Raw genomic sequence first — 72,089 nt, 5'->3', positions numbered from 1 at the left:
CGCGACTGCATGAGGCACTCTCAATGTGAGAGGGTGGAACAACACTACTGAGGCCGAAGCCTATACTGCCATTGCAGCTGCGACTACTGCTTGTACACAGTGGGGCAATGACCGCGCCACTGGGTCCAGTTGTGATGAATAGTAAGCAATGGGGCATTGTTTATCCCCATGCTGTTGCGTTAGCACTGATGTCATATAACCTTGCTTACAATCTACAGTTTGGAAAAAACGTTTATGATAGTTTGGTAATCCTAAGACTAGTGAGGATGCTATCAACTGTTTCAATTTGCAGAAAGCAGATTCTGCTTCTGGTGTCCATTGTAATAAATCCTGTGCTGCCATAGGCTTCTTGTATATCAAGTTGGTCAGCGGTGCAGATTCCAAAGCATAGTTGGGATCCAGCTCCGACAAAAGTTGGTCGTTCCCAGGAAGGACATCATTTCCTTCTTGGTAGTGGGTTTTGGTGCTTGTAAAATCGCTATTTTTCTGTCCTCATCTAATGTTCTGCCCTCTTTGGATATTATATATCCTAGGTATCTAACTTGCTTTTTCCAAAGCTGCAATTTGTTTTTATTTACTTTATGTCCCTGAATAGCTAAAAATTGTAACAATGCTATAGTATCTTCCTTACAATCTTGCTGGGTGGGGGCTGCCAGCAGGATGTCATCAACATAAAGTAAAATCTGACTGTCTCTCGGTGGGGTAAATCCCGCCAAGTTGCTTGCCATTTCTTGTGAGAATATTGTTGGGCTTTCACAATATCCCTGTGGTAGTCGCGTGTATGTATACCTTTTCCCCTGAAATGTAAATGCAAACCAATGTTGGCTGTCAGGGTGTATCGGTATCGAAAAGAACACATTGTTGATATCCACCACAGAAAAATATTTCTGTTGAGGTTTTAAATCATTCAACAGGGTGTGTGGATCTGGCACCGTAGGTGCCCTTGGTATTACTGCATCATTTACAGCTTGTAAGTCTTGGACCATGCGCCATTCTTCGTTTGCTTTTCTAACAGGAAATAAAGGTGTGTTACATGATGAATCAGGTGATTCCACCAGTACTCCTTCCTTAAGTAAAGCTGCTATAATAGGTTTGATTCCTACCTGTGCATCTTTTCTCGAGGGATACTGTCTCTTTTGTGGTCTAAATGCTGACTTTGGCGTAATAGTAACTGGTCCCGCTGTACGAATAAGTCCTATATCTGATTTGCCTGTTGACCAGAGAGTTTCTGGTATGCCTTGTAAGGCATCTTCTTCCTCTTCTGATAAGAGTGCTAATCAGCTGTCCTCGCTTGACTGCAAATGCATAGCTGGGTGTGTCTGTGTTATCCAATTTAACTTCTGCTTTTGTACTCCCTGTTCTGACAGTTCCAACTCTGTCTGTTTTTCCCATCTCGTGACTTTTTCTCCTAGGTCTGCCCATTTTACATTTTTGTCCTTAGTTAAGCTTACATGTGGTAATCGATTAGATTTATAAAGTGCAAAGAACTCCTGGGGTAATGAACAGCTAACTACACTGTTCCCTTTTATGTCCCAGTACAGATTTCGTAATACTAACCTGTTTGCACGGTTTCTAAACAACTCTTGCTCATATTCTTTATCAGTTCCTGGTGTGCTACAATAATACAGAGTACAGGGCAACAAATGTTGTTTATCAATGTCAAGGGAGGGGAACTTGCTGATGGCTATGTTCATCAGCTCTTTGGTTACTGCCCCTGGACCAGTCGTAACCAAGTCCTGGCTGTACCAATAAAATGTTTCACCCTCTGATCGCACTGCAAAAGTATCAATTTGTCACTGTGCTTCCATACCCTGCATAGTTGGAACTACTGCTATGCCAAATAGCTGCATAAGGTCCCTGCCCAAGAGGTTTACTGGGTATTTTGCAGAAACGACAATTTTGCTTTTCTGGGTTAATCCTGAAACAGGATTGGTTATTGCAATGTTATGGGAGAGGGGCTCCCGATACAGCTGTCCATTAGCTGCTTTCACTAATATGTAATCAGGTGACTCAGTTCTCTGGCAGTTTGGAAGGATGTACCAGGGTCCATGATGCCCCTGAGTCACACAAAAACGTGACTTCCCTCCCTTCTACCAGGAGTGTAACTTCTGGTTTTGTATCTGCTAAATAGAGCTCCAAGATCAATAAAACTAAGTCTAAAATTTCATTTTTTTCACTATCCGTGACTTCATGGACTTCCTCTATTTCTTCTGTCACATCATCTACGCTCTCTATCACATTTGCATTTATCTTTTCTCAGCTATTGTCTTCTAGTGATTCCTGGCTATCATATAGTCAGTCCTCACCCTCCTTATCTTCCGTGGTTACCTTCTTGTTTTTCTTGCAATCCCTTGCAAGGTGTCCCTTCTTACTGCATTTAAAACACTCCCCCCTTTTCTTTCACCCTTCAAAGTCCTCTGATCGTTGATCAGATTGTTTGTTTCCCTGGGCATTTTTCTTGCCATTTTTCCCGGACTGTACTACATAAACTTCTGCTCCATCTTCTACAGAGAATACTTGGGCTTTCTTTTTCTTTTTACTGTTAAAATGCCTTTCGGCATGTCTAGCATATTCAAGTAGTGACTGTAGTCTACTTGTACAATGATCTACCATGTGCTTTGTAATAAAGCTGCTTATAGGCAAAATACTGCCTTTTAAAAATGCATTCTTTAACTGCTGCTCATACGGGGAATCATGTGTTTGATCTTCAGGTACCTGAATTCCACAATGGTTATTAAAACACTCTAATAATCTAGCATAATATCTGTCAACAGTTTCACCTTCTTGTTGGATGCGTTGATTAATGCAAGTCCAGTCTGCCCTAGGTTTCCATTTCTCAGAGATTCGGTCTGTAAGACCTTTCACTCTGTTGTCTAGTTCTGCGCTACTATGTGGGAGGGGTTTGTATTCTGCGTCACGGGGATTCCAGTTGCCACTGATCATGTGCCAATCTGGTCCCACGATTTGTCTGACTACTTTTTCTACTTCCTCTCTGTTTAAGTTATAACTTAACCTCATGCCTTGTAGGTCTTCTAAAAATTTTCTAAAATTAACTTTTGGATGGAGAATTCCCTCAGTGGCTTTCCGGATATCTTCCGGTGTCCACGGTCTGTATACTAGGAGAGTTGGGTCTTGTCCTTCTTGTCCTGCCTGAGGATTTGGTACTTCTATTAGTGGGCACATTTCTTCCTCACTTAAAGATTGTGAATTTCTATTCATTTGATACGTCTCAATGTCCCCTTTTGAGTTTCCTGCCCGTGTTCGAGACCTGGTCTCGACGAGATCTCTAACAAACGGTTTTGCTTTTGCAGGAATAGCTAGATATCATGGGGGTGGACCAGCTTGTCCGCTCACTTCGTATTCTGGTAAGGGAAGTGGAGGGGGCGGAGGGGCCGATGCTATTACTAAGTTATTATCCTCTTTATCTAAAAACATTGCTTTCGAATTATTACTCTTTTGTTCCCTATGGTTTGCTTCCTCAATCCACCTGTGTGCCTGAGGAATTCCTAATTGACGTTGCTTTTTTACCCGACCTCTGGAATCGGTTTTAAGCTGTTTGATAAGTTTAATAAGCGAGGGTGTTTCTAATTTACCATCAAATTCATACTTATTAACCCATTTTGAGTAGTATTTAACATTATCGGCACGTTGTAATTGCATAAATTTCGCATCTTCCGTTAACAGCGGAGTTTGGGATCTTTTTGTGCACTTATTTCCCATTTTATTCTAACCTTTGAAATGTTACGTAACCCTTCTTATTTTTAGGTGGTACCACGATTTCCCTTTTTCACAGTCTATCTAGAATAGCTGCCTTACCTATTCTGTTTCCCTGATCTATGACAAGACTGTAATCCTCCTATCCCTAACTTGTACAAGACAAATCCCCTGACAGACAATGCAAATCAAGTCCCTGATCTAAAACAGAAAAAGGTAAATCTCACCTTACCTGAGCCTCCGTGATTGATCGTCTGGTTCAAGGTAAACCCCGCCCTTCAGTCGCAGATCAGAACAGTGGCTGGCCTCTTTTGGACGACAATTCAGTCGGAGGTCTTTTCAAATAAGAAGAACCGATGTGGTTTCTTCCCCATATGGTTTCAAGCCACCTGGCCTGTCTGATCTGGTCAGAGTGAAGGTTTCCGGTCCGAAGGACCAATCTGTCAAAGGAAAAACTTCAAAGACCAATACACATAAGGTTCAGGTTAAGGCACTTTAATTCTTGCAGCAAGGAGACAAAAACATGCATGCAAAAATATAGAGTTTGTCTAACTAAAATCAGGAAGTGAAGCCATTCTTATACTATTCTTACAAGACATTGCCTACTGAAGCTGACGTAGTAAATCACAAGTTTACAATATTGTTTTTCACAGCAGATATTGCTCATGATTTTCTGCGGACATGACATAACATTTCTAGATTCATGAGAAAACTATTGAAAAATAACATGGCCTTGGAGACCAGCAGCTAGTTGCAATTATTTCTACAGGGCTGTGTTACATTTCAAGGTACTCTACTCATTCGAGCACAAAGCAATCACAGATTATAGTTCATATTCTTCAAGCGGTCTTTGTTTTACTTTATCTATCCTTCCTGCAGCTGTGTATGTTCTCATAACACAGACAGGGCTAATTGTCTAGGTTTAATAACATTACAGAAAGCAGTATTGTTCTATTCATTATTTTCCTAATTTAGCAGAAAATCATCTGCTTCTCAGTTAATTTCCTAAGACATAAACAAGATTTTAGCTGCACTGACAAAATACAAGGTCAGAAAGCATTTGCCATTAATATGGATTTGTTCAGCATAAAGCAGAATAAATGTATTAACCCTTTTGGGCGTCTAAAAAAGCACTAATGCACACATATTAATACATATTTTTCTGACAGAGGCCATGTAGGATTCTGAGTCCATACATGGGTAATTAAAGTCTCCCACGACTAGGGTGTTAGATTGGATGGTGGGTGTCTCCATTAGGTCCAAGTATGCACTGTGAACATCTTGGGACGTGGAGGGTGACATATAGCTGACTGGGTAATGGTACGGAATTTTGTCTATGGTGATCTGCACGTGGAGGAGCTCCAGCACATCATCCTGTTTGACCACTCTAGAGGTATTCTTGTTATTGATGTATGTTGAGACACCTCCACCTTTAGCCCTTGTCTGTGCATCTACGTGTCTAAAAGTGTGGAGGAACTTTCTACCGCTTTAAACTATGCCTCAGTAATTGCACAGATGTCTATATTCTCGAGTGTGAGGCAGGATTAGAGGGAGTGTAGTTTTTTTGTTTAGGCTCCTAGCATTGAGAATTGACACTCTGAGGTTCAGTTGATTTGATTTTGCTATGTCAGTAGGTTTGTCAGTTTGGCACTGCCTAAAAAAGGCATTATGGAGGTGGATATAGTTTTTGCCAGTATTCGAAAGCCTAGAGGAGAGAGATGCAGACCATCCTTGACAAAACAATGTCAAGGTGACAAATACTGGATCACCTTAGAATGACACCAGAAAGACAGCCAGCTGTTGAAATCAATAATTTTTTGTTCATATTGTGGCATCATTCTCGGTGATGGTAATATGGTACTCGGTCTACCAGCCTGAGACACATAGTCTGAAAGTTTCATAATGTCTCTCTTTATATAGTCCAGGGAGGTACATTACAGGTTGTTTACACCTACACGTACTACCACGGAATCATGCTAGTACTTGTGGCGTAATGACTTGAGTGTGTGCATGATTTGGTGGATTATGGCACCAGATAAACAACAAACAGTTATCTTCTCCTTGTTCAGCCTAGTTTAGAAGGGCATCAGTATATCTTACAATGGAGTCCCCTGTCATGAAAGTCCTGGGAAGTGTGTTTGCTTGCCTAGGGGCTTAGTGTTTGGGGCTGTACTGAGAGTGACAGTATGTGAGGTGTAAGGTTTTGTTTTGACAACGGATGGTCTAGGTGATCTTTGTTGTTTAGGAAGATTGCTTTTAAGTGCCTCAGCATATGTTAGCCTAATGTGTGTGTGTGTGTGTTGTGTACTATGTGAGGTGGGTGTTCTCTGTGTGGCTTTGACAACGTGATTTGTACTTGTATGCGACAGTTTAGCCTCCAGTGTCATTTTGTAAGTACACATCTTGAATACTATGTCTACTTCAATGATTTAGCAGTTGTCAGTAAATATAAGACAATTGTTACATTGTCTCAAGATGGCCACATCCACCAAGCTGGCTACAGAAAAGTTAGGAAACTGCATATCCATACTGTCTAGTCCCTTGATTTCTGAGTTATAGGGGGTGGTTTATTGGAGTTACAAGGCTATTAAGCAAAATATGCTAAACACTATTAACCTCTACTAACTTTAATGTTTACACAATACTGAATTCAACTAAACCTGTAGGCATTGTCACTTAACTCCCAACTAGCTGCTCTAAGCTTTTTTATGTACAATGTATTTGCATTATATTGTTGCTTTACAGGTGTTATGAACAATTTTTTAGGTGTTTGATGCTCTGCAGGTGCTGCTAACCCACTAAAATGCAGAAAATTTCTAGCAGCATATAAAAAACAGAAAACTAACTAATGAGCCCTCTGGCCAATAAAATGACTGCACTATAAGTCTGTTTGTGTATTTCCCAACTCAGACGAGGCTATCATCTCCTGCCACAAGATGAATAAATCCAATCCTCCTAATGTGAAAACACAGTAGAAGAGACCCACAAGGGTAGTGCTACCACAAGTCACTTAAACAACTTGCTGGAAATCCCTTGCTGAAGGCAGTTTTAAGACAGTCTTGCAGCAGTAACAGTGAGAGGAAGAGCCATTTTTTTAATAAAAATATCTTTGAAATGCACACATAAAAGCAGGAAACACTTGCGATTGCTCAATATAACTTAAGTGCAATTTAGCAATGAAAGGTACTTAACGTTGCCTAGATGGCACTGGATACAAGGAAAATACTTCTGAAATGCAGGCTAGGACTCCAAGCTTTGCTGAGCTCCTGGAAAATGAGCAGGAGATGATATGTAATACAGGAGGTCTACTCAAGAGCAACTCTGGTTTGCTGGGTGGGCACTCAGTATCATGGATCTATGGAAAACAATGTGTGGGAAGAGTACATAAGTAGCTTATATAACAGTCAATAGCAATGAAAGATGCAAGGGAGGAACATTGCGGATCAGATTATCATAAGGGGTGGAGGCCAGAGACACAGCCTTAATATAAAACAACAACAGCAAAAGAGTGGGAGGGTTGGTAAGAACAGGCAGGCTAGCTAGAGAGGCATACAATTTAAATAAATGTGTTATTGGGACTCTTTCATAAACTTTAGCTTAATGTCTTAGTAGAGGTGGGGCAGGTAAAAGATAAGCAAAATATAAAAACACTGAAGCATAAACTGGAGCAGAGACATTTCTCTCAGTATTGACCTTCTACTACAGTTTAAGGCACCAGAGTATGCAGAGATTTACCAGTAACACTATTTATGGAAAAATGCAATAATAAATGACTAAAACTCAAAATCTGGCAGGAGTACACAGTTCTGACACAACTGTGAAATAAATTACAAGGCTGTGGGCCAGCAGAGTTTAAAATGCAAGCAGATTTTACAAGTAATTCTACTTGTGAAAATAGAAATGCAGAATAATGCAGAAATACAGTCTTCCCACAACTGCTAATAAAAATACAAGGCTAAGGTCCCGGAGCAAACTATAAATGCAAACAGAATAGAACACCGCAGAAAAGTACAAAGTAGTATTACTGCACAGGTCACTATAAGTGGACCTCAAATATTTAAGCAGAATTGAAATAATTAAAATAATTTATTTCTCTTTCCTTTTTCTTGAAATGCTAGCTACTCACAGTTCCACACATTTCAAGTCTTGGATAAAAGACATTGGGTGGGGGTAGCTCTGTGCTGGAAATAGATGGCTAACTAGAGAGTTATCCAATCAAACAATGGTGTCCTTTCAGAAACTTTAGCTTAATGTGTTAGTGGGGGATGGGGCAGACTGTAACATTAAGCAGTTAAAAGATAAGCAGAATATAAAGCACTGAAGCGCAAAGTGGAGCAGAGACAATTGTTTCAGTATTGACTTTCTATTACAGTTTAAGGCACCAGACTACACTAAAAATAGGTACTGTAATTGTGCTATGAGCCTACTAATTTATTAAAATGTTTCTACATACATGACTGATACATCCCATAAATGTCTGTATCTACATGTTGTATTATAGAGTTTTGTGGCAAAATAACAATATTTTAAGCAAATCTACATAGTTAACAATATAACAGCTCAGAGCACTGTGTATGTGTATATATGGATACATGGCAGTTGCTCTACTGTTGCACTTTGAAACATTATCTTTGGTCTTGCATGTACTATAGTATTCTGTTGTACAGTATTGTGAACAAACATACATTACTGCACCAAGTGTGCAAATGCTACTAAGCATTAAACACAAGCTATATCACATGCATCTTTAAGCCAATGGCTTCACTGGCAATTTTAACCTCTACATCTTATTTCACTCTGCTGGTATTCTATCCTTCAACTTTGCTTCCAAATCCTCAACTGCAATGCTTTCACAGTGAAGCAAGTCAGTCATTTTGAAGGCAATATAGCCATCTTGTTCTAAATTGCACCTTCTTCCATCTTCTGATTCCACAGAGGTGGGGACAGACTCCTAGAGCAACTACTGTTAGTGTTCAAACTTAATGAAAGTACTTACTTTAATCCTGTAACCTCTGGCATTTAAAAGATTACCCAGGCTGTGCTTACAAATGGTTTATAGTGATCAGTGTACTACCCTGATAAATGGACTAAAATAAATATAATATAAAGACTGGCAGAAGGATTGCCAAGTGTAGCTGGGGATTAGCAGCCTTGATTTGGGCATATTATAGTACAGCTGCTTTCACTGACTCAGAGAATTTTGAATGTCATACCTTGCATTTTTGTAGGAGTGTGCACAGGAATAGAGCAGTTTAATCTGTGAAATGCTCAGAGCTTTGACTTTACTGGGCTGAAGAGGCACATGGAAGGATGCAGACAGAATGAATCTGTGAGGGAAGGGACTACAACCCTGCATGGTAAGTTTAAGTGGTTCTGCAACAGCCTGCCTTAGAGTGGGAGGAGACTTGCATCCTCCATGGTAAGTTTAAGTGGTTCTGCAACAGCCTGCCTTAGAGTGGGAGGGGACTTGCATCCTGCATGGTACATTTAAGTGGTACTGCAACAGCTTGCCTTAGAGTGGGAGGGGACTAGGATTCTATATGGTAAGCATAGGCAATTCTGCAACAGCCTACATCTGTGTGGGAGCAGACTACAATCCTGCATTGTAAGTTTAAGTATCTCTACAGCAGCCTGGCTTAGCATGAGAGGGGACGAGGATTGCATATATGGTAAGTATAAGCAATTCTGCAACAGCCTGAATCTGTGTGGAAAGAGACTAGGATCCTGCATGATAACTGGTTCTGCAACAGCCTGCCTTAGGATGGGAGGGGACTAAGATCCTGCATGGTAATTGGTTCTGCAACAGCCTGCCTTAGGATGGGAGGGGACTAGGATCCTGCATGGTAATTGGTTCTGCAACAGCCTGCCTTAGGATGGGAGGGGACTAGGATCCTGCATGGTAAGCTTAAGTAGCTCTGCAACAGCCTGGCGTAGCATGGGAGGGGACTAGGATTATATATGGTAAGTATAAGTGATTCTGCAACAGCCTGAATCTTTCTGGGAGGAGACTAGGATTCTGCATGATAACTGTCTCAGCAACAGCCTGCCTTAGAGTAGGAGGGGACTAGGATCTTACATAGTAGGTTTAAATGGTTCTGTAACAGCTTGCATCTGTGTGGGAAGAAACTACAATCCTACATGGTGAGTTTAAGTGTCTATGCAGCAGCCTGCCTTAGCATCGAAGAGGACTAGGATTCTATATGGTAAGTATAAATAATTCTGCAACCACCTGCATCTGTGTGGGAGGGGATTACAATCTTCAAGGGCACATTTATCTATTTCACCAGCAAGTATTTATTCTTAACCATATATATGGTGTGTGTGTGTGTGTGTGTGTGTGTGTGTGTGTGTGTGTGTGTGTGTGTGTGTGTGTGTGTGTGTGTGTGTGTGTGTATGTGCAGCTAGCAGCTTGTGTTACTGTCTTTAAAATTAGCATCAGTAGTCCTACCTCTTGTCTTGCTGCAGTTATACAGATTGTTTTCCTGGTACTTACTCTATATGGACCAACCCACTCCAGTCAGCACTCCCTGCACTTGGGCTTCACTTTGCTCCTCTACCCTTTTCCCAGTTCCCATCTCTTAAATGTACACCTCACTTACTTAGCCTCCTCTGTTCATCCTCCTATCCTGTGCCTAACTGCACTATCCAATCACAAAAAGTTCTCATTATACCATCTTCACCTACTTCTGTTATAAATTCCTTCTCAAATCTCCCTCTGCTCCCTCCCCATCAAAACCTACCTATTCTCCACACTATTATGACTGTTCATTACCTCACCTCACCATATGCAAGATGTTTACAATGCTAACCATGTGGTTTCCCTTCTGTATTACCAAATTCCCCCTCCTCTCATTCCTGGCATCCCCACCAGTAGTAATATTAAATAAGCACACCTCAACCATTACTTCACCCTTGCCTGTCAACCATCTTCCTGATAGCTGCTCAAAAACCTCTTCAAGCTTATTTCCCAAAACTCCATTCCATTGTTGTAACCCTGAAATACTAAAAAAGATCAGCCCCACTGTCAAGGTAATATTTCTACCCATCTCTGTTAAAAATGCCATAATAAACAAACCATCTTTCTCCACCATATATATCAGTGTATATCAATATGGTGACATCCACTCCAACCCAGGTCCAAATCAAACCCCAAACCAAAGAATGTATCCTAAAAGTTTAAAAATAGTCACACTAAACATTAAAAGCATATGCAACAAAATTACAGATTTTCATGCCTGCATGATCCAACACAACCCCAACATCCTAGCTACAACAGAGACATGGCTAAAACCTGAAAAAAAAGATGTGGAAATACTACCCTCCCCCTGGTTATAATAATATAAAGCTTGATAGTACACATACAAAGTAGGTGGGATCACTATAATCTTCCCAAATATGCTCACAGTAACTCCTTAGACAAGCAGAATCCCAAATTTTGGAAAAGCAGAAATCCTAATCTCATTCCTAAAATTTAATATAGCCAAGAGCAAATACATTGGTGTGCTATATACCCCCCCCCCCCTGCAGACAGAACATTCGGGTGTACTACACTAAACCGACAGCACACAACACTGACAACCACAACACCGACACCACAAGAACGAAACCGCAAAAATACGAAAGTTCACATGCCCGGCAAACCACAAACCCAACAGTTAACAAAACAAAAAGTTTGCTGTTCCACACAACACACACACAACACAAGCACACCAACAACCCAAAAACCTACACTACACCTTACACACAACTATCTATGCACTAACCTTAACCTAAACCCTAACCTTAAGGTCCGTCACTATCGCACACTTACCTTACCCACACCCTAACCCTAAAGTCCGACACTACTGCACACTTACCTTACCCGCACCCTAACCCTAAAGTCTGACACTATCGCACACTTACCTTACCCGCACCCTAACCCTAAATCCCTCACTATTGCACACACACCTTACCCGCACCCTAACCCTAAGTCCCTCACTATTGCACACTTGCCGAGTTACGCTCACACATTTCCCATGTCGGTGTTTTCGCTGTCAGGATTACAAGTTGTTGGTTATCTGCTCCGTTGGTCTTCTGGCATCGGTGATGTGATTGTCGATCTTCTGAGCTGTCGGTCTACCGTAGGGAACCCGCACATTCCAATACTTGAAAACATACTGTCCTGGATAGCAGATAGCAGATAGAATCACAAATGAAATTATCCTCCTGGGCAATGTAAGGATTGACTGGCAGTCTTTATCTGCAACTTCAGCAATCAACAGTATGAACCTCTTTTGATTCACTGAACTTATTAATACACCAACAAGATACAGCAAACATAACTCCCAACAATCTATACTGGACTGGATTCTGGTTACCAACCCATCTAATTTTACCTCCTTACGTACCCTGGCTGATACACTAAGTGACCACCTGCCAGCTTATATCCGCAGGAGTATTACACAATTAACAAAAGATCATTAGCTTGTATATACCTGTGATCTCTCCAATTTCTCCAAGGAGTCTTGTCTTTCATCGAAGCTTTGAAAGCAGTTAACTGATCCATCCTAAAAAGACTTTCCTTAAATGAAGCATTTCTAAATAATCTTAACATCTTGGCCCTACAGTGTACAAAAAAAATTAAAAACAGCAATAACCCCTGGCTCACCAACCAATACAAACTCCTTATGAAAGACAGACACAAAGCATGGATTAAATGGCAAAAGAACAAAAATGACAATTGTCAACTATTCAGACAGCTATAAAACCAAGTCAAGAAATAAGTTAATAGAGATAAAAAGTCTTATTATACTCACCTATAAGGTAGCTATAATAACAACCCTAACAAAGTCTGGTCATCCTTATCCTCTCTTCTTACCCCAGGTGCAAGAAAAAAAGATCGCAGCCCATACCCAGACATTCCCCGTCTCTTCAAACAGCTAGCTATTTTAATACATACTTCATAGAATGCATAGTCAGCGTAACCTCATACTAATCTAATATACTCCCTTCCACATATCTAGCTTCCCCTGTCTTAGACCCTAACACACTTCCTTCACAAAGCTCTCATAACTGCAGCCTCTCCAATAAACATACAGATAACTCCACCCACATTACCTTTCAACTGGTTTCCATAGCTCTCATAAAAAGCTTTTACATAAAGTAAAAAGTTATTCCTCTTCAGCCGACAACTTTCCCCAGAATGCCTAAATCTAGCTGCAGATGCAATAGCATATCCAATCAGTTTACTTATTAATAGATCAGTAATGGAATCTTGTGCTCCTAACTTGTGGAAGATGGTGCATATTATCCGCTTACATAAAGGAGGTAATTCCACAAAAATGACAAATGTCTGTCCCATAGCCAACCTGTCCCCCCTCTCTAAAATCCTTGAAATATGTATAGATCAACTATTTCCCCACTATCTCTTACAAAATAAGCTAACACCAATACACAACATGGATTTTGGCCAGACCACAGCACCTTCACTGCATTACTATCAATTACAGACACTGTCAATAAAATTTGTGACTCTAATAAACTTGTATCTAGATCTGTTAAAAGCCTTTAACATGGTCTGTCATAGTAAACTCCTCAATCAACTTTCTACCCTAGGTGCATCATCTCCATCTATTCAATGGTTCTCTAGCTACCTTTCCAACAGGCAACAAGCTGTAAAATGGCAAGGATCCATCTCTGAATACCTTTCCAATTCCACAGGAGTCCCAGAGATCCATCCATGGCCCTCTACTATTCAATATTTTTATCAGTAGCCTACATTCATCTTCTTATGAAAACACCTTGATTTTATATGCAGATGTCTCTACCATCATCTGCCCTTCAAACACCTTAACTCACCTTCAAGAAATCACTCAACAAGCTGTCATCTCCATTGAAACATGGCTCACAAGAGCACAACTCCTACTCAGCACCCCAAAAAACAAACTCCTATTTTCCCCCAAAACTCCTACCCCTAACAAAGCATCTTTCAAAATATTATTTGGCAAATGGCACTGAAATTGAATTAGTTCACCATGCCAAATTATTAGGAGTCATAAAAGATGACAATCTTAAATTTGACCTCCACATCCAAAAGAATATTAAGAAAACCCATCAAAAACTAGACGTGCTGTAGAGAAACAAACATTTTCTGAGCACACCCACAAAATGTACTCTAGCCAAAACCTACCTTCTGCCTTCCCTACTCTATGGACTACCAATTCTAACCAATTTACAATCCTCCATAAAAACAAATTGGAAGCTGCTACAACAAAATTGACAAGTTTGCTCTAATTCATCTCCCTTTACCCATCACTATAAAGCTCTGCATACCCTTAGCTGGGTGGAACTCCCCATCCACATCTCCTACATTCATCTTATAACAATACATAAAATCATACACAAACCATTAGCCTGCCTAGCTCTTATGCATTTAATCAACATATATGTCCCTAAAACAACTTTTAGATCAGAAGACAAACAACTTCTCACCATAAATAGACCAAATAAATTATCTGGACAAAACCTGTACTTGTATACAGAAGCAAAACAAAAAAAGGAAGAAAAAATGGAGCTCCTTACCTCTAACCATCAGAACTACTTCTAACCTTCCCACCTTTAAATGCTCCCTAAAAGAATACTTTGCAGAATCTTGGACCTGCTCCTGTGCCAATCCTGGCTGAACTTACTCGCTATACTTCACTCATCTCCTTCAACCTAAATCACACTTACAACCCTCTCCATCCTACTACTCCATTTGTTTCTTTTGTTTTTACCTTATTTTACCACTTCACCTCTGCAGACCTTTCCTCTACCTCTTTCTCTTTCCTCCCTACTCACCTAAGCTACCTGAAGACACCCTACCCGGCACGTTTCTTATAATCTCCTTCTCTCCATCCTTCTTCCTTCTATAACCATAATATGAACACCTCTCTCATACTAAGAAGTCACTCAATTTCCCCTCACTGTCTCTAATCATGTAATCTCTAATATCTCTTTAAATATCTTATTACAATTGTCTTGGGTGTAATTTATGACATACTAATCTATGTAACAAATAATATGACTATTGAGTTTTTACTCTCATATTTTCTCCAACTCATGTTATTGCTTTTCATTGTACTCTACTACTGAACAAATGTTCTACGTTTTTCTCATTACAACATTTTTTTCACTCTTATGTTTTGTAGTGTAACATGATACTTTGTGATTTAAGATATCTGTACTTGATGTTTTGTAGTGTAACATGATACTTTGTCATTTAATATATCTGTACTTGATGTCTTGTAGTGTAACATGATACTTTGTGATTTAATATATCTGTACTTGATGTTTTGTAATGTAACATGATACTTTGTGATTTAATATATCTGTACTTGATGTCTTGTAGTGTAACATGATACTTTGTGATTTAATATATCTGTACTTGATGTTTTGTAATGTAACATGATACTTTGTGATTTAATATATCTGTACTTGATGTTTTGTAGTGTAGCATGATACTTTGTGATTTAATATATCTGTACTTGATGTTTTGTAGTGTAACATGATACTTTGTGATTTAATATATCTGTACTTGATGTTTTGTAGTGTAACATGATACTTTGTGATTTAATATATCTGTACTTGATGTTTTGTAATGTAACATGATACTTTGTGATTTAATATATCTGTACTTGATTTTTGAAAGCTTGTAATTGTGCAACTTTTCTCCCTGGGCCTGCCCTGAAAATAGTCACTTTCTGGCCCAATCCGACTTCCCCATAAACAATTGTTAAATAAATAAATAATGATTCTATCACAGTCCATGTCAGTGTGAGTGACCTGAGGCATACCTTACTGGACTATGTGAAAAGAAACATTATGGATCTCTTTGAATACATGTCACAGTCAGGTATATGCCTTGCATTGAGCAGCATTCTACCTTCACCAAGGATGATGCTGCACTATGAACAGAAAATGATTGATCTTTAGTAACTGACTTAGTTTCTGGTGTCACTTCAGCCAAATCCAATATCTATCAGCATGGGAGGACATGGTTAACAGACCAAATTGCTTTGCCAAGGATGGTCTGCAGCTGTTTTTATCCATCCTCTTAGGGCCTTTTTTAGGTAATGTCAAAATAACAAAACTATCAACAGAGCAAAAAAAAAAAAAAAAAAAAGAAAAACTCTTAAAGCAACCTTAAGGTATTACTGCTCAATGCTCAGAGCCTAAACAAGAATCTCCACACCCTACAGGCTATCCTCACTCGGGAGACTGTAGACATCTGTGCTGTCACTGAGGCTTGGTTTAAAGCTGTAGAAAGTACTCTGGCAGTGGAAGGCTATAGTACTTTCCACACATTTAGACCAACAGCAACACAGATGTGGCTAAAGGTGTAGTTGTCTTAATCTACATTAGCAACAAATACAGCTCTAGGTTGATTAAACAGGATGGTGCCCTGCAGTTCATCTATGTCCAAGTCTCCATAGACAGGTTATCCTCTATGACCCACAAAGCTCACGACTCTTACCTGGATCTACTAGAGGTTCTCACCATCCAACCACATTTCCTATTCTTTGATACTTTAACTTTCCCTATATAGACTGGGAAACATACACTGCCTCTAACTCACAGGCACAATGTTTCCTGCTCTTTATCTACACAAACACCCTGGACCAGATATGTACACTCCAACCAGAGGATCAAACATATTGGACATAGTACTCACTAACATAGGACAGTGTTGCATCCACCCTGTGTCATGTCATTATTAGTGAGGTCGGACCACAAAGCTGTCTCCCTCAAAATAAAAATCAACATGGAAAATCCAACTAAACCCATAATAGTTAGGAACTATTCTAAAGTAAACTACATTCTATTAACTGACAGTTTGGCAAAATTCATGGTTCCTCCAAACCCTGAGAACACAGCTACCTATAAAGAATTATTTACTGAAACTCTGTACAAACATGTAAATTACTGCATTGAGGCTGCTGTACCTACCAGACGTAAGCCCAGATCTAGCACCAAAAACAAACCTCACTGGTGGAATCCTTACTTTAGCAGGGTATATAAAAGAAGAAAACAAGTCAGTGAAAATCAGAAGGAGCAATGCTCATAGAGACAAGAGATTTCTGATTCAACTAAACAAGAAACTAAGAGGTCTAATAAAGTCCAACATGGACAACTACAAGATCAGGATAGCCTTGCAAGTTAAGGACAATCATGAGGCCTACTTCAGCTATGGCACAACCTTCACTGACCAGGATGACATAATGAATCTACTGGCTGATAAATTTAGCTCTATCTTCAACCCCCCACTCCCTCACTACTACTCCCCATGAAATCCCTTATAGCATATCCCCCAACTGTCAACAGGGAGCAGGTCCTGGTAGTGTTTGTTAAAGTCAAAAACACTGGATCAATGTGCCCCAACAATATCCCAGTTGCCTCCTAAATCCCCTAAAACATGACCTAGAGGATCACTTGAGGCCCTCTTCAACTACAGCCTCAAAACAGGTTACATTGCAGGTGAATGGAGGGCTGTACCAGTCACCCTCTTCATAAGTGTGGACCATCAACCAAACCAAGGAACTACAGCTGCATTAGTCTGAAAAAGTCTGAAATGCAAAGGCATGTATCGAATCATGGAAATCATCAAGAAGGACCCTGGCAGCCTACAGACACTGGATCCATAAATAGAAAGGAACCTCCAGTGCAATGCAAATAACACAACTTTATTCTCATATGCATTTAAGCGCTTTCATCCCCTAATGTGGGGAACTTCTTCAGAACTACATTACAATGCCTACACCAACCTTTTAATATAAATACCATGCTCAATTAAATTATCAATTAAACAACTCAACACTAAAATTCAAAAAACCTTATGTTGGTAACAAAATAATACAATGTTTAAACATTCCTTAATTTGTTATTAAAAATACTAAAAACAACACAAATATTTAAAAACTCATTAGTCTTAACCTAAAATAGTCTTAATTTTAAGCAAACTGGTTATACTAACATTTTCATTGATCCGTGGATATTTGGTTGCATTTAACTGCAACTGCCATTTTACTTCACACACATACAAATATACAACTAACACTTTACCCTGTATGGCCTGAACAACTTGCTGCAAGACCAAAAATTTGAATACATGTTCATTATGTGCCTGTATATGCCTTCTCAAGGCATTGGTGGATCTTTTCTTCTGTATGTCAATCAAATGCTCCCCTATTCTTTCCTTAAAATGCCTACACATTTTTCCTATGTAAAATACTGGACATTTTAAACACTTAGCTCTATATATATTTTTACTGTATATACCTTTATCATACCTATTGCACATTTCCAATATATTTTTGAATGACCTATCTCTCCTGTATATTATTTTGGGTTTGTAGCCAACTTTCCTGATCACGTTTTGATCCATAGTTAAAATCTCCCAATTTTTCCTAATTAACTGAGCCACAGTACCTGAATGCTTATTATAGGTCTTAATAAAAATCAACCCCAAATCTTCTTTAATATTACCAATACCAATTTCTTGCTAACTAGCTGTACTCATCTTGCCTCTTCTCAGGATAGGTTTGTATGTTCCACCTAACCGCTTGTTAATTACTTTCTCCTTGGTTGGATTTAATAAGTCTAAGGGATATCCTCTCCTTGTAAATAAACCGATAATAAGTTATATTTCATCCATAAAATCCTCATCCCTACTAACCATCCTGGTGGCACTTACCACCTGCCCCTTAATTATTGATTTTTTTCTGATGGAATGGGTGCCAACTCTCATAATTTAAGTATGCATTTGAAAATGTTGGTTTCCTATAAATTACTGATTCCAGTTGTTTTAGCTCAGGATTCACCTTAAATCTACATCTAGATAAAAAATCTTATTGTGGCTGTATTCATAAGTGAACTAAAAGTCCACTGTTTAATTTATATATACCAAAAACTCTTTTAGTTGAAATTCAGTACCCCTCCAAACTAAAAAAAATGTCATCCAAAAACCTAGTATATTGTGCAATATAATTTTTATACCTACTTTCCAGTACAAACTCAGCTTCCCAGTATGATATAATGTAATTAGCATAAATGGGGGCACATGCAGCCCCCATAGCTACCCCTTTAACCTGTTTGTAATATTGACCTTCAAAATGCGCATAATTGTTTTTTAATACTAATTCCATTAGTGTAATGTACACATTTATTTGATCTTGTCCGAACTTTTTAGTTCTTAATAACTGTGCTTCCAACCATGATAACATCATTTGATATCACAGAAGACAGGTTACAAACATCATTAGTAACTAACATTATGCCACTGGTCACTTAAATTTCATTCAATTTTACAAAAATTGCCATGAGTATTTACAAATGTAGGGAAAAACATCCAAACCCTTTTTCAAATGAGAATCTAAATATTTACTAATAAAGCAAGTTTATGAATGTTTTCCATCCACAACAGGTTGAAAACTAGGATTTTTTAACCCTTTGTGGATCTTTGGTATTCCAAAAATATTCGGTACGATGGGATATTCATTTTTCAAGTAATCACGTTCTGTTTCACTAATCTGGCCTTGTAGTACCATATTATCCAGTAATATATCTATTTTTCTGTATGATATATTAATTTCATTCATAGAGCTTTCTTAATATGTTTCATCCATTAGTAATTTACTCATACTGTTAAAATAATCTCCACTATCCATGATTACAATCCCATTACCTTTATCAGGTTTCATGCACTGAATTTTTCATCATTGGCTATATCAAATAACAGATTTTTTTCTTCATCACTTAAATTATCATTTACCTTATCCCCATTTGAACTAAAAACTTCCCTTATATCAATCTCACACATCCTTTCAAAAACACTTATCAGATTGTTCAATGGCAGATTAAAGGTACTTGTTTTTTCAAGGTCGACAAAACTTCATGTTTTGCTTGATTAAACCAGACTTTTAAATTAATTTTCCGTGCATACATTTTTAAATCTATCAAGATTTCCACCATTTTTCCCTTCTACTAGGCACAAAACTAAATCCCTTAGCCAATAAATTTGCATGTGTTGTATTTATACTTTTTACTGAGTAGTTGTAAATTTTAAAAATCCCCCAGGTCATTACACACAATCACTGGCATATCAATTATATCACAGACATCATTTTCAGCATAGTTTAAATATTGCACAAGCACTTCCAACTCGTCCTGTTCTAAAAACTAGGACTTGTATCATTGACTGATACCAGTTCAGTTTCATTAGCCATAAGACGCTTGTAAACATTAACAGTCTCATTATTAATGTTCTCAACACTTACATCATTAAGCATGCTGATGGCTAAGCCCATTAATTCCTCTGCTTGTAAAAATTGCACCTTTTGGGATTCGCCCCTTGTGCTGCATAATCTGTGTACCTGTCACCCGAAAAAGGAGCTTGCTGCTGTCCCTTGCTCTGAATTCTTTCTGAGCACTGCAGATTCTCCTCCAAAGGGGCTTGATAAGCCCTCTGTGCTGACCTCACTTCCTTGCTTCCTTTTGCTCCCTAATTGGTTCCTTCTGGTGTGTTGCCATACGTGTGTTGCCATACCGATCCAAGGACATGGGATACACCTTCCCCACTGCATACTCGTTAGTATCCCTCTTTAATTCGTTTTTCTAACCAAAATGTTCTTACATACATTTTACACACTCGAAATCACATTGGCATAATTAGTTCTATAGTCATCAAATAAGTCATTTTGAATGAGTGCATTTAACTCATCAAGCTCATTCAAGAAAACCTCAATTTTCTGATGGTTATACTTGATCATTAACTTAATAATCTCAAGTCCGGTGACATCAAATAACTTGTGCAAGTCATTTAGAAACTCGGGGTCACTATCTACACCATTCAGGTACTTCGACACACGTAAACCCCACGGCACTTGATCTAACTCCACATTTCTCTGTAAATAGCTGTTTTCTAATTTCAGCTTTTTGAACGCTAGCAATTTTCCATCAAACAGCTTAATCCTCTCTGCTAAGGATGCATGTTGCTGCTGCAAATTGTTGGTCATTACACTGTCCAAATGAAAACTAAAATTGTTAATCCTCTATCCTGTTCCTTCATTGTTACTCCCTGGCCTTAAGTCATTACCAGGATTTTGGCCATGCTGATTAATTTTGGCACTCTGCAACTGGTGTTTTAATTGTGTAGGCTGAGTTAAAGGGTAACTTAGGCTACCAAAATCATTGCCAGTTCCATTTTGTCTCTCCATTAAAACTTTTATCTGGGAAGTATGTTCTGCCAGCTGTTGACTTACTTGTTGCAGCAATTCCAATACTTACTTTGTGTCTGCCATTGTACTGTGTGTTACAGTCTCTACCAAAATGACAAACTAAATAACCATCAAAGCAACACAAACTTGCTTCAAAAATAGAAACGAACCTCCAGTACAATGCAAATAACACAACTTTATTCTCATGTGCAGTTAAGCGCTTTAATTCCCTAATGTGGGGACTTCTTTAGAACTACATTACAATGCCTACACCAACCTTTTTATATAAATACCACACCCCAATTAAATTATCAATTAAACAACTCAACACTAAAATTCAGAAAACCTTATGTTGGTAACAAAATAATACAATGTTCATTTCTATTTTTGAAGCAAGTTTGTGTTCCTTTGATGGTTATTTAGACACTGGCTCCATCCCAGTTTGAATTTGTTAAAAGAGGGTCTTGCCTACTCAGCCTGGTTGACTTCTTCAAGAGAATCACAAAGGCTATGAATGAGAGGAAAATGGTACATACTGCTTACCTTGACCTGGCCAATGTGTTTGATACAATACCCCACTCAGGTATTGGTGACAAACTCTTAGAACTAGGCAACAATCCCTACATAACTCTCTGGATTGCTGGCTGGCTCACAGATAGGACCCAAGAAGTCAGGATCAATGAGACCACCTTCATCAGGAGACTGGTCACCAGCAGAGTACCTCAGGTGTCTGTGTTGGGCCTGCTACTGCTTGGCATTTACTTCTTGGAAGTAAAGACCAATGTCAAGGGCCTCTGGCTCTCCAAGTTTGCAGATGACTGCAAATTGTGAGCTATCATAGATTACCCCATGACAGCAACATCCTACAAGTGTATCTAAGACAAACAAATGACTGGTGCCAAAGCCACAAATTAAAACTTAATATGAAGAAATGCATTATAGTGCCTTTTGGGAAATCATCCATCCAAGATAATTACTCCATCAATAATACAACCCTAAGAGCTGACTGATAGTTAGGGATCTGGGAATGCATGTAGACAGAAATCTGGCCTTTGACCAACACAATAAGATAATCATTTTATGTTGCCCAACTCATAAGCGAGGGTATGATATCCACGTATAAGTAAGTTATCGCACCACTCCACTCAGATCTTATCAAACCCATCATTGGGTACAATTCCCACTTTGGCATGTACCTAATCAGGCACCTGCAACAGCGGTAATGCCCTCAAAGGTTCCTCACCAGGAGAATCCAACTGTATCCTCCACAGATTGCCTTAAGGCCCTATCTCTGTACTCAGTCTCCTATTGGTTACTACAGGGGTAATCTATGCCTAGCATATAAGGCATCCTCAGATCCAGCTCTGATGGATCTCTTGCAGATCCAAAAAGCAAACAGCTCCAGAAGCACAAGATCCAAGGACCTGAACTTTGCCTGTGACATAAATAGAACATGCTGGAGAGACTGATAATCTGTCTCAAAGGATCCTCACGCTATGGAATAAGCTCTCCATCTACATGAAGCTGAATTAATCCCTGACCCTATTCAAAAGAAACCTTGATCTTTGGATTGGAAATGAAAATTCAATTCCTGTCTGGCCCCCATGTCTCTTGTGGCCAGAGTCCAAAATAAAAGTAAAATAAATTCCAACTAACATAATCTCCTATCTAACCCTTAGCTACCTCTTTACTAACATATCCCACCATATAGGCATTCAAGGAACTTGGGGACAAAAACTATGTTGGTTTGTATGGCTGGCTTGTAAAGACCCTGGTGGTTGTTAGCCTAATATAAACCTATGAACCTATATAATGATATATGCATATATACAAGTTTGTTTGCATCAAGAAATGCAACATTTATAGGATAGAGTTCCGAAACACATACTACACTGCTCAATCCTGTTTCTAGCAGGATTGTTCAGTTCATTATGATGAGCAATTCAAAAACTGCTGCAGGGCAGCAGTAAGATGGCTCCAGCTTTTAGTGCTACTCTAATCTTGCAGGAGAAAGCTGCATGTACATGTGGTAGCTTGACTGGGCATGGCTAATTTAAATTAGCCAAGTGCAGTTCACCAGAGCCTTTTACCAAGATAAAAATACTGTGGTAGAGCAATTGAGAAACAAGCTGTACTGCACTTTTAAGGGGGTGATCTGACAAAAATGTAGAAAATCTTTTGACAATGTGCAACCACTGATGTCTATGGCCAGCTTGAGGCTGTTAGCACCACAGTAGGTAAGTACTGTGAAGCTGTGTGTGTTTGGGAGGGATCTTGCATGTGTGTGTGTGTGTGTGTGTGTGTGTGTGTGTGTGTGTGTGTGTGTGTGTTTGTGTGTGTGCGTGTGTGTGCATGTGCAACCACTGATGTCTATGGCCAGCTTGAGGCTGTTAGCACCACAGTAGGTAAGTACTGTGAAGCTGTGTGTGTTTGGGAGGGATCTTGCATGTGTGTGTGTGTGTGTGTGTGTGTGTGTGTGTGTGTGTGTGTGTGTGTGTGTGTGTGTGTGTGTGTGTGTGTGTGTGTGTGTGTGTGTGTGTGTGTGTGTGTGTGTGTGTGTGTGTGTGTGTGTGTGTGTGTGTGTGTCTGTATGTATGTAGGAGCATGATTGAGGCTGACTCAGCGTCAATATATGTGTGTCTGTCTCTGTGTGACTCTGTGAATGTGAGACTGTGCATATGTGTGCATGCATTTTTGTAAGTGCCTGTGCAATAGTAGTGCTTTGGCTGGTAAGAACGACACTAGAGCAGTTACGTCTGCCTGTGCTGTATTCCATTCAGATACATGTTATTGTACTCCCCAATGCGTTTTGGCTCCATACCACTCTTTCATATCTCTAAATCACTTTTTATCACTATTGCACTACTAGAGATCCCAGTAAATCTCTGTTAGAGCTACAATAATGTCTTTGAATATAGTTTTTGTTTATTTTCATTATAGTGCAGCATCAACAGTTTATCTATATCCTTGACAACTAATCAAGCATTTATATTCTTTCTTAGCACATCACCGTTCCTAATAGAAATCCCATAAAACCACCATATTTATGCTATGCACTAATGCACAATTTAGAAAGACACACATAGATCTATAACACAATACTCGAGTTAAAACAATCTCCCAAACTCAAATCTATAGTTAATTTAAAATAAAAAAAAATCAAACAAAATAAAATAACATAAAGTAAGCCATGGACCACAGATCCCATTCATTTTATAGGTTTATAGGTAGGTACTAAGCTATCGGTCCTAGGGCCTATACAAGCCTAGCCAAAAAGGTACCCTGGCTTTCACCACCCAACAAAATTATTCTCCTGTGCCCCTGTCGAGCAGAGCCACAGAGGTGAATTTCCTATTTCCCATCCAATCATCAAGATTGTTTTTGAAGAGTGCTAATGAGGAGCTTTGTTTGATATAGACTGGTAATTTGTTCCAGAGTATGGGAAGTCTCAGGGACAGGAATCTATCCCTCCAGCATGTTCTGTTTATTGTGGTGACAAGGTTTAGATCCCTAGAGCATGTAGCTTGGAGGGATTGGGATTTCTTTAAGTGGAGCATGTCCAACAGCTCTGGGTTTGACATAGCTCTGTATGTTAGGCAGAGATCACCTCTAAGTAGGTGATATGCGACAGAGTAAAGCTGGAGTTTTTTGAGACGGTCTGCGTAGGGCATCTGTTTGAGGCCAGTAATCCTGTTTGTGAGGTATTTCTGCTGCCTTTCCAGTTGTTGTAGATGTCTTGTGAGGTACATAACAAAAGGGGCGTTGTACTCTCTAATGGGTAGAGTAGAGGGGAACAACCTCTTTTTTTCCTGGATGAGGAACCTTTTGTGATGAGGTGTGCCACGTAGAAGGATTTCTTGACTACTGTGGTGATGTGATTATCAAAGGAGAGACTACTGTCCACCTGTGTCCCAAGGTCTCTTATCACACTTTCAGTGTTAAGTAGACTACCACCTATGTGGTAGCTTGTGGGTACAGAGTTTTTACCAAAGAGGATGACAATGCATTTTTTGGCATTGAGCTTGAGGCCATGGCTTTGACACCAGGCATTTATCTCAGTGAGGCCCTTTTGTAGGATGTACAAATCATTAGGAGTTTCAATTATGGCTCCTAGTTTGCAGTCATCTGCGAATTTCATTAGCCAACGAATGTCTGTGTTAGCCTGTACTTCAGAAAAGTAGATACCAATTAGGAGAGGACCCAGGACTGAACCCTGTGGTACTCCACTTGTCACTGGTCTAAAGTCGAATTTGGAGTCTGCTACTTTCACAGTGTGGGTTTTGTCAGTGAGCCAGTTGGCAACCTATCTTGTGACATAGGGATTTATACCTAGTATAGTGAGTTTATCTATAATTCCAGAGTGGGGGAATGGTGTCAAAAGCCTTGGCAAGATCTAGATAGGCTGTGTGAACCACCTTACCCTCGTCTACGGCTTTGGTGACTGCTTCAAAGAAGTCAATCAGGTTTAGGAGACATGATCTGCCTTTTACAAACCAGAACTGGGTGGGTTCCAGAGTTTGGAGATTACCAATGTCTTTATTTATAAGTTCCATGATGATACGTTCCATGAACTTGCAGACCAGTCTCGTTAGGCTAATGGGGGTGGTAGTTCCCGGGGTCCATGTTGGCTCCCCCTTTGTGGCATCGGATAACCGTTGCTGTGCGCCATTCAGTGGGCACAAAGTCTGAGGTGAGGCTATGATTGAATATGGTGCTTAAGTGGGGTGCCAGTTCATTCTGTAGTTCATGTAGAACACAGCCTGGGATGTTGTCAGGTCCCATGGATGCTATGTTCTTGGCTTTGGAGAGTGTGGGTTTTACCTGTGCAGCCATGATTACAGGAACTTTGCATCCTTCTGGTATAGAGATGGGCCCTTTAGGGGGTGAGGTTGGGGTAAAGTTAGCACTGAATCTATCTGCCAGGATGTTGGCAATATCCGTTGGCTCTGCATATTTAGTGCCATTGTGCTGTAACTCAGAGCAGATCGGAATGTTGCCATTGAGATTCTTGACATAGCTATAGGATGCTTTGTGGTTGTCTATAGAATCAGTGGCGATTTTATTTTCATAACTAGCTTTAGAGGATTTTATGAGGGATACCAGCTTCTTACTGAGGCTGACCAGGGAGTTCTTCCAGTCATGGGAATTTACTCTTTTTGCAACAGTTTCTTTCTTCTGTTGTAGAGTTTGTTTATGGCAGGGGACCACCAGATTGGCTTCCTTTTTTTGGAGGATAGCATCTTGGTTCTGTTAGGGATAGCATGATCCATGCACTGGTATAAGGGCTTGTAAAGTCCATTTGTGTAGGATTCAGCAGTCGTACCTCTGTTGTCCATCTGCATGGGTGTTGTGAAGTTTGTCACTTCTGTCTTAAGAAGCATGAAGTTGGCTTTGGAGAAATTTTTTTCTGTGGTTTCCCTAATGGGGGGTGGTGACGGGATGTGGATGTCTAGGCTGATTAGCTTGTGGTCGGATCTGACCAACGAGGAATTGACCTCTGGTGTGGAACACTGGAACACTGGTCGCCCATGTTGGTAATGACCAGGTCTAGGACATTGCTGCCCCTGGTGGGGGTGTGGATAAGTTGATCCAAGGCATTGGAATTTATGAATTCCAGAAAACATTAAGCAAAAGAGGTGGCACATGAGTAATGTTCCCAGTTAATGGTGGGGTAGTTGAAATCACCCATTATTAGGGTGTTGGGTTGTACCCTAATATTTTCCAGTGTATCAAGAAATGAGAAGTGGGAATCCTGGGGCATGGTGGGGGATCTGTAGCAAGTTACAATTTGGATTGCGGTCTTGCCCAGAGTTAGTTGCACTTGGATAATCTCGGATGCATTATGCTGAGCAACTAGCCTGGAGGTGTGGATATCCTTAATGAATATGGACACGCCTCTACAAAAGGTAGAGGCATGTCCATATCCTTAATGAATATGGGCTTGCCTCCACCTTTAGTGTTTTGGTCCAGGTTAGGTGGCCAAAAGGTGTGGTATGAATTATAGACTGGTAATGCAGGGGTGCTCTCTGGAGCCTTGGACCAGGTCTCTGTCACTGTACAGATGTTGATGTTCTCCATTTTAAGGAGTGCCTTGAGTGAATGCATTTTGAGGTTTAGACACAAAAAGAAAAAAAAAATCCTTCATATAGTGCACACACAAAATGTCCCCTAAAGCAACACCGTCCACCTAAATCAATCCCTTAGAAAGAGAAACAAAAATAAAATACAGCACTGACTGCAATTAGCAAATCTAAATAAAATATCAAAAATAAGTTTAAATTAATAATAAAATCCTAACACAATGCTCTTTACATTATATCAATATCTGTATCAATATATCACCTATCTTCACATATTTATAATTTAATCATTTTTCCTTGTGTCAAACTGAGAATTGTCATGTTTATTGATTTATTCCTGCTTTGTTGAGTGCTATGGCTTTGTACATGTAGTGCTTCAGTGTGAGATCATTGAACAGCTGGGTTAGAAACATTCTCCATTTCCCCACTATAGTACAACATTTGAGTTTGTATATCTTATTTTATTGGAGGTGTGGGAGACACAAGGCTGTGTGAAAGGTGGCAGGGGGACTTGCCTCCCTGCAAAGCTGCCTGTGTTTAATTTTTTTACTTATTTTCAGTGTTACTCTCCACTGATGTTTTTATTCGATGGACTCTATCTATCTATCTATCTATCTATCTATCTATCTATCTATCTATCTATCTCTCTATCTACCTGTATACACATATATACTCATGTGTATGTATGTGTGTAGTTTGCATTGTTGTTGTTGTTTTGTATGTGTGTGTGTGTGTGTGTGTGTGTGTGTGTGTGTGTGTGTGTGTGTGTGTGTGTGTGTGTGTCCGCACATGTGTATATGTTTCTGCAGGTGAAGATGAGGAAACAAAGGGGAAAATTGGAGAAATTCTTCTACATCACCTTTTCCTAATCTAGGCCATTTAAAACTAGAATGGCCTATGCCACAGTGTCCACATATAGTACCTTAGTGAACTGTGTTTTCATAATGTTTGTCCTTTTAAGTTTACCGACCTGTGATATCAGGGGTTCATCTATTTTCCCCCTTATGTCCATCCATTACATCTAAGGTCAAGGACATTGATGGTGGAATTCCTGTCCAACATCTTACTATAAGATATACGTCCCAGTCCCTAAGAATGCCATACAGCACCTTGAGGTAGAAGAGACTTCCGCTGTCATGCATGCCAGCCAACAAGAGAATCTGGCAGACTACTTTTCTGATAGATCTGTTCTTGGGGTCTTCAGCTGTACAGTGACTCCTATATCCTCACCACAGAGTGAGAAGGAAAGCCATCAGCTGTGCCGTACCCCCACCAGCTGGCAACCTACCACCCAAGCTGGTATTTTATTCTCAGTTTTATTGGGGAAAACAGATGCCCTGATCTATGCTGCTATGCTGGCTACCTCAAACTATGTTCCCAGGTTGCCTTTCATACTTCTGCTATGCTTACTTAATCCATCAGTAATCAGCTAGTGCACTTTCATTTCATGATCTAAGATTGGAAAGGAAAACAAAACAAAAACTAAAATGCAACTCAGCATAATAATTATATGAAGGAGTTTGCACTTTTAACAATTTAAGGTTGTGTAAAGAATGGAAGGCAAGGTAACTTATAAATGGTACTAACGGGAGTGACAGAAGTTTAGTATGAAAAGGGCTGGAGATGAGTACTGGATTTGTATAAATATTGCAATTATTTCAGTACTGGTAGGGTAAGTCAGTCATGAAAATCAATTTTATGTTTTAACACAAACCATTGAGTTTTAAGAAATACACTTTTAATATTGTCCACCTGCTTAAGGATTTCTGTCATATTTACTAGTCGAATATATGAAGCTGGAAAAAATAATTACACAGCCAGGGGAAGCATCTTTCTAATAATTTCATCTAAGCATTGTTATAAGTGATATGGATGAATGGTCTTTGAGCATTGTTATAAGTGATATGGAGGAATGGTCTTTGAGCATTGTTATAAGTGATATGGAGGAATGGTCTTTGAGCATTGTTATAAGTGATATGGAGGAATGGTCTTTGAGCATTGTTATAAGTGATATGGAGGAATGGTCTTTGAGCATTGTTATAAGTGATATGGAGGAATGGTCTTTGAGCATTGTTATAAGTGATATGGAGGAATGGTCTTTGAGCATTGTTATAAGTGATATGGAGGAATGGTCTTTGAGCATTGTTATAAGTGATATGGAGGAATGGTCTTTGAGCATTGTTATAAGTGACATGGAGGAATGGTCTTTGAGCATTGTTATAAGTGATATGGAGAAATGGTCTTCAAACTCCTTTTCAAACAGCTTCTTCTACTTTGAAATGGCTGTCTGTGTCTTGTCTATGAAACCTTATGAGGAGTTTGTGGGGTGACTTTTTATTAAGCTGAACTCTTACAAGCATTTATCTTTTTTCTGACTGTTTCCAGTGCCAAGCACAAACTAATAACAAGTATATACATACAGGAATAGGAAAACAAGAAAAACTTGTCAAGGAGAGGTATCCCAGTTACATATAAGACCTTAATAGTAGTAGTGTTTCAATAGTCATAAAAGGACTTTATACTAAATCTAACTACAAGCATTTATATTTTTCCTGTGTGCTTCTAAAACTGACTACAAAGTAATACAAACATACAAAAATGGTGCAGGAAAGCAAGAAAATTTTGGCAGGAAGAGGCAGCCCCGTTGTGCATTTGACATTAATAGTAACAGTGTTTCAGTAGCTAGAGAAGTTAATATCACTGCTACTCTAATTACTGAGTTTGGTTTCCAGTGTAGAGTTTATTAGTTGTGCATAGTCTATTTCCATTTATGTGAACTTTGTCTAAGACTTGACAACACTTTCTGTGCATTTATTTCCTCTCCTGTTGCTACAAACACAGCTAAGTGGCTATGCTTTGATCCCAGGGCGGTTTCACCCCTTTGAAAGGTGGCATAAATCATGAATGGAGATACAGACTGAACCATGATGATGTTATTATAGGCTTTCCCTGTCAGAAGTGGACATACAGTGGTAGTATTAAGCTCTTACTGGTCACACCCACTGACTTCCCATTGGAGAACAATGCCAGCATTCTCCATTCAGACTTGTCATAAAGTCTGTATAAACCACAACCCAACATGAAACAGTTGCCAGGCTTTGTCTGTAAACAGTCCTGACTTTATTTTCAGCTTACAGAAACAACACCCTATTCAAAAGATTGTAATAACTCATCTCACACTTCAGTGATATAGAAATTATGACTGATAACCCAGTGTACAGATGTCTTAAAATAAAACTGCATTCACCTTCTTTGTGTGCATAATAGTATTCCTGATCTGAAGAATAAAATGAAGGCACTGAAAACAAGCTCTGTCTTCCTAGTAAATTATATTTTAATCCTTATTATTCTTATAAATGCCTACTAAATGATATTCTAGTCCTTATAATTCTTATAAGTACTATAATTTAAGGAAACTACCTTTTATTTGTAGAAACTGCTACTAACAGAGCCCTGCTTGATGAGAAAAGTACTGATATATGATTAATAATAGGCAGATGTCATTTTACCACTCCAAGAGCAAAATTCCATCAGGTATGTTCAATAATAATCTTAGATACCTGCCAGGAAGAATCCTTGAAAACTTTGTCTCCTAAACAAAAAGATTAACTGAACCCACTTATGTGCTTGTCAGGTAACAGAGAAACTTACCCATTTAAAAATAATTTTTGCACTTTTTCCTTCTGCAGTGAACTCTTCTGTTTCAGGTTATGTAGTGGTGTGATAATCAGATCTTTAAATTGTAAATGCTTATGTGTGCACCCATGGGCACTGAAAGGATTTTGGGAATTGTACACTGACTTCCAGAATGTAGCCACCCAACCCACAAATACTGTCTCCCACACGGCTGCAGAGAGGGCATTTTTGTGGCAACATTGTTAGTGTAGAAAAAACCCTGAAATGACAAGCTGGAGCAAACATTCCATTTAGTCAACCATTATTTAAATAAAACCAGAGTAAGTAAGCCAGCCATGTTTGTAACTGATATTCTAGCATGGCTCATTTCATAAAATAAACACATTATTTTAAAATGTGCATGCCACTGCATTCTTGGCATATCCCTGGTTGTGCCCCTGCATGCATCTTTAAAAAATATTATCTTGCTGCCAGCTGTAACAAATTCAAGTCACAGGGTGTCCATGAACAGCTCTGTGTTCCTAATTTTAAGGACTGTTTTTCTTGGATTATTGCATTATAATGATATGTTTTTACCTCACTATGTGTTTCAGAGAACAGCTTAATTTTTCAGAACAAATGTACTGTTAGGATCATTCAGAAATTTGTAGTTGTTGCAGCCCAGCATTTATATTCTGCTTACAAAGATCTGAAGGAAAACAATTTTCTCTATGGTAACAACTTAGTTCATTTTCTGAGCACACAACTTCACTATTGTATAGAGGCTGTTAAGAATGCTACATGTGCATACACAGTTTTTGAAAGCTGCTTGACCGCTCGCAACATTTTGTTACAAAGTCTGTGCATTTTCTCCATGAAATTGTTATGTTGTTCTCACTATCGGTTATTATTCTCCTGACTCTAAACTGTAAAGCAGTGCAGCTATACAGCTGGTATTGAAGGGTTCTCAAGTGTTCCTAGCAATGTGAAACAGTTATCATTTGCAGGAAATGAACAATTATTTATGTTGGGGACACTGGGAAACATCTGACTGATGATTCAGATACCATTATAGGGCAGTTAGGAATGCTGACACAGATAAATCTGTTGTATCTTCATTGTACCCCTGTGGTCATTGTGTCATTGTGTTTTCCAGTAGGAATTCAATGATGCTTACCACAAAAGAAATACTGAAGCCAAATTTATTATCTATCTATCTGTCTATCTATCTGTGTGTGTGTGTGTGTGTGTGTGTGTGTGTGTGTGTGTGTGTGTGTGTGTGTGTGTGTGTGTGTATATATGTATATATATATATATATATATATATATATATATATATATATATCCTAGTCTGAACATCGGAAGTACGTTTAAGTGAAATGTACTTGAGCGAATTCAATTTAGCGAAAGTGCATTTTAGCGAAAATGCACTTTTGCAAAAAAAAAAAAAAAGGAAAACAAACATGCAGTTTGCATGTAGATTTAGTTGTACATCAACATATAGTGCTGATTGTACAACTAAACAAATTGTTACTTAGATTGTGGTACAGTGGGGATAAGGGAGTGAGAATATTAAAAAGTAGGGGGGATTGCCCCCCTGAATAAACGTGAGTAGTGTTTTATTTATGTAGGTTCTTTGGTGTGTTTTTTTTTTTGCGAAAGTACATTTTCAATAAAATACTCTTTTGATAAAGTGAGTTCACTCATCAAACGTACTTTTGATGTTACAACATAGATCCATATATATATATATATATATATATATATATATATATATATACATATATATATGTATATATGTGTGTGTGTGTGTGTGTGTGTGTGTAAGACACGATTTATTTCATGCATTCATAAGGAAACAAAAACACTAGCTTACTTTGATTATAAAATAAACAAAGAACAGTAAGAACTAACACAGCAATGCACTAATACTCCTGCAACTGGTACCAACTGACTTCAAGGTTTTCCCTAGCATAAATATACTCTATTTGTCCATTTCAGCAATGGGTTGCACTTAAAACCAAAGTCCAAAGCTGCAGTTCTATCTTACCTCCGATTCTTCAGCTCTAGGTAACTCCAAGTACACCTCCACAACAGGCCCTCATTGTGCTGTCTTACTCCACACCTCCATGGTCTTCAGAAAAGCTCCTGGTTATGTCTGTGTTGATCCTCTAGATGAGGGAATTCCTTCCTGTCTTACTGTTGAAAGCTACCTCCATTTATACAACAGTAGCTGGCAATTAGTTATTCTTAGCTAGCTAATGCATTCATATTCCTGCCTACAGCTGTATGAGAATGTTTCCACACACAAGTTAATGCCTTGGGTTAAATTCTTTGAGTTGGATATTTTTATTATAAAATCAGTGTTGCACATCCTAGGATTTCTACATCAGCTCCTTTACTATGCACAAAATTAGCTTTTGTCTATCCTAAAAATGAATGTAGTATTCTATCACACACACTTAAATGCTGTTTTCTCTTTTTCCCAAGTTTCTTTAGTAATGCCAACAGTCCTCTCGGATGTCTATGGTATAAAAATTAAAATAGAGTAAATCCAGTTGAAAATGGTAGCTGTTTTGCAGGAAACACTAAGTAGGGTAACAACTGGGCACAGTTTTTAGAAGTAATGCCAATAACTTTTCTGATTATGGATTTCAAAGTTTTATTGAAGCCTCCTATTGATGTACCAGTCTGCAGATGGTAAAATGATGTCTTCAAATATTTTACTTTAAAACACTGTGTGATGATAGGCGGTACTGCCATGCCAGAGAAGTAGGGCAGTGGATGTATGACTTGTGCCAGCACAGCTAGCTGGAATTTTGTAAATAATTATATGTCCTTTGTATATAAGCTGATTTGTACAGATGCTTGTGTTGAAAATGTATTTGTAAGCTTTGTTTGTGTTAATTGTGTTAAAATATATCAACAATCACTCTGCTGAAATGAAGAGAAATACACATGTATTATGGTGTCTTAATTAATTGCATATGTTTTAATAGAGGACACTGGCACAGCAATGGTTAACCAGCTGGCTTATTTTAAGAAAAATAAGGGAAATGTAAATGAGCTGTTAAATCACTGAATGGCACACCACAGTGCTGAGTAGGCCTGAAGATGGTAAGTCTTGGAGCAGCCATTATCTGTTAGCTTTTGTAAAGAAGGGGGGAAGTGTTGTAAATAGGGTGGCACAGTGGTGCAGTGGTTAACATTGTCGCCTCACAGCAAGAGGTTCTCCGGTTCGATTCTCGGCTGTGGTGCCTTCTGTGTGGAGTTTGCATGTTTTCCCTGTGTTTGCGTGGGTTTCCTCCGGGTACTCCGGTTTTCTCCCACATTCCAAAGACATGCATCTGGAGCATTTCTCCCCGGGCCTCCGCTGAAAACAGGCTCTGTGGAACCTAGTCGGACATTCCCGGTCAATAAATGTTAAATAAAATAAATAAGTGTTGTAAATGTTTCTGGCTCTTAAGCAATGTTATAAAAGCTCTAAATGTATATTGTAGCACTCTGCTAAAGTCCTGTCTCAAACTTCAAAAGGAGATATTGTGGGAACTTAGAGTCAGGTGACCAGATGAAATCATTCTGCAAGTCATCTTGGATATTATATTTTACAGTGAGTAATCTCAGAATATAGAGTATTCTGTTTGGGAGCCTGACTAGAAAGATACATATTTCATCTTGCCTTGCCCAAGTACGTTATTAGGGAACAGTAAATTCTCTTAAATTCAGTCAGGAATACAGTGAAGCTTAGTTTAGATATTGGTTTTCTTTATTTGTTTGAGTCTGTCTTTCAATGTTCTTTTCAATATTTCCTGTGATCTGAACTCTGTGATTTAGAGTGAATATATATGCAGTATTTCCATGTACTTTTATTATTTATTATTAAATATATTTAATCCTTTTGTCATGGCTGGTTCTTGTAGAGAATATCTAACCTTTGATAGTACTTATATTTATTTGGTGACACTATGTGGGCCACTCCAGAAGGCCTAGCCATCTTGGTGAACTACTACCATTTATATTAATATTAATATTGCACAGTATAATTGGACACCCTTTGTTAAGAGTCTTAGAGTAGATAATTGTCAAGTATCTGGTGGCAGTGATAACTACCTTATACTCTGGGCAGAAGGGGCACATCAGGTACATCTGTGCTAGCCTTTCCCAGGTGCATGTGTGTGTGAAAAATCAAAATTTTCAGGGCGTGTGTGTCAGCTATTTGGGGCAGGGACACAAAGCACTGGGTTTACAGAGAAGGTGCTGGAGGACTTAGCTTGGACACTTAGCTGAGGACTTAACCCTACACCTGTACCAGTGGAGAGTCTTACTGGGGATCTAGAGGGAAACAGATATAGAGACATCCAGACCCCGGGCTGAGTGCATTCTTTGTGTGCTCTTAAGGGAAATTGTACTTGATGTAGAGAGGTCTGCATCTGGAAATACTAAGCGTATCCATTTGTATTGCAAGTGAGCACCCCTCTCCAGTGTTAGTGGTGAGGACTCAGGCTCCTTGATTATTGGCCCAGCATGCGGACGACACATATTGGTGCCCATCACATAATGGCAACAGTGGTGAGCATCACATACTGCAACAACTTCTGCAGTATCCTTGAGACAAATGAGATAACCTCGGTAAGTATCTTTTCATGAATACCCACTCTTGAAAATAATATTACCTTTCTCTGACAATAGACTTAGCATTACCTTTGCATAACAGCACTTTTTCTGGACACTTTGTAACATAATCCAATATTACTACTAAGGGTTTCAAGTCATTGCTATATTTAACTATTGGTCCCACAATGTCCATATCAATATGTTCAAATGGCACTTCTGTGATAGGCATTGTGATGAATGGCCTGTTAAGTCAAGGCTGGAGTGCAGGTTTCTGATATTCTTGTTATACAGACATTTTATATTTTATATTTATTTTGCCATGTCTGGCCAGTAAAATCTGGCTGGTACTCTTGCCTTAGGTTTGTCCATCCTCATTGTGGCATTGGCATAATGGTTAATGGTGTATCTCGAAGACAAAAGCTACAGGGTCTGATTCTCATCTCTGGAAGGAAATTGGCTAAGCTTAAAATGGCCTTGCCTATAACTCATGGCATTGGGCTAGCTTCATTACTAGTGTCCTATAAAGTTTTGACTGATGTAGAATTTCTTTACTGTCTCTTCTCACTCTATATAAGAGATCATCTTTCAACTCAAAATAGGGGCAAGAAGTAATGGAAAAATGCTATTAATGACCTCCTTCAACTTTCATTATATTTTCTATTTCTATCTTTGTTTATCAGGAAATTCTGACTGGGGAAAATCTCTTTTCAGTGGAGGCTGAGGGAGGAGAAAATATCCACATTGCATACATTTATTTTAAAGTTTATGATGCTTACTTCTAAACCTGTTAACACAGAGTTAATTTACAGTAGCTTGTTTCAAAGTGGAAGGTGTACAAGGCTGTATCTCCATCTCATTCCTAAGCGTATTAGCTTGCAACATTGTGTCTATAGATTCTTCCTACTCCCATAATTTTCATAGAACTTTAAAATGTGAAAAACTGTTTCCTGCAATACCAGGCTACAACTCTTAAAAAACTTTTCTGCCACCAAACCAAGACAGAAACACTAAAGGTGGAGGAGTGTCCATATTCACCAAGGATATATATTCACACCTCCAGGCTAGTTGCCCAACACAATGCATCTGAAATTCTCCAGGTGCAACTAACACTAGGTAAGACTGCAATCCAAACTGTAGCTTGCTACAGATCCCCCACCATGCTCCAAGATTCTCACTTCACCTTTCTAGACATACTGGAAAATATTAAGATACTACCAAACACCCTAAAACTGGGTGATTTCAACTACCCTGCCATTAACTGGGAAAACTACACAGATACCAACACCTTTTCCAAACGGTTCTTGGAATTCATAAATTCCAACACCCTGGATCAACTAATCCATAGTCCCACCAGGGGCTCCAATATCCTAGATCTGGTCATTACCAACATGGGAGATAGATGTTCCACACTAGTGTTCACCCCCTCATTGGTCAGGTCTGACCATTAGCAAATCACCCTTGACATCCACATTTCAAACCAACCCCCAGTAAGGAAACCTCCATAAAACACTTCTCCAAAGCCAACTTCATGCTACTCAAGTTAGAAGTGACAAACTTCATGACACCCATGCAGACGGGAGCTGAAAGTTTGACTGCTGAATCCTACACTAAGGTACTGTACAAGCACATCCACTCATGCATGAATTGTGCCATCTCAAATAGAACCAAGATGCTCTCCTCCAAAAAAAAAAGAAGCCAATCTGGTGTTCCCCTGCCATAAACAAACTATACAACAGAAAAAAGAAACTGTTGCTGTAAAGAGGAAAATCCCAGGATGCAAAACACTCCCTTACCAGCCTCAGTAAGAAGCTGAGATCCCTCATAAAATCCTCCAAAACTAGTTATGAAAATAAAATTGCGAAAGATTCCAAAGAAAAACACAAGGCATTCTATAGTTATGTCAAGAATCTAAATGGCAATGCTCAGATATGCTCTTGGCATTAAATATACTGATCCCAAGGATATTGCCAATATCCTGGCAGATCAATTTAGTGCCAACTTCACCCCCCTCTCACCCCCTAAATGGCCCATCTCAATATTGGAAGACTGCCAAATTCCGGTAATCACGGCCACACAGGTAGAAACCACACTCTTCAATCTAAGAATACAGTATCCATGGGACCAGATGACATCCCGGGCTGTGTACTACATGAACTGCAAAATGAACTGGCACCTCACCTAAGTGTCATGTTTAATCATAGCCTCACCTCAGGCCTTGTGCCCACTGAGTGGCATACATCTACAGTTATCCCACTCCACAAGGGGGGATCCACCTTGGATCCCAGGAACTACTGTCCCATCAGTCTGATGAGCCTGATCTGCAAGGGCATGGAACGCATTATCATGGAACTTATAAACAAAGACATTGGCAACCTTCAAACACTTGGACCCCACACAGTGTGGGTTCGTGAAGGGCCGACCTTGTCTCCTGAACCTGATTAACTTCTTTGAATCAGTCTCCAGAGCTGTGGACAAGGGTAAGGCGGTCCACACAGCCTATCTGGACCTCACCAAGGCCTTCAACACTATCTCTCATTCTGGAATCATAGAGAAACTTACTAAGCTGGGCATAAATCTCTACATCACTCGATGGGTTGCCAACTGGCTTACTGACAGAAACCAGACTGCAAAAGTAGCTGACTCCAAATCCAGCTCCAGACAAGTGACAAGTGGAGTACCTCAGGGTTCAGTCCTGGGGCCGCTCTTGTCTGGCATCTACTTTTTGGACGTACAGGCCAACACTAAGGGACTCTGGCTAATGAAGTTCGCAGATGACTGCAAACTGGGAGCCATTACTGAATCCCCAAATGATGTGGATATTCTACAAAAGGGCCTTACAGAAACAGATGCTTGGTGCCAGAGCCATGGGCTCAAGCTTAATGCCAAGAAATGTATAGTTATCCCCTTTGGGAAAAAACATGTACCCATGAATTACCACATAGGTGGCAGTACACTAAACACTGAAAGTGTGATAAGAGACTTAGGGACACAGGTGGACAGTGGTCTCACCTTCGATAACCATATCGCCACAACAGTCAGGAAAGTGGCACACCTCATCACTAAGGGCTTTTCATCCAGAAAAAAGGAGGTCATTGTCCCACTGTACTCATCCCTCATTATACCCATTATAGAGCACAACACCCCATTTGGTATGTACCTCAAAAGACATCTGCAACAGCTGGAAAGGCCACAGAAATACCTCACGAAAAGAGTCACAGGCCTAAAGCAGATGCCCTATGATGACCATCTAAAAAAACTCCAGTTATACTCTGTGGCATATCGTCTACTCAGAGGTGATCTCTGCTTAACATACAAGGCCATGTCAAACCCTGAGCTGTTGGACATGCTCCACTTAAAGAAATCCCAATCCCTCAGAGCCACATGCTCCAGGGATCTAAACCTTGTCATCACAATGAACAAAACATGCTGGAGGGATAGGTTCCTGACCCAGAGACTCCCCATACTCTGGAATAGACTGCCCATACATGTCAAGCAGAGGGCCTCCTTGGCCCTCTTCAAAAGGAACCTTGGTGATTGGATGGGAGATAGGAAATTCACCCCGGGGATCACGTCAGTCGCCCTGCTAGACAGGGATCCAGGGAAGTAAATATTGTGGGAAAAAAATATCTGGGAAATTGTTATGGCTAGGCTTGTATAGGCCCTAGGGCAGATAGCCTAGTATCAACCTATGAACCTATGAACCAAATATTACACAATGTGCCAAACTAGGGGTTTTGATGTGGCAGTTTCCTAGCATTATTTGAATTATTTCTACATATGTGAGAGGATATTATTTTATGCCACCATGAATACATATTATTTAAATGTTTTGGTTATTACTAGTCTTATGCCGACATACAGAAGAACTTTCAAAATGGTAATTATACTTTCATAGTCTACTAAGGCTTAAACATTCCTTCCCACTAAAAATATAATATACATCACCAGCCTAGCTCTATTATAATGACATAACTCTAACACAGTTATTCTAGCTGTAAGTTATGTCACACTCCATAAGGATGACTTTATTTATAGCATTCAGTCTTCTCAGAAATACTATTTACATTCTCATCAACACTGGAAGGCACAGAAGCTAACAATCTGGTCAGTCTCTCTACATTTGAAACACATTAACACATAATTTGATGCTTTTTATTTCACAGAAAGTGGCACATTTTATTGCAATTTAAGTCCTGGAAAAACACACTTTGTGTCATTAACTCATAAGCATTCTGCCAAAGTTGCTAGTGCATCTCTGTTCTTGGGCTAACTTTGTAATATCCATTTTATGTATGCACACACGCGCGCTCATGCACACACACACACACACACACACACACACACACACACACACACACACCATATATATATATATATATATATATATATATATATATATATATATATATATATTACTAGGACAATCACTTTTACATCTGATTGCTGCTAAATCTTTGACATTTTCAATTTACAGCTGTCAGTTTCTAGCCATAGCTTTAAATTATGCAGAAGTTATGCATATGTGCTCTTACCAGTTTGCCAGCAGTAAAGGTCCAGTTCTAAAAGTTGTTGGCTTGTACTTCAGAGCTTTTGCAAATGCCAGTCAAGTATCCTACTTTTAAGTTGTCACGGTCTGTGTAACTTGTCCCCTTCTTTTTTTGCACACATTTTTAAAGCCTCACCTTTCAGTGTGGATGGCAAACTTTTGTGTAGTCTGCACAGTGGTTTTATCCTTACTTTTTCATGCCAGATATGCTTTTGGGGTTAGTAGCCACATTTGATAGTTCAAGAAAGCAACTGAGGCAGTTGTTATAAAGAAAAAAATATTTTTACATTCATAAGGGAAATGAAAAACAACATTTCACTTGGCTTCTAAAATAAACGAAGACAGTACCTTGAACATTTTCTGCAGCACAAAGCTTATTTAGCCTTTCCAGCATTGCTTAAAACTAAAGTGGAAGACTGTAGGTCTCCTCCTAGCCCAAATTTCCACTCAAAGTTCCAGGTAACCCCATCAGGCATACGTGAACTGCTGCACTCCTTTCTCAAGGGTTTTCATGCAATCTAATACTCGTATCTTTGTTGATCCCCAGATGAGGAACCAACTGCCTGTTTTGCAGTTTGCAGGCTACATCCATTTATACAACAGCAATTGATAATTAGCTTAAATTCAGGTTCCTGGTTTCATCTCGCTGTGAAAAATTCCATACACCAGTTACTTTGTCTTGCACTTGAAGGCACAGTGCACATTTCAATCTATATATGTTGACTTGTTTTGTACATTTCATATTCAGTTTGAATAACATCCCAGCTGAATCATCAAGTTTAGCCTTTATTTTTTTATTTATAACATGTGTTTAACATCAAATTGTATTTTGCCCCTAAGCTGCACTGTAGCAGGACCTACCTTCTGTTGCTAATTTGCACTAACTTATTGCTCCACCTCACTCTTCCTTTAGGATAGGTTCATGGGTTATTATTAGGCAGCTAATCATTTGTAACCTAGCCATTGTAATTCCTACTATGTGCTACCCTTTCCATACAGGGTGATGAGATGAGACCTGGGGTGTATTTATGGTTACCCAGCCTTTCATCCAGTTTGGGTTTGAAGGAGGTTAGGGAGCTACTTTGTTTAATATGAAGGTGAAGTCTGTTCTAGAGAAGAGGAACTCTGTGGGAGAGGTATCTGGTCTGCTAGCATATTATGTTTATATTTTATTGGGGGTTTGGGTCACCTGTAAGTGAGTGCATGGTGTTATAGTTTTTTCAAACATGTAGGAGGTCATGCACAATGGGGTATTTTGCGGATTAGGCAGAGGTTTCCACACAGGAATTTATTTGGACAGAAATGAGAGACAGAGCTTTATTCATTTCTGCACAGCTCACATAATGTAGGCCCTTAATATTTTTAGTGAAGGAACATTGGGATTTTTCAAGTTGGATCATGCGTTTGGACAAATACATGTAAAATGGAACATTATATTCTATTATGTGCCTAATAAGGGAGGAGTACAGAGGGATGCTAAAATCCTAGGACCTAAAGATATTCCTCTGGCAATCATTTGGTCTTCGTAAAAGTATTTTCTAGCAATAGTAGGTATATGTGGGTCGAAGGGGATGTCATTAAAACTCTATTAATTGTTTTGATTGTCAGGAGGGTGTTATTAATGTGGTAATATCGTATGTGCTTATATTTTCCAAAGGACACTATATTACATTTTTTAACATTTAGTGATAGCCCATGGCCCTGGAAGTATTTGCTTGTATGTATTTTGTCTTCTTTTAGTATCTGGGAGTACTACAAAGGGGTGATGATAGGTCCAAGCTACATTTATCTGCACACTTGGTCAGCTAAAACCCTTGACTCCAGCTTTGAGTCATGGTCCTGAAAGCATTTGCTTGTATGTATTAAGTCTTCTTTTAGAATCCAGGAGTCCTACAATAGGGTGATGATAGCTACAAGCTGCAATCATCTGCAGATTTGGTAAGCTAAAGACCCTTGACACCAGATTTAACATCAGGGAAGTAAATATCAAATAGGAGTGGTCCCAGTACCAAGCCCTGTGGGTCCTCACTAGTAACAAGCTTATTAGAACAGTGTTGAGCCCCTAGTCCTAATTTGTTGGGTTCTGTCTGTGATCCACTTTATTTTCTACTCAATTTTATAAGGTTAATATTTATTTATTTTTATTTATTTAACATTTGTTGACCGGGAAAGTCCGACTAGGTTCCACAGATCCTGTTTTCAGCAGAGGCCCGGGGAGAAATGCTCCAGAAGCATGTCTTTAGAATGTGGGAGGAAACCGGAGTACCCCGAAGAAACCCACACGAATGCAGGGAGAACATGCAAACTCCACACAGAAGGCACCCCAGCCGAGAATCGAACCAGAGAACCTCTAGCTGTGAGGTGACAGCATTAACCGCTGCACCACTGCGCCGCCCATTATATTGTCTGCAGTGCCCAAGTATTGAATTTCATTGAAGGCCTTTGCCAGGTCAAGATAAACCATGTATACTTATTTACCTTCATCCAATGCCTCACTGGCTTTTTCAAATAAGTTTTCTAATTAATCAGGCAGGATGAACCCTTCACAAACTCAAACTGGTTTGAGATGAGGGATTGTAAGATGTCAATATTTTTCTTGACATAATGGCCACCATAAGGGTGAATTCCATTACCTTACAGATCTGGTAAAGCTTATCACTCTATATTTCTCAAGGTTGGTAAAGGGGTCACACTCATTGAGGGGGGTGACCACAGCCATTCTTAATAACCCCCAACATGAGAAAGTGAGAATGAAATGATTCAGGGGTGGGTCAGTGCTTCATTCTGACAAGGAAGCTGGCCAATATGGCACTTCATCTGGACCTTTTGAGCTAATGTTTTTTTTTTGCCTCAGAGAATGCCTTTAGAACTTACCAAGAGGTGATCTTAGGGGGGGGGTGCAGATATGATTTTTTAGGGGAAGTTGGGTGGATGGGGAAAAGTTTAAACTAAATGTATCTGTTAGTAACTTTTTCTATATCTTTGGGGCTAAGTGGGTGTTATTGTTATAAATCATTGCTGTGCAATGCTGGGTAAGATTCATAAGGATTCTGTTATAGTAGAAAAGGACTTATGGTTCTCCTTGGCAAAGATGGTGATTTTTAGTTTATACTTTACCTAGGTAGATTTAATTTTGTTCCTAGGTTCTTTGTTTAGCTTCTTGATTTCAGTTTTGGAGCATGGAGTTTTCAGGATGTTCCCAAGGATGATATATATTTTTGTCAATGCAGCTTTTTTATACTAGGGTTCCACCACAGGTGTTTGTTTCTAAACTTGGCATTGTATTGGTGTCAGATTATGATTGACATCTCAATGAAGGAAATGAGCTGAGAATAGAAACTCTGTGCAAATGCAAATGTATTGGCTATTGGCTTCTCAAGTGGAGGGGGCACACCAGTTAAGGAATTAACTAACTGCACTAAGTTTGCCTTGGAAAAAACCCTAAAGATAGAAGAGTTTGGGGGCTTTTTGAGCTGAATTGAGTCTAATGGCATATAACATTGAACTGTAATCACATCTCACTTGTGATGGGGTACCTATACGTGTGCAGCATAACTGTCCTACATTTGTGAGGACCAGGTCCAGTAAATTTGAGCTGCTGGTTCATAGGTTCATAGGTAGGTACTAGGCTATTGGCCCAAGGGCCTATACAATCCTAGCCAAAAAGGTACCCTGGCTTTCTCCACCCAATAAAATTATTCTCCTGTGCCCCTGTCGAGCAGAGCCACAGAGGTGATCCCCGGGGTGAATTTCCTATTTCCCATCCAATCATCAAGATTTTCCTTGAAGAGTGCTAATGAGGAGCTTTGTTTGATATAGATAGGTAGTTTGTTCCAGAGTATGGGAAGTCTCTGGGACAGGAATCCATCCCTCCAGCATGTTCTGTTTATTGTGGTGACAAGGTTTAAGTCCCTAGAGCATGTAGCTCGGAGGGATTGGGATTTCTTTAAGTGGAGCATGTCCAACAGCTCTGGGTTTGACATAGCTTTGTATGTTAGGCAGAGATTGCCTCTGAGTAGGCGATATGCAACGGAGTAAAGCTGGAGTTTTTCAGACGGTCTTTGTAGGGCATCTGTTTGTGGCTGGTAATCCTCTTTGTGAGGTATTTCTGTGGCCTTTCCAGTTGTTGTAGATGTCTTGTGAGGTACATACCAAAAGGGGCATTGTACTCTATAATAGGTCTAATGAGTGACGAGTAGAGGGGAACAATGACCTCTTTTTTTCCTGGATGAGAAACCTTTTGTTATGAGGTGTGGCACGTAGAAGGATTTCCTGACTACTGTGGTGATGTGATTATCAAAGGAGAGACTACTGTCCACCTGTGTCCCAAGTTCTCTTATCATACTTTCGGTGTTAAGCAGACTACCACCTATGTGGTAGCTCATGGGTACAGAGTTTTTACCAAAGGGGATGACAATGCACTTTTTGGCATTGAGCTTGAGGCCATGGCTTTGACACCAGGCATCTGTCTCAGTGAGGCCCTTTTGTAGGATGTCCACATCGTTAGGAGTTTCAATTATGGCTCCTAGTTTGCAGTCATCTGCGAACTTCATTAGCCAAAGACCTTCTGTGTTAGCCTGTACTTCAGAAAAGTATATACTAAACAGAGTGGGGGATGGTGTCAAAAGCCATGGCGAAATATAGATCGGCTGTGTAAACCACCTTACCCTCGTCTACGGCTTTGGTGACTGCTTCAAAGAAGTCAATCAGGTTTAGAAGACATGGTCTGCCTTTTCCAAACCCGAACTGGGAGAGGTCCAGAGTTTGGAGATTACCAATGTCTTTGTTAATAAGTTCCATGATGATACATTCCATGGCCTTGCAGACCAGGCACATTAGGCTAATGGGGCGGTAGTTCCCGGGGTCCGTGGTGGCTCCCACTTTGTGGAGTGGGATAACTGTCACTGTGTGCCATTCAGTGGGCACAAAGCCTGAGGTGAGGCTATGATTGAACATGGTGCTTAGTTGGGGTGCCAGTTCATTCTGTAGTTCATGTAGAACGCAGCCTGGAGAGTGTGGTTTTTACCTGTGCAGCTGTGATTACAGGAGCTCTGCATTCTTCCGGTATAGAGATGGGCCCCTTAGGGGGTGAGGGGGGATAAAGTTAGCACTGAACCTGTCTGCCAGGATGTTGGCAATATCAGTTGGTTCTGTATATTTGGTGCCATTGTGCTGTAACTCAGAGCAGATCGGAGTGTTGCCACTGAGATTATTGACATAGCTATAGAATGCTTTGTGGTTGTCTATAGAATCAGTGGTGATTTTGTTTTCATAACTAGCTTTCGAGGATTTTATGAGGGATCTCAATTTCTTACTGAGGCTGACCAGGGAGTTCTTCCAGTCATGGGCTTTTACTCTTTTTTGCAACAGTTTCTTTCTTCTGTTGTAGAGTTTGTTTATGGCAGGGGACCACCAGAATGGCTTCCTTTTTTTTGGAGGCTAGCATCTTGGTTCTGTTAGGGATAGCAGGATCCATGCACTCATGTAAGTGCTTATAAAGTGCATTTGAGTAGAATTCAGCAGTCATACCTCTATTGCCTGTCTGCATAGGTGTCGTGAAGTTTGCCACTTCTGTCTTAAGAAGCATGAAGTTGGCTTTGGAGAACTTTTACTGTGGTTTCCCTAATGAAGGGTGGGGGCAGGATGTAGATGTCTAGGCTGATTAGCTTGTGGTCGGATCTGACCAACGAGGAATTGACCTCTGGTGTGGAACACCAGTCGCCCATGTTGGTAATGACCAGGTCAAGGATATTGCTGCCCCTGGTGGGGGTGTGGATAAGTTGATCCAAGGCGTTGGAATTTATGAATTCCAGAAAACGTTGAGCAAAAGAGTTGGTACATGAGTAGTTTTACCAGTTAGTGGTGGGGTAGTTGAAATCACCCATTATTAGGGTGTTGGATTGTACCCTAATATTTTCCAGTAGGGGAGTGAACTATCTGGCATAGAGAACTTACGTTGATAAAACCTAGAAAGTGCTGTATGCATTTATTTGTAAGAGTGCAGGCCTTCTGGATTGTGGCTGTCACAGAAGAGGTTCTGTTTTTGGCTAGGATATGGTAAGGGATCTTACTTATAGGAAGATGAGGAAAAGTTTATGGTCATTATCTTACTGTACAAGTTTAGCTATGATGGAAGTGTAGACGAATATGGATGCACCACCAATGATAACAGAGACACCCTCAGTAGAAGTGGTAGGCATTGAATTCTTGTATGAGGAGTGTACTATGTCTGCACTGAGACCATGATTTAGTGATGATGCATATGTCTTTATTTTCTAGGGCCAGGAGGGCTTCTAGGAAAGGTAGTTTCTTACCAAGGCATCTAGGTGTGCAGCATTACTTTTATAATCTCCTGATTTTGATTGGCTAGGTTGATAGATGGAACAGCCTGACATCAACTAAAAAGGTGCTATGAGTTTGGAGAAAGTTTTGTCCAACATATGAAAGCCTTGAGAAGAAAGGTACAGCCCATCTCTAGCAAAACTGATATCCATTTTGTTCTTGACTGAAACACTCTGGGCTTCCTTGGAATGGCACGAATAACTAAGCTAGCTGTCAAAGTTATATTATCTTTGTTTATATTGTAGCACCATTCTCAGCGAAGATACATTGCTGCTCAAGACTACTTGCATATCTGCCTTGCGTGTATATCAGAGAGCTTCATCATATTATAGGTTAGTACTAAGCTAACTGCTCTTGCGAGCCATTTTAAGCCTAGCCAATTATCCTTTGTGAGACTCAAACCCTGCACCTTGTGTTTGTAAAGCAAACACCTTAACCATTAGGCCACCCTCCCAACCGAGAAGAAGGGAAACACAGGCTCTGATGAGATTTGAACTCATGACCGCTGGTTTACTAGACCAGTGCTCTAACCCCTGAGCTACAGAGCCATATCTCCCTTTATATAATTCAAAGATGTGTGTTTGAAGGTATCCTTACTCCCATGTGAACAATGACCGTGTTGTATATGTACTTGAAATGAAGGAACTTGAGTACTCTAATAAACTCTTATATTTTGGCACCTGTGAAACAGTTTATGATCACCTTTTCCATGCTCAGCCTGGCGAGTAGCAAATCTCTGTACCACACAAAGGACTCATCCATTTCTATGACAGCACAGTAATGCTCACTAAGCACAGAGTAATTTTCTTTTTTTTTTTAAATCTCTTTTTTTATTTTTAAGAGAATTTTTTTTAATAAAAACAAATAGTTTTACCTCACAAAGTGGATACTTTACTGACCTTAAACTGGTCAGCTATAGAAAACTGAATTTTTGCTAAAAACGTCAAAGCTTAAGACACCTGAGCTGTATGACTTCTCAAAACCACCTGACTGGCCAGCATGGAGTCAAAGGTTTGCACGTTTTAGAGTAGCAATCAAGTTAGAGTCAGAAGAAATTCAGGTAAACACTTTGTTATATATTTAATCTGAACATTATGAGTTTAATGAAATTAAGGATAAACAAACTAGAGACAGATTTTATTCTTGGGCTGGCTGATATGGAAGCTTCCCACAAATTACAACTTGAACTGTATTTAAAAACAAGAAAAGCAAAATGCAAATTTAATTATGGGGAAATTAAAACATCTGAGGTAAAACAAAGGGAAAATGATCATTTTAAAAGTATTTATAAAACTGGTCAAAGTGAGCATGTGCACTTGAAGCAGAATGAATGTAAGCTCACAAAATATACCAGGTACAACCGTTATCATGTTCAGTCATAGCACTGTGCCACAGGAGGCAAAAGGTATAAGAGATATAATAGACTTTTCCATTCTGCTGTTGTATGTAAAACAAAGTTAATTAAAGTTGCATCTCAGAATAAAACTGAAAATAATTTTTAAAAACATTTTTCCTGGGTTCAGACACTATTGTGTCTAAACTAAAGCAGACTGGCTTGTAAAACCTACTATTCATGGAACTCAAGTGAGTTTCAAGACTGACACTGAGGTTGATGCTGCTGTGAAATTATATGCAATCTGACAACATTTCTCAAATTATCCACAGTTATATAAAGCAGAGAAAAAAAGTAGCCTTGCAGGCAAACTGAAGAGCATTGTTAAATTTCTAGCAGGTCTAAGTAGGTGTACAAATTTGAGTTCTGGGTTTATGTGCTGGATTGCCTGTACATAAATAATCTGCTCAGCGTAACTGTGGCATGGAAAATGGGAATAAATACCAAAATGAATGAAGACAGTGTTGACATTCTTGGTGAAGCTGGTCTGCTTAACTGTGATCTAATAAAGATTAAAGCCAAATGTTGTTCCATATGCCTTAACCACACAGAGAAAAGTGTCATTCTCTTTGCTGTATAACGTAGAGGCAGAGCTAAAAAAAATGCAAAGCCTTGGTATAATAAAAAATGTACTGTAGCTAAACTAACTGAGTGATGCTCATCCATGGTCCCAGTACTAAAGAAAAATGATAATGTAGAAATATATGTTGTCCTAAAAGGCTTAATGATGTAGTGAGATAAAGGTATGTTTTACCTACATTAGCACATATAGTATGTAAGCTAGTGTTTTCTACATTAGTTGCTTCCAGGGGGTTTTGACAAGTACCCCTAGAAGAAGAAAGTCATAAGTAGGCAACCTTCATTATTCGGGTGGGAGGGTTCACTTTGCCATTTGGTATAGCCTCAACACCTAAAGTAGCTGAGTTTGAGCAAGGTAAGTTCATCAGTTGCAGGGAGGGAGTGGGGGTGGGAGTGCAAGTTAGGGCATCAGACAGTGCTCAGGAGAGGCATTTAGGTTTAGGGAGCAAGGGGGAGTTTAGGGTTATACAGACAGAGAGGACTTTTTTATTAGCAAGCAATAAGGGACTTTAGGTTTAGGGAGTGGAAGGAGAGTTTTAGATTTAGGGAGTGACTGGGAAGTTAAGGGTGAGAATGAGAGAGGACAGTTTTAGGTTTAGGCAGTAGGAAGGTAGTTTAAAGTTAGGGAGTGGAAGTGTAGTTTTATGTTTAGGGATCAACTGCGGACTGTAGGTTTAGGGAGGAGGGAGTGGAGTTTTAGGTTTAGGCAGTGACTGGGAACTTTATGGTTAGGGTGTTGGAGAGGAATGCAATGGTTAGTGACAGGGACCAAGTGGGAGATTTAGGGCTCGGGTAAGGCTATACAGTCCAGTAGCTGGTTATCTCTGAATCAGAAATGGTTAATGAGAGGTATACACCTTGTGTACACCTCATGGTAATTTTTTTGAATTGGCCCTATATTCCAAAACTTACATAACAGAAAGAGCAGCATGCATACTTTTCCCTAGTTTGGCAAAAGCATGCGTTTCCATTTACAGCGACCATATCTCTTAACTTGACATAATTTTCATCAGAGTTGTCAAAGACTATGAAAATATTACACTCATGATAATTATTATCTAACAAAAATGATCAATGAAAATTATAAGGTTCAATTTAATAGAAGTATTTATACAAAAAGTAAATGCAATCAATAGAAAATGTAGTTAAATTCTTGAGAGAACAGCTCAGCAAAGCTAGTGTATATAGATAATGTGGCACTTCAGGAAGATTCTAACATAAACTTCGACAAGATTTATGAGACTGTAATGCAACACTAAAGACACATGAGATGAAACTGATTAGAGACAAGATGGTTGTCATAGCAACACCAGGGAAATCAGAAGGAGATGAATACTAAGGAGAGAAAGTAGTTGAACAGGTTAAAAGCTTCAGGTATCTAGGAGGATGGCTGTGGAGAAGGGAAGTCAGAATGAGGAGGTGAAAGATAGAATCAGAGGTGCTGCAGCTAACTGGTGCAGTGTTTCAAGGGTAGTGTGTATCAGAAGAATGCCAAAGAAGCTGAAAAGTAAAGTATGGGATACAGTGGTGTAACTAGTGCTTCTGTATGGCACAGAGACATGGGCAGTGAAGGCACAGCAGTTATGGAAGCTTGAGGTGATGGAGATGAAGTGCCTGAGATCGGTGACAAGATGTACACTATGAGACGAATGATGAAATGAGGATACCACAGCAGAAGCCAATGCAGCCCCAATTGTTGAGAAGGCCAAGGAGAAGAGTTTGCAGTGTTTAGTCACATGTGCAAAAAAGGCCAAAGATGATTTAATGAAGAGGATTTGGGGTAGACAAGAAGAAGGCAAGAGGAAATAAGCGAAGAGATGGATAGATTGTGCAAAAGAAGACTTGTGATAGTCAGGCATGGCAGTCAAAGAAGGTAGGAGAGTGTCACTGAACTTACAGAGGTGGTTATAGTTGACATAACATCCCAACCACATGTAGAAAAATGGGAAAAAAAGAGTTGATGATGATGGTGGCAAAACTCAAAACATCAAATTTTTTTTATTTCTTCACAGCAATTCTAAATGTTAAAGATTTGTAGTGTTCTCCCCATGGTATCCTAGGCACAATTATACTCCCCAGTATCTGCATCACGGGATGACAAAAGCACACCTTGTACAGAAGTAGAAAATATGTTTTAGCCTCTAACTCTTCCTCTTGCCACCTTAAAGTACATTTATGTTTTGATTAAACATACTAAGCTTTACTGCTCAAAACAAGGATGAAGAGATGACATAAAGGTAATAAACTTCCCAGTGATGTAAGAGGTCAAAATAACTGAGGCCTGTTTAAGAAAAAAAAAATGAAAGAGCATCTTTCAAATGAAACAACCTGCAACTGCTTCAAAGACAAAGGATAATAACTGGAAATGGATCATCTTAACAAAAAGTTGCTTTCTTCACAGGGAAACCATAATGTCAAATGTTGATGTTTCTGTACAAAATATAGAGAAAATGACCATTTCCGATCAAGCCCAGTTCCACATGACAAACTTAGCAATTTCTCCTATGGATAATGTAAATAATATATCCAGTAAACTATGAATACTCTACATAATAAATCTACTGAAAAGTGACTACTAGAAATATCTGAAATACTTAATGAGAAAGGCTGCTATATGCTGTATTGTACAATCACTACTGCTTCACTGATGTACTGTTTGCTTATTGCAACTGTCTGTTGTTGAACGAATTGCTTTGTTGTTGATATATGTGCACATCTTTTCATATTGGCCCTGGGCATAGCTGAAATGTGTCTGTCGACCAGTCTTCTTAGCTAGTTAACAACATGAAATAAATAAACAAATAAATAAAAATAAATAAAGGTGAGTGAAGAGTGTTAATGGGACAGACAAATAGTAGGACAATAGAACACAAGATGGTTTGGAGAATAAGTTAAAACAAATTATAGACATAGGTTCATAGGGTCATAGGTAGATACTAGGCTATTGGCCCTAGGGCCTATATAAGCCTAGCCAAATGGTACCCTGGCTTTTGCCACCCAAGAAAAGTATTTTCCTGTGCCCCTGTCAAGCAGAGCTACAGAAGTGATCCCTGGTGAGAATTTCCTATCTCCTATCCAATCATCAAGATTTTTCTTGAAAAGTGCTAATGAGGAGCTTTGTTTGCTATAGATAGGTAGTTTGTTCCAGAGTATGGGAAGTCTCTGGGACAGGAATCTATCCCTCCAGCATGTTCTGTTTATTGTGGTGACAAGGTTTAGGTCCCTAGAGTGTGTAGCTCAGAAGGATTGGGATTTCTTTACGTGGAGCATATCCAACAGCTCTGGATTTGACATAGCTTTGTATGTTAGGCAGAGATCACCTCTGAGTAGGCGATATGCGACAGAGTAAAGCTGGAGTTTTTTGAGACGGTCTGCATAGGGCATCTGTTTGAGGCCGGTAATCCTCTTTGTGAGGTAGTTCTGTGGCCTTTCCAGTTGCTGTGGATGTCTTGTGAGATACATACCAAAAGGGGTGTTGTACTCTATAATGGGTCTAATGAGTGATGAGTAGAGGGGAACAATGACCTCTTTTTTCCTGGAGGAGAAACCTTTTGTGATGAGGTGTGCCACATAGAAGGATTTTCTGACTACTGTGGTGATGTGATTATCAAAGAACAGACTTCTGTCCTCCTGTGTCCCAAGGTCTTTTATCACACTTTCGGTGTTAAGTAGACTATCGCCTATGTAGTAGTTCATGGGTACAGAGTTTTTACCAAAAGGGATGACAATGCACTTTTTGGCATTGAGCTTGAGGCCATGGCTTTGACACCAGGTATCTGTCTCAGTGAGGCCCGTTTGTAGGATGTCCACATCGTTAGGAGTTTTGATTATGGCTCCTAGTTTGCAGTCATCTGTGAACTTTGTTAGCCAAAGACCTTCTGTGTTAGCCTGTACTTCAGAGAAGTAGACACCAAACAGGAGAAGACCTAGGACTGAACCCTGTGGTACTCCACTTGTCAATGGTCTGAAGTTGGATTTAGAGTCTGCTACTTTCACAGTGTGGGTTCTGTCAGTGAGCCAGTTGGCAACCCATCTTGTAACATAGGGATTTATACCTAGTTTAGTGAGTTTATCTATAATTCCAGAGTGGGGGATGGTGTCAAAAGCCTTGACACGATCTAGATAGGCTGTGTGTACCACCTTACCCTCATCTACGGCTTTGGTGACCACTTCAAAGAAGTCTATCAGGTTTAGGAGACATGATCTGCCTTTTACAAACTCGAACTGGGTAGGGTCCAGAGTTTGGAAATTACCAATGTCATTGTTTATAAGTTCCATGATGATATGCTCCATAGCCTTGCAGACCAGGCTTGTCAGGCTAATGGGGCAGTAGTTCCCGGGGTCCGTGGTGGCTCCCCCTTTGTGGAATGGGATAACCATTGCTGTGCACCATTCAGTGGCCACAAAGCCTGAGGTGAGGCTATGATTGAACATGGTACTTAGGTGGGGTGCCAGTTCATTCTGTAGTTCATGTAGAATGCAGCCTGGGATGTTGTTAGGTCCAATGGATGCTGTGTTCTTGGCTTTGGAGAGTGTGTTTTTTACCTGTGCAGCCGTTATTACAGGTACTTTGCATTCCTCTGGTATAGAGATGGGCCCTTTAGGGGATGAGAGAGGGGTAAAGTTAGCACTGAGCCTATCTGCCAGGATGTTGGCAATAATCAGTTGGTTCTGTATATTTAGTGCCATTGTGTTGTAACTCAGAGCAGATCTGAGTGTTGCCATTGAGATTCTTGACATAGCTATAGAATGCTTTGTGGTTGTCTTTAGAATCAGTGGCAATTTTGTTTTCATAACTAGCTTTGGAGGATTTTATGACGGATCTCAGCTTCTTACTGAGGCTGACCATGGAGGTCCTCCAATCATGGGATTTTACTCTTTTTTTGCAACAGTTTCTTTCTTCTGTTGTAGAGTTTGTTTATAGCAGGGGACCAGCAGATTGGCTTCCTTTTTTTTTGCAACAGTTTCTTTCTTCTGTTGTAGAGTTTGTTTATAGCAGGGGACCAGCAGATTGGCTTCCTTTTTTGGAGGATAGCATCTTGGTTCTGTTAAGGATTGCACGATCCATGCACTTGTGTAAGTGCTTATAAAGTGCAATTGTATAGGATTCAGCAGTAGTATCTCTATTGTCCGTCAGCATGTGTGTCGTGAAGTTTGCCACTTCTGTCTTAAGAAGCGTGAAGTTGGCTTTGGAGAATTCTTTACGGTGGTTTCCATAATAGGGGGTAGGGGTGGGATGTGGATGTCTAGGGTGATTTGCTTGTGGTCCAATCTGACCAACAAGGAATTGACCTCTGGTATGGAACACCGGTTGCCCATGTTGGTAATGACTAGGTCTAGGATATTGCTGCCCCTGGTGGGGGTGTGGATAGGTTGATCCAAGGCATTGGAATTTATGAATTCCAGAAAACGTTGAGCACAAGAGTTGGTACATGGGGCATTTATTCATTTATTGCAATAAAGAGCAGAATGCAGTACAATAAACAGTTATGCAATGGCGACTGATTAGGACATGCTTAGTAGCTCATACGTGCATTAAATATCTACACCAGGGTATACTCGTATTTCAAGACTTAGGTTTTCTAGCAGGTTTGATCTCCATGACACCTATTCTGTGTGACAAGCCATAGACCAGTACACAGGATGAGTTTATCTATTTATTCTTTTTTCAGTCTGGACATAGTTAAATTGTTTGTACTTGCATATAGTGTCCTTATTGGGTATATAATTGCTTCATTTCACTCATCAGCCGCCACCATGTTTTTCCTGTCATAGAGCATGTTCTAGATGCTTGCACAGTTTAATTAAACTGAATTTAATTGGTATTATTTTGCAGCTGACTGAACAGGGAGCATTTGTCTTCACTGACAGTAGTTCCTGTCAGGTAAAAAGAGCTGCATTTTTCCAGTATATGCACTTGTATAGAGCAGTTGCTTATAAAGAACATCTACAGTTAGCTGGGTTAGTAATTTTTTTTCTACTCTGAAAGTCATAATTACAGCAGTTGTTTTACAGAAGTACTGGATGCAGCATGTTTGGTATTTCATCATTTGGATGATGATCTGTAATTCATGAATCCTTTCTATATTAGATAACTTTGAACTTTGTATAACTGAAGATAGCACAGACAACAATTTGGTAATTACCTCCTAGCTGCTGGCCTTTTCAAGTGACCTTTAAATGGTAGTAGAGTATGTCTTTTAATCCATACTGCCAGGGAAGAATTTATCATGACCATAAAATTTAGCGTGACATTTCCTGACAATTCTGATTGTGAAGTATATCAGAAAACATAAAGTGATGGTAGGGAATATTGGTTCAGGAGGCTTTGGGCTTTGAGGTATTTTTTTATCAGCAGTTGTATGCAGAAAAAGATCAGCTGTCTCAACTGAATGACATCAAATAACCTGAGTACAGTCCCTTTGTTGAAGGAAGAGTTGGACCAGACAGTCCTGCACTTGAAGAAGGGAAATACTCAGGGACTGAAATTGTATCCACCTGAGTTTAACTTTGTCTTTGGGAATCAATCCGATTTCGCATGTTAAGTTAAATATGTTGAATGGTTTCCATAGAGAAAAGCAACTCATTGCAGAGCATGGTAAGATGTTGTGATATCATCCATCTAGTATAACTTCAAATTTTATGCCCCTAAGAAACCATTTAGAAATGGGTACCTCTTATTTTTGTCCTCTTCAGATGCTCCCAAAAATCATTCAGAAATGGATATCTATTTTTTTTTTATTTGCTTCATCAGGTACATGTTGTAACTAAGATAGATTTTGTTCTACCCAGGGTCTCCATACAAAGGGAGACATTCTAAGTTTCTGACCACAGTTAAAGAGATCACATCAGCTGTCTTAATGCTGTTCCTCCTGTAAAAAAGACCATTGCACATGAATACTGCCCCAGCTCTTTTAGAGGCACTAATATTTGAAATATTTGTGCTAAATTACCATTGTGCCTTACAACATTCAGATGCACACATATAAAAAGGGTTTATGGCTAAATATAGAAGCATCAACCACTGAACGATAAATCATTGAAAAAAAACACAAAAAACAATCAGATGAAAATAATTTGAGAAGAAACAAAAACATTAAAATCACTACAAACAATGCTCCACTAGATATCTCACCAACTTTTCTCAGTCTTTAGTAACTAAATGATTTTTACGTAAAGTAACAACCTGTCATGTATATAAACAAAGCAAGTCTCCACATTCTAGGTATTAGCTGTGACAAAAATAGGCTCCTGACTTTAGTTTTATTTAATTGTAATTTATATCAAAGATTATTGTGACAATGTTAAAGTACTAGTTTACTCCTCCAACTCTAAAATCACCTGTAATTGTTTATCATTTAGTGCCTTGTATGCCTAGATATGTAATCCTCTGTAGTACCAGTATTGCCATATAAACAACTTTGTGTTTATAGTTCTATATGTAACACTAGTTAGGTAATATTTTTGTACATTTTCCATGAAAAGGTTCTAATTGCATTTATCTAATGAAACAATTATTGTATATTATAATTGGATTAATACATGTCTTATAAAGCTTAAACATGTATTGTTCATCCCTCGTATTAATGCATTTAATTAAGCACAATGCCTAACTGTCTCATGGCCCTGCTAAGTACTGTATCCAGATAGATACCAATGGAAAACTTAAGAAGCAATAATAACAGCAAGGTTCATAAAAAGAGATAACTTCAGCCAGTTCTTTTCAATCCAGATAAAGAAACATAGGTATGCATTGTTTCCCGAAATACATCACTTTGCATTTATCAGTGCTAAAATGCAAGCCTGAGATGTTAGCCCAATTTGAGATTACTTGGTTGCCTCAGTGTTATTTTTATTGGTTATTCTAAAGCCAATTTTTCAGTAATCACCATATTTACTTAGCCAACAAGGATCATTCTTAGTAAATGTTGCATATATAGATTGAATAAGTAAGGTCATTAGCACTGACCCTTGCGGTACCCCTCTTGGTGCAAAGTCAGATAATAGTCCTAGCGCATTTATTGCTTATTGTCTGTTACTTAGCCAGTTCATTACCCAGTCTATTATAAAGGAATTATAATTCCTTTCAAGAAAAGCATTACAAAGTGTGGCATGAATTAGCAAGTTAAAAGCTTTAGCTAAGTTTAAAATATAATTTTATTTATCTATCAATTTAGCCCCATTAGACCAATGACCTCTTTTCAGGGGAGACCCGAGGTGGTATTCATACTGATTAGTCACTAGGGGATATTTTGCCAGGAACCTGGGGAACTTCACCTATTATTTTCATTATGTGCTGAGACACATTTTATATCCACCTGAGCTACCATCAACTCAGGTAGATGGTTTGACATCCCATCTGAAGGATGGCATACCCCTTTATGCTGCATTGCAGTGTCAGTACTGGAAAAAAATAATCCACCTGCCTCATGTGAACTAAAACAATAAGTAAGAAGGTCACTGAAAAACCAATCAGTAAAAACAAAATGAAAACTCCAGCAAAGCTAGAACTTCCACTGACTGACCTCCTAAACCTCTTATGTCAAAGGCACATGGGATATATGCAAATGATCCTTGTGAATATCAGGTGTTTCAGCTAATTGGCAATTCTGAATGTCCGTGACGTGTTTCGTTGTTTTACTGGACAATTCAGGCCAATAAAGCCAAACCCCACTAGTTGTGGATATGTATATTTCGGCATTGTTATGACTTTGTCAGCACAGCACAAGCAGAGTGTTTGACTAAGCATTAGAAACACAGGGCTGTTATACCCAACTGATGTCCATTATCATTAGGGTCACTGCAAAAATATCCCAAACAACAAACTAAAACAATAAGTAAGAAGGTCACTGAAAAAACAATCAGTAAAAACAAAATGAAAACTCCAGCAAAGCTAGAACTTCCACTGAGTGACCTCCCAAACCTCTTGTGTCAGAGGCATGTGAGATATATGCAAATGATCCTTATGAACATCAGGTGTTTCAGCTAATTGGCAATTCTGAATGTCCATGACTTGTTTCGTCGTTTTCCTGCACAATTTCAGGCCAAACCCCACTAGCTGTGGATATGCATATTTCAGCCTTGTTATGACCTCATCATCACAACACAAGCCAAGTGTTTGACTAAGCATTTTGCAGTGACCCTAATAATAATGGACATCAGCTGGGTATAAAAGCCCTGTGGTTCTAATGCTTAGTCAAATACTCTGCTTGCCTTTGACTTCTACTTCACCTTAAATAGTTGCACAGATAAGGCAGTCCCTATTCACACTGTATATAATGAGAATTTTAAAAACAAAGCCCTCTAATGTAATACCCATATAAATAAATAATACAACAAGAGGAGAAATTACTTAATGCTTAGAAATAAGTCACATTCTACTCACCTTGAGAGAGCACAAAAACAAACTGGTAACAAGCTTAAGGGAACCATGAAGAATCTCAAATCTCCATATGAACTTGAAATAGCCACTGAAATAAAAAATAACAATAAATCTGTCTTTAACTATGTCAGGAAGTTAACTAGACAGTCAACAAAGTTCAGAGTTAGTCCACAATAATCATGCCCACTCTGGTACAAATCAAATAGCTTATATCCTACCTGAAAACTATAATTCAAATCTTACTCCACCCACAGTTATTGGATTCCACAGATTTCACAGTCTTCACCACCCCCTTTAGTTACTATGGAACAAGCTCTGCCAACCACCTCCAAGGACTGAGATAACATACCAGATTGCCCAGTTATCAGTAAAAAATATAGCTTATCTGAACCCCTACACTGCCTCTTTAATCTAAGAATCTCCAATGGTTACATTCCTGAAGTGTGAAAAATGGCCACTGTAATGCCATTACACTAGGGTAGTTCAACAACAGACCGTGGTAAGTGCAGACCATCTAGTCTCACTAGCCTCATATATACAGCTATGGAACATATTCACTCAGACCTCATTAATCTGTTAACGCTGGACTCTCGTCAGTTTGGCATTTTCAAAGGAAATTTCTGCGCCTTTATAGGTTCATAGGTAAGTACTAGGCTAGCTGCTCTTACGGGCAATTTCCCTTTTGGTGCTTGAATTAACCTCATTTGGTGCTAGATTGGCCTTACCCATTTCATGGTCAATAATTATATATTACTCCTAGTAATAATAACTAGGATCATACTGTAGATAATTTGATGGGACTCATGCATAGAATAAAGCATTTAGGATCTTCCTCTATCCATTAGTAGAACAGGGGACAGACCTGTGGTAAATTTTCTGTTTCCCATTCATAAATCCAACTTGCACTTGCATATGAACAGGAATGAGCTTTGTTTAATGTGGATTGGGAGTTTGTTTAATTGCAGCAGTATTCTATGTGGAATGAACCATTCTGCTGATGTCACTGAAGACGTTTAAATCTCTAAACCAAGTATTTTGATGCCATTTTCTTTCTGATGTGCAGTAAATTCATCAGTATTGAGTCAAAGGATACTTTCTATGCCAGACACTGGTCACCTCTTAGCAGTCTGTAGGAAACTGAGTACAGTGACAGGGAACTGAGTCAGTCTATGTAGCACATATTGTTTAAGCTTTGTATCCTTTTAGTAAGGTATCTCTGTGGGTGGTCCAGTTGTTGCATGTATCTAGACAGATACATGCTGAATGGGGGGGTATTATACTCAATGACTGGTGTAATAAGGGCTGAGTAAAGGGGGGCAATGACATCCCTAGATCTAGACACAATCCCTTTGTTTATAACCTGTGCAATATAGAAAGGCTTTCTTTGTGAAATGGACACATGTTAGTCAAAAGTTAGGTCACTGTCCACATATGTTCCCAAATTCAGAACATTAACTCTTAGGGGTGTACTGTCAATGTGGTAGTTCCTAGGGTAGATGTCTTCCCAAAGGATATGATAATGCATTTTTTCGCATTAATTTTTAGTCCATGATTTTTGCACCAGTTGTTCATTTGGGACAAGCCTTACAGCAGGATGGTTAAGTTATTTGGGGATTTGAAGACTGCTCCTAGCTTGCAGACATCTGCAAACTTAGTCATCCATAGCCCTTTGGCATTGGCTTTTACTTTGAAGAAGTAGATGCCAAATAGGAGAGGCCTCAGCACAAAACCCTGTGGAACTCCACTGGTGACTGATCTCCATGTGGAGGTAATTTCCCCTATTTTGATTTCCTTTATTCTATCTATGAGCCATCTGGCAATCTATCAGGTGAGAAAAGGGGTTTATTCCCAGTTTATTTAGCTAAAAATACTATTCCTGATTAGGGAGTTCTGTCAAAAGCTTTGGTTAAGTCAAAGTATGCAGTGTGCACTGTTTGCCTTCATCCACTGCTTTGTTGACATTTTCAAAAAAGTCCACCAGGTTGAGTGAACATGACCCACCCTTAACAAAACCATACTGAGATGGGACCAGTGTTTGGAGGTTCCCTATGTCCTTATTGATTAGTTTCATGATAAGTCTTTCTGTGGTTTTGCAGATGAGGCTCATCAGACGTATAGGTCTGTAATTGTCTGCATCTGTGGAAGGTCCTTCCTTATGCAGGATAATGACTGTAGCTGTTCTCCATTCACTTGGTCCAAAACCTGTATGGAGTCTGAGGGTGAACAACGTTGTTGGGGATGGGTTGGCTAAATCATATTTCATGCTATTTAGGAATCATCCAGGGATATTGTCAGGACCCACTGATGCAGTATTTTTAGCTTTTGATAGTGCTTTTAGGATTTGGTCTTGTGTGATAGTTGGACCTTTAACCTGAATAATTTCTTTGAAAAAGTCACTCAAGCAGTGGATTGCAGTTACAAAGTACATACTGCATATCTGAGCCTTTTCAAGGCCTTTGGCACTATTTCCATGCAGGCATTAGTGACAAACCAGTAAATCTGAATATAAGCCCTTATGCTGTGTTGTGGATCGCTAACTGATTGCCTAATAGAACCCATGTAGTTAGAGTCACTAGTGCCATTTTTAAGAGCAAAATATTTACCAGTGGTGTACCAGGGGGCTTAGGGTCAGGCCATGTCCTATTTGGCATCTATTTCTCAGATGAATAGGCCAAATTCTTGGCCTTTGGTCATGTAAGTTTGCAGACAACTGTAAACTGGGTGCTGCTATTCTATCTTCCACTGACTCACATTTGCTCCTACATGGGTTAGACATTGTTAACAATTGATGCAAGGACTGTGGTCTCAAATTAAATGTGAAAAAGTAGTGTATTTAATTTTGGTAAACAAAATATTTTTGAATGCTATATAGGTAACACACTCCTCCAATCATACTCTGTCATGAGGGATCTAGAAACTCTTGTTGATAATTCTTTATCTTCTGTCCATTATGTCTGTCCAGTAGTTTGGGAAGCCTTCTTTCTGACTTATCTAATTTCCAAAGGCATCTCCAAAGATGCCTTAATTTCCCTTTATTTGTATCACATTAGACCAATTATTGAATATAATGTTCCTTTTGGCATGTATTTGTCTAAACATATAACTCAGCTTGAGAGACCTCAGAGGCCCCTAACTAAAAAGAGAACTGACTTCAAAATTCTTAATTATCAGGATAGACTCATATAGATAATTATATATGAGAATCTCTGTCTAGCCTTTCAAGCAATGAAATATCTGATCCTTTTTGACTTTCTATTCCTTCACAGAACAAAGGGTTCCCCAGATACTCAGTTAAAGGTACTAAACCTTCATCAGTAGATAAATAAGACACTCTGCTTGACATGTAGTAGATGTTTGTCCCAGAGGTAAGAGATCATACCTTTCAACCTCTTAACCCAAGAAATTTGGACAAAGCCTGATATAGTGGGAGTACAAAGCCCCAAAAATAGGGACAGATTTTAAATATTGCTCTTATAAATTTAGAAAGTTGCTAGAATAATAGAATATGTATTAAAATGCATTTTCTAAAGGATATGAAGTCTGCAGCTCAAATGTATGACATTATTTACTAATTTAATTCCTCAGATCAGATCATCCCAATGATTTGCCAGAAAAACAAAAATTTTATGAGGAACAGATCAAAATTTTGAGGCAAAAATCTGGATGTTCTGTGAAAATCTGGACAGTTGAAACTTATGTAGGAGATAAGTTGGGATAGGAATCCATTATGCTAATGTGTCTTAGTTATCTACTGATGAACGTTTAGTAAGACACATTATTAGCATGATCCATTCATAACCGGATGCATTAATTACCTCTGGTACAAACTATTTCTACATGTCAAACAGAATAGTACCCTTACCACCTGTAAGGTAAACCCGGGTAATTGGTTGGACAGCCTCAAAATTTGGTTGGACAGTGTATCTTATATTGTCCTCCTTGAGGCTGAAGGAAAATTCTAAATATGGATTATTGGCAAGGTTTGTAATGGTTTGCAGACTGATTGCATAGTACTTAATTATGAACCTATAAACTCTCTCTATAGCAAAAATAATTAAGGTTTCAGACAATGCAGATGTTTTCCAGCTTTCCTTGCATTTTCTTCAAATACTAGTCTGGATTTGCAAGTAAATGTTAGTATTGCTGGTGAACAGTAGCCTGCCCAATCATTTATATCAGACTTAGTTTTGTTATAAGGAACTGGAGTTCATCCCATAGCACTCTCATGGTTCATACACTCTCCATAAATGTGCAGCTACTTCCTTGCCCAGTATAGCATTTTGAAATGCACACTTTGCTCACAGACACTCAGCAAAAGAAACAACAAAACCTGGCATCAGTATAAAGTAATGAAAGAATCATAATACTAATGGGGATAATACATTCTTCTATACTATCTACATCCCAGCTGAGGTTATTGTATAAATTCAATTGCACAATGCCCCTGTATGACCAAAATAGGTAGCAAACATAATCCTTCCTGTTATCGCAGTACTTTGCACAGCAGATTAACAATACATTATAAGCCACTTAATAATAACTATCCAGCATCATTATTTTTATCTCACTATATACATAATCCTTCCTGTTATCGCGGTACTTTGCATAGCAGATTAACAATACATTATAAGCCACTTAATAATAACTATCCGGCATCGTTATTTTTATCTCGCTATATACAGCTTGCTTCCTTCAGTCCTATTCAGCTGGCTTCTCACCTTAAAAGAAGAGCAGGCATTCCTGTGTTATTTCAAAAGCAGTGATAACACACTGTTCTAAATCATAGCATGCTGACGTATTTCCCTGTAAACTGCAGAAGAAAAAGGTTTGATGATTACAGCCTGTCAGTGTTACTTCTATTGTAAGCACTGTAATGGTGCCTAAGTCAAAGAACGTATGGAAGCAAAGTAAGTTAATAGAATATAGATCACAAATAGCAATGTGGAGATATATTACAGAAAATATTTGTAATCATCTGAGTAATACTGCCTTCATTATGACACTTATGGCTACACAAAGCAATTGAACTGGTGTATTCATTAGAGTGTAACTATTCTGAACAAAATGACTTCCTCATGAGGTAATGCAATCTGAAAGCTCACCTTTTTCTTTAACTTGCACCCATATTAGATGAAAGATGTCCTGTCATCTTCTGTCTAGATGATTTATCACTAGCACAAATGTTAGCACTGCTATAATGTTTTCCTAAAGTGACATTGGAAGTCAATTTTATTCAGGATCAGACATAAACCTATGGAAAAAAATCAGAGAGCTTTGGAATACAGCAGGTTTTATTCAGAGAGAGAATGCTGACCTGTCTTAGCGAGCAGCAACAGATTATGTTAGTGGATGAGAGCCAACATGAAGAGATGAATGTCATGGATGATGTGCTGAAAGGATTAGTTATGTATATGACCACCTTGCCCATTTTAACAATAAAAAGGCAGGTATCCTGGAAAGCTTACTGATGACACTAATGTGCTTTTGGCTAAATCCCAGCAAAGGTATAAAAACTTCTGAATTATATATTTGATAGTCCAGCCATTCATGAAGTGCTGGGTTTAAGTTTTTAACTAGTCATTTCAGTAGAGTGAGTCAGAGAATTATTTGCTTGTTTAATTTTTTAATACGTATGCTAAACAGGTAAGCCCACAAGACACAAGTACTCCTTTTCATAGATGACCCAGGAGCACTGTTTACTTAGGGTCAGACAACTGACAAATGGAGGTAAAATTAATCAAACGTTGTACCCTAGAACACACAAAGCAGCTCAAAGCCTTAATCCTCTGTGCTGCCATTTAGATAAACAGGGACGTGAAACAGAATTTACAATGTGTTGAACTTGCTGAGGCATGTTATCTATGTTATTTATTTATTTATTTACCGTTTGTTGATAGGGTTGGCTATGCTGAGCAAAGCCCATTTTCAGAGGAGACCGGGAATAAGTTTTAGCATTGCAGAGCAAAGTTTGCTTTCAGATGGGACCCAGGAAAAGTTGTAAACTAATCACACAATAAAGTAGCATAAATTGTTTGGATAAGAGTGACAAATCATTTCAAACTGACACAAATGCAGGACTGCAAATGTTTGTAACTGAGTGACTAAATGAGTAACTAAATAGAACTCACTTGTAATGTACGAATTTATATAATAGAGCCATATGCACACACTTCTAAAACAGATAAGTGAAAAAGTTAGACAAGGTCATTAGTTACAGTTTGTATCCTCCTGGGTTTTGCCAACTCTCGAAGCTTGTCATCTTCCTCCACCTGGTCACAGGATATAATCAACCACTTTAACAAATTATACTACATGGAAAGTTGGACAAAACTTTTACAATGTGGATCAGAGTTATTTGAAGCGTCTGTGTGGTTCAATTCTGCATGGTCTAAAATTGCTTTTAAAGAGTTCCTATTCTGGAAAAGTGAAGCTTCCTGATAACTTTGATTCACAAACTCAGTAGCCCAATTGTCCAACAATCTGAGAGATCCAGGATCAAGGATCTTGTGGCTCATGTTAGGCATTTGGTGCTGTAGAGTCCATGTCTGACCGTGTCTGCATCCACTCTGGGGGAAAGCAAAATGGGGAGCTATCTACTGAAGATCTGCTTTCATGCTGCGGCTTTGAGTGTGGAATGGGATGCAATGGTGGCTATTCATTGGGAGCGTGGCAGTACTGGACTGAAATTGGTGTCTGGGGGGTCTGTATGGTTCTGGCATAGGTTGCAGGCCATATACTATTCCTCCCTGTGAACATCACATGAATGGCTCATGGCCACCATGTTCTGGAGAAGGTGGTGACACTCCACCCTGTGTGAAAAAGTGTGATGCTAGTTATACTCCTTCATATGAAAAGGTCAATATTTAGGGTGAATCTGCCTATAGTGTCCCTACTTCTCCTGAAAGCACAATGGAAGAAATTTATAAAAATGGACCCGTGGAGGGGGCCTTCACTGTGTATGAGGACTTCCTGCTGTATAAATCAGGTGTGTACCAGCATCACACTGGAGAAGCAGTCGGGGGTCATGCAATTAAGATCTTAGGCTGGGGCATAGAAAACAATACTCCTTACTGGCTGGCTGCTAACTCATGGAATACAGACTGGGGTGATAATGGCTACTTCAAAATCCTCCGTGGGCAGGATCTTTGTGGTATTGAGTCTGAGATTCAGGCTGGAATTCCAAAAAATGCAGCACAGCTTTCTAACAGCATCCTTTTTTGAAAAGTACAAAAAGTGTTTTGCAGCAACACAGTCAGAGAGAAAACATTACTAAAAATCACTGCTTTTATTTTAAATTTAAGGACATACTTTTTAACTGTTATAATGAAATCCAGTTCCAAATCATGCTTGCATAAGTGCAATTAGGTTTTACATTTTTAATTGTATTAGTTTCAGACTTGTGTTTACATGAGACTGCTTATAAGAATACCTTTTATAACTGACCATAAATTGAGAACCAGTTTTTTTTTAATCAGTACATTCTAATTAGGAGACTTTTCTTGCTCTAATTTGCATGTAAACTGTATTGTGTATTCTAGTCCCAAAGGCGGGGGGGAAGGGGTTCTGCAGTAACTGACTTTAGTGCTACTTATGAGAAGTGCCCACTGTCCTACTAGCAGTCTTGCTGATATCGGAACACTACAGATTCAGACATTCATAGGACATGGCATCATTTAGTTCAGGAAATGTTTAAGGGGTGGCATGATGCCAGGGTAATCCTATGGGCTAGGCTTGTAAAGGCTCCAGGGCCATTAGCCTAGTACACACCTATGAACCTATATAACCACATATTTAACAAATGTCAAAGTGAAGTTCCAGGAATTCGATTGAAATGAAAGTGCAAGAGTTCACAGAGACACCAAGAGCTCTAGCACCTCAGTGAGAAGAAGGTATAAATGATGTTGAGTAAGAATGGCAGCATGTGTTAAGACTATAGAACAAATATGTGGTCGAGCCATCTATGGAAATAATGTACATAAGGAAAGCAGGTGGTGGAATACAGAAGTCCAGGAAATTATAAAAAGAAAGATAAAAAGGAAGGCAGTAAAAAAGTGAGAGATAAAAAAGGTGGACCAGGTTAAGAAGGAATACTGGTTGGTCAGCAAAGAGGCAAAAACAGCAGTTGCAATGGCAAAGAACAAGGCATAAGGGGCCCTCTACCAGCTTTTGGAAAATGACGCAGCAGATGGCACAAAGAAACTGAGTAGGTTGCAAGGCAAAGACAAAAAGATAAAGAAGATATTCAAAAATGATGCCAGCAGCAACCTGCTCACCAGTCCGCAAGACATCTGAGGCAGATAGAAGGAATACTTCCACCAGCTTCTGAATGAAGAAAACCCACAGAAGCTGTACTGCCCCATACACAACCACTGTGAAAGATGAAGAAGAACCCATCCTCAAAGAAGTAAGAACAGCACTAAGGAAAACAAATTCAAGCAAAGCAGCAGGATCACATGAGGTGATTGAGGTCACGGCAAATATGATAAAGATATTGGGTGAATTAGGAGAGAACTGGCTCCTGAGGGTACACATAGCAGTATTAAGATAAAAGTATATCAAATTACTAAATAATAAGTAATCTAATATCAGTATACAAGAACAAAGAGATATACAGAGGTATCAAACTCCTGTCACACTGTATGAAAGGGTGACTGATAAATGAATATACACACAATAGTAGAAAGTAAAATGGTAGATGAGCAGTTCAGATCCAGAGCAGGATGCAGCACAATGGACCTGACGTTTGCAGTGAGACCAATAGTGAAGAAGAAGCTAAACACGAGGAAAGAGTCCAACTGGGTATTCCTAGACTTGGAGAAAACATTTGACAAGGTCACAAGAAAGCTGATTTGGGCTTTTCTGTTATGGTTCTAAGTCTGGGAAACATTGATAAAATTGGTGCAGACTATGTACAATGACCCAATGACACAAGTACAAACAGTGTTAGGTCACATAGAGGGGTTCCCAGTGGGAGTGAAGGTGCAGCAGGATTCAGCTCTAAAGCCGCTGCTGTTCGTACTGGTGATGGACTACATTAACAAGCAGGTTGGATGGGACAGATCACCAAAGGCACTCTACGCAGGCAATGTGGCATTACAGGCAAACTTTGAGCAAGAACTTCAGCAAATGATAGGGGAATGGAATGCAAAACTAAAGGCACATGGGATTTGATGAAACAGTACAGACAGGATAGTTGTCATGGTAACAAATGGGGGAAATCAGAAGCTTAAAACTGAGATTGAAAGGAAAACAGTGTAACAGGTTAATATCTTGAAGTATCTGGGAGAGGTAGCTGAGAAGAGGGGAAGTCTGAATGAATAGGTCAATGCTAGATGAGTGTATCTCTAGCCAAATGGCACAGGGTATCAGCAATAGTGTGTGACAGAAGAATGCCAAAGAACCTGAAAAGTAAGGTGTACAAAGCAGTGGTGCAACCAGTACTTCTGTATGTTACAGGAATCTGGGTAATGAAGGCAGAGCAGATGAGGAAGCTAGAGGGGATGGAGATGAAGTGCCTGATATGGGTAGTAGGATGCACACTGTGGGACAGGTTAAGAAATGATAGCATCAGAGTAGAAGCCAAAGTAATTCCAGTTGCAGGGAAGGTCAGAGACCAGATTACAGTGGTTCAGGCATATGCAAGAAAGCAGAAGAAAATCTGGTGAAGAAAATGTGGGAGAAACATGAAGAAGACAAGAGGAAATAAGGATGTCCAGCAAAGAGACATCTGGACTGCACAAAAGCAGATGTGATATTTTAGACATGACTCTCAAAGAAGGTAGGAGAGTGATACTGAATCAAGAGAGGTGGTGACAGTTGAAATGACATCTTAATCCCATGTAGAAAATAGGGGAAAAGGTTTAATGGTGACGATGAATAATGTTCAGGTTAGGTTCAGGTATAGGATATAGACAAAACTAAATGAGTGGTCATATAGGTTCATAGGTTCATAGGTTCATACTAGGCTATCTGCCCAAGGGCATTTATAAGCCTAGCCCATAGTTATGTGGCTTTCGCCACCCCTTTAGTTTGAATAAAAACTATGCCTATCATTTTGCTGTGCCTCTGTCAAGCAGTGACACTGAAGTAATCCCTGGGGTATATCTGCAATCTCCCATCCATTGGTCAAGATTCCTCTTGAACAAGGCCAGAGAGGTGCTCTGCCTCACATGTACCGGGATTTTGTTCCAGAGCATAGGGAGTCTCTGGGTGATGAATCTGTCCCTCCAGCACGTTCTATTTATAACCGTGTCAAGGTTTAAGTCTCCTGCCCTTGTGGTTCTGAGGGATCTAGATTTTTGAGGTGAAGCATATTCATCAAATCTGGGTTTGACATGGCCTTATATGTCAGGCACAGGTCACCTCTGAGCAAGCGGTATGAGACTGAATAGAGCTGGAGTTCTTTCAGTCGGGCAGCATAAGACATATTTTTGAGACCCTTTATCCTTTTGGTGAGGAACTTTTGGGGCCTTTCAAGCTGCAGCAGGTGTCTGGTCAGATACATTCGAACGGGCATTGTACTCAATCATAGGTCTAATGAGTGATGAGTACAGGGGATGATGACCTCCCTTGATCTAGATGTGAATCCCTTCATGATCAGGTGGGCGATATAGAAGGTTTTCCTAACTACTTTAGCAACATGAGTGTCAAACGAAAGGCTACTGTCAACCTGGGTCCCCAGATCCCTGATGACTTTTTCTGTGCTCAGTGGATTGCCACCTATATGGTAGCTAGGGGTAACCTTGTTGTTATGACTATGCATTTTTTGGTGTTTAACTTCAGGCCATGGCTCTGGCACCAGTTATCCATTTCTGTGAGGCCCTTCTGGAGGATATCTGTGTCAGATGTGTTTTCGACTATGGCGTCCAGTCATCTGCAAACTTTGTCAGCCATAACCCTCCTGTGTTTGCTTGTACTTCAGAAAGTAGATGCCGAACAAGAGTGGACCCAGGACTGAGCCCTGTGGGACACCACTTGTGACAGGCTTTGAGTCTGACATGGCTCCAGCAACTCTGACCCTGTGGGTTCTGTCACTTAGCCAGTTTGCAACCCATCTTGTGATGTATGGGTTTACATTCAAGCTGATGAGTTTTTCGATGATACCTGAGTGGGGTATTGTGTCAAAGGCCTTTGCCAGGTCGAGGTAGGCTGTATGGACTGCCTTTCCTCATCAATGGCCTTGGTGACTGTCTCGAAAAAGTCAACCAAGTTTAAGAGGCAGGATCTGCCTTTGACAAAGCCAAACTGGGTTGGATCCAAAGTCTGCAAGTTCCCTATGTCTTTATTTATGAGTTCCATTATGATCCTCTCCATGGCTTTGCAGATAAGGCTTGTCAAGCTAATGGGGCGGTAATTTCCAGGGTCTGTGGAGGCACCGCCTTATGAAGTGGGACCACAGTTCCTGAGGTGAGGCTAAGATTAAACAGCTGTCCTAACTGTGGGTTTAATTGAGTTCGTGAAGCACACAGCCGGGGACACCATCCGTCCCATGGATGCTGTGTTTTTGCCTTAGTGAGGGCAGTTCTCACCTGGGCGTTGGAGATGTTTGGGGGCTACAATCCTCTGGAATAGATATCTCTCCTTTGGGGGAGGGGGTTTGCACTGAACCTGTCAGCCAGTATGTTGGCAATGTGTGTAGGTTCAGTAATTTTCACATCATTTTGAACTAATTCTGAGCATATCTGGGAGTTTCCTCCTAGGTTTCTAACATAGCTAAAGAAGGCCTTATGATTCTCTTTAGAGTCCTTGGCGATTTTTCTCTCAAAATTTGCCTTGGATGATTTTATGAGAGCTCTTAGTTTTTACTTATAATGATCAAAGGTGTCTTACCTTTCAAGGATTTTGCTCTATCTTGTAGTAGCTTCCTCCTTTTGTTGTAGAGCTTGTTTATGGCTGGGGTCCACCAGACTGGACGCTTGCCTTTGGTACAGAGAGTCTTAGTTTTGTTTGGGATTGCCTGATCCATGCAGTCCTGTAGGTGCTGGTAGAAGGCATTTGTAAGTGATTCAGCGGTTTGAGTAATGTTTACCACTGGCTCAGGGGCCTTAAAGGAGACCACACTAGTTTTTAGAAGTGTGAAATCGGCTTTTGAGAAGTTTTTCACTGTGGTCTTTTTTGTTTCAGGTGGACCTCCAGCGAGATTAGTTTATGATCTGATCTCACCAGTGAGGGGTATACTTCCGGTGTTGAACATTTTGATCCCATGTTTGTGATGATGAGATCAAGTATGTTTTCTCCTCTTGTGGGGATGGTGACTAGTTGTTCCATGGCATTTGAGTTTATGAACTCCAGGAATCTTTGGGTTAGAGTGTTCGGGCTTGAGTAGTGTTCCCAGTCTATATTAGGGTAGTTGAAGTCACCTAGTATGATGGTGTTTGGAGATACATTTATCCCCTCCAATGTTTTCAGGAAGGCCATGTGAGGTTCCTGAGTTTGAGAGGGTGGCCTGTAACATGCTACAAATTGCAGAGCAGTCTTGCCTATGGTTGATTGCACCTGGATGGTCTCCGATGCATCCAACCTTGAGGTGTGGGTGTCCTTTATGAATATGGACACCTCCTTTCTTGGTGTTGTCCGGATTTTGGGGCGGAACATGATATGAGGTGAAACCTGTTAGTGCTGGGGTGCTCTCAGGAGCCTTGAACCAGGTTTCTGTCACAGCACAGACATCGATGTTCTCCATATTGAGAAGGGCCTCCATCTTGAGATTGAGACTTCTGGCATTGAGCAGCATTACCCTTAGTTTTTTCCTTTTGGTGTTCTAGGGTGGTAGGTTTAGAATTTGAGCCTTGCCTAAAAAGGCACTATGGGGTGGCAAGAGCCTTTGCCAATATCCGAAGCCCAGGGTGACAGGTGCAATTTGTCCAGCATGTCATCCCAGGCAGACAGACATTGGATCCCCTTTGAATGACACCAGAATTTAAGCCAATTATTAAAGCTGATCATCTTATCACTGTATTGTGGCATCATTCTAGGTGAAGGTAGGATACTGCTCAAGGTCAGGGTATGCTTGGTAGTTTGGTACAGAAGTTCAAGATTATGGCTCAGATTCCAAAAGAGTCACTCTTAGTGTAAATCTGCCTGATTCCGAAAGACCTGCTCTCAGTGTAAAGAACTTACTTCAGTGTAAGGCCTATCTATAAACAGGCTTATCACACAGACCAGATTCCACTGATAGCAAGTCTTTTGGAATTGGGGGCATTGTATGGCTTAAGTCAGTCTGATTCACACAACCACCATTTGTGTTCTGTGTGACTTTGAGCAAGTGACACTCTGAAAGGAGACTTGCATGCCCAGTGGGCCTATGTGGTTAACAAATATAGTTAGCAGCTGTGTAATATATGATGTATTAAGGACTAGTAGATGAAAAAATTGGAGTGGGAAGGAGTTAATCATAAACAATAATAATAAACATATATTAAGGAGGTTTAGTAGCTTAAACTGCAGAGATTGTGGAAGGTTGGGCGCCCGGGCTGGCTCCTCGCACCGAAAAAAACTCACCACATTTCATCAATGCGACAAAAGCGATCCCTGTGGCGACCTAAAACCGAAAAAAAAAAAAAGAAAGAGAAAGAAGAAGTAGCTTAAACTGCAGAGAAGGTGAAAGTGAACAGATCACAATGGTTTGGGGGTGTGCATGAAAGCAGTAGAGGAAGTTGGGAGAGATAGGAAGAAGGCAAGATGAAATGAGGGCATCTACCAAAGAGATGTATGGATTGTGTGAGAAAACCTGCAGCAGTCAGGCATGATTCTTGAAGAATGTTAAGAGAAATGCACTGAATCATGACAAGACACCCCATCCCTTTGTAGAAAAAATGGGAAAAAGGGAGCTGATGATGAGTTTAAGGAGGTAGAGTAGCAAGGAAGAGTATGAACACAAGAAGGAGAAATAACTAAGATGAAAGGAGAGTGAAACCTTTGTGCATAGATGTAGTAATAAAATACTGTATGGAGGAAAAGGAAGAAGAAAAAGCATTACACTGTGAAATGCAGTGTTTGTAGTGATATGTATATTTATGGGACATTAATAAGGATTAGAAGAAATCTGACAGAGTATTGCACCATACTAACCCTAGGGTTGCCAAGTTTTCTAATGCTGAAAGTAGGACATTTTTTACTGAAATGTTAGATTTTGCAGGACAAACTATACCCACAACCAATGTAAAGGACTGGATTTCACCTTTTTGCCAAATAAATACTGATGTTTATAGAATTTGAGATGTTTATGCTATTTCTCATAATAATTGTTTCAGGGACAAATAATTGTTTCATGCAACTATTAAAAAGAAATTTAGGAAATAATTTTTGTCCAGAAATCCCAGGACATTTTGCCATTTTTCATGTTTTTTCCATTGGAAACAACTTCCAAATACAGACTATTCTGCATAAACAGGAACAGGTGGTAACCCTAACTAAACCCTTGTTGAGGCTCATGTGAAGTGCTAGGTTTTGTGTAGCAGCATATCAGAGGAGTAGGGTGGGCTGAAGGGGGGCGCCACCCTGTGCACAAGGTGTTAGGGGACACATTGTGGGTGCCAGATGAGCCAGCTATGTTTCTGCAGCTTGCATCCCAAAAAGTAACACAGAAAGTCTA

The 72,089-nt window shown here is 39.5% G+C and overlaps 1 non-coding gene and 1 pseudogene across 1 annotated transcript; one reads left to right on the top strand and one right to left on the bottom strand.

Moving 5' to 3' along the window:
- Positions 1-46,617: 46,617 nt before the first annotated feature.
- Positions 46,618-46,690, bottom strand: TRNAT-AGU. Its single transcript has one exon. It is a non-coding gene; the product is annotated as a tRNA-Thr (tRNA).
- Positions 46,691-49,500: 2,810 nt separating this feature from the next.
- LOC122794958 lies at positions 49,501-64,717 on the top strand (annotated as a pseudogene).
- Positions 64,718-72,089: the final 7,372 nt, after the last annotated feature.

The sequence above is a fragment of the Protopterus annectens genome, chromosome 2.part1, assembly GCF_019279795.1.
Source record: "Protopterus annectens isolate FY-2018-M chromosome 2.part1, PAN1.0, whole genome shotgun sequence".
NCBI lineage: Eukaryota > Metazoa > Chordata > Ceratodontiformes > Protopteridae > Protopterus > Protopterus annectens.
Note: the sequence above shows the minus strand (reverse complement) of the source record. Positions and strands in the feature narration are given on the sequence as shown.